This window comes from Capra hircus, chromosome 27, assembly GCF_001704415.2.
Source record: "Capra hircus breed San Clemente chromosome 27, ASM170441v1, whole genome shotgun sequence".
In the NCBI taxonomy this organism is placed as follows: Eukaryota; Metazoa; Chordata; class Mammalia; order Artiodactyla; family Bovidae; genus Capra; species Capra hircus.
Window position 1 is genome coordinate 15,553,339 of NC_030834.1, and position 72,089 is coordinate 15,625,427.

The following is a 72,089-nucleotide window of genomic DNA, read 5'->3' on the forward strand; positions in this document are numbered from 1 at the left end:
ACACCTCCTGCAGGGGAAGTGAGGATTCTTAACCACTGATCACCAGGGAAGTGGTTTTGAGTATGTCTATTCAGGAGATCAATGTTGAGTATGACTATTCAGATGCTTTTTACACATCTCAACAGAGATGTCAAGTAGATAGTTTGACATCAGAGTCCTCTTGTTTTACATTTTTATTCATCAATTCAGTTCAGTCGCTCAGTCATGTCCGACTCTCTGCAACCCCATGAACCGCACACATCAGGCCTCCCTGTCCATCACCAACTCCCGGAGTTCACCCAAACCCCTGTCCATTGAGTCAGTAATGCCATCCAAACATCCTCTGTCATCCCCTTCTCCTCCTGCCCTCAGTCTTTCCCAGCATCAGGGTCTTTTCAAATGAGTAAGCTCTTCACATCAGGTGGCCAAAGTTTCAGCTTCAACATCAGTCCTTCCAATGAATACCCAGGACTGATCTGCTTTAGGATGGACTGGTTGGATCTCCTTGCAGTCCAAGGGACTCTCAAGAGTCTTCTCCAACACCACAGTTCAAAAGCATCAATTCTTCAGTGCTCAGCTTTCATGGTCCTTTTCAAAAGGAAAGGAAAGCATGAGGTAGGATCAGGATTAGAAGACTAGGGTTCCTCCAAATGTTTGTGGTTCTGAATGGCTGTTGGATCATGAAAGGACAGCAGTGTTCTTGATAGAAGAGGTGAAAGTGAAAGTGACTCAGTCGGGTCTGACTCTTTGCAACCCCATGGACTGTATAGTCCATGGAATTCTCCAGGCAAGAATACTGGAGTGGGTAGCCTTTCCCTTCTCCAGGGGATCTTCCCAATCCAGGGATCGAACCCAGGTCTCCCGCATTGCAGGCAGATTCTTTACCAGGTGAGCCACCAGGGAAGAGGTGATGAAGTTCTTGAAGCACAGAAATGCCTCCATTTTCTTGAAATGACAGCTTTATTACAATGGATTTTTAAAGCTGTTATTACTCTGTGTTGTATTAGCATCTAAAATTTTAGTTTTATGTCGTAGTCCAAACATTAGTATAAAGATTTTATCTTTCAATCCTGATCATTAACAAACTTCATTTGTGAGAGTTAAAACTCACCAAGATTTATGCTGTGACTTGCTGAGTAGGAAACTCAAGCCAAGTGGATTTCAGCATTTATCTCCTCATCCAGTGTCTCCAAGTCAATGACAAGATGAAAGGAGGCCATGGGACATTCTGGTGAAATGCCATGAGTTCTTCTCCAAGAAGAATGGAGACAAACTTTGATCTCATGACTTAAAGTCACATGTCAGTCTCTTGTTCATGTCTGCCCCAGTCAACACTGACTATGATGTCTATGGTTCTGGTTTCTTCTCTTCCAATTCAGCCCTTATGAGTCAAATACCAGCTTATGTACCAACAACATTGTGCACCATGCCGTTGTACCATCAGTATTCTGGGGAAAATTTCCCGTAACCCTCTGCATGCTCCAATTTTGAAAGCATCCCATTTTTAACAATGTGCAGGCTTCCATGAATAGGCAGCTTTTCATCACTGTTAACAAATGGCAATTATTTCCCCTCCAGCACATAATTTTTTTTTCCCTTTTGTTGCCTGCCTAGGTGACCTTCAGACTGCATTCACCATTTATATTTTTATATTGCATTTTATTTAATTTTAAAACTTGAACAAGATGAATACTTTTTTTTTCCTGTTAAGCAGTGTTTCTCAACCTTTTACTTATTATTGGGGGAAAATAGAATCTTATAGACATTTCCTCCCTTATTATATCTCCCAACTATATCATTTTAATATACAGATGTACTGTAAATGTCTTTCTGTACTGTGGGTGTTTGGAGTAACATTTAACATCCTTTCTCTCATCTCAAAATGGTACAGATGGACTTGGCAAAGAAGAAATTTATTTGCAAAGAAGAAACATAGACTCAGACAGAAAGAATAAACTTACCAGTACCAAGGGGGAAGAGGGTGGGATGACCTGGGAGATTAGGATTGACATATAATGTACTACTATGTATAACATAGATAGCTAATGGGAACCTAGTGTATAGCACAAGGGACCTACTCAGTGCTCTGTGTTCACCTGAATGGAACAGAAATCCAAAAAAGAGGGGATATATGCATGTGTATAGCTGATTCACTTTGCTGTACCATAGAAATGAACACATTGTAAAACTATTATACTCCAATAAAAATTGAAAACAAGAATTAATTTTTGCTCCTTTGGGGGCAAGATTGTCTCTGTTGAAAATTCATGTTCTAGAGTATTTTAATGTCAGAACTGAGGACAAAGGAACAAGGACAAGGGAAAGGAAGGAAGCCTGTAGCTTCTGCTGTGGACATGATTACCACTTTCCCTTTCTTCAGAGTTGAATGAGACACTCTCTTAAAAGCTGACATTGATAAGATGCACACATTGTTTCTGCCAAGTGGTTCATTTACATCAGACAGTCTAAGGTCATCTGAGACAAGTATACCTGCTACTCTGAATTCATAGATAATTTTCTAGGTTTGCTAATAAAATTTCCTCATAGAATTAATTCTGCTTAAAGGATTAAAAACCAACTGGGAACTTTGCAAAAGTAGCAATACTTCAATCCATTCTTTGTAGTCTTTCCAGTAATGCATTATAATTTGGGTCAAGATAGGTGAAAGGTCAATAATCAGGGTGACAAGAAATGGGACTGGGGCTGAAGGGCTGATTTTGTTTTATCAACAAAATATGGCCTCAGTAAGGCCTTTCTACTTAAAAGTTGTGCAGGTGAACCTGAATTTGCAGCCTATACGGGTAGGTGCCATGCTTGGCTACATGCCAGTATATTGGCCTTTATAACATTGGTTATGCTTGCTTTCTTAAAATTATTTTATAGGCTCCATGTTGACTATTTGAATAACAATTTTTAGGCAGAAAGCTTATAATCATGACTATATTACAAAAACTGTTACATATCCAATGTGAATAATGTAGTTGAGGCGAATATATTATATGCTTGCTGTTTTATAGTTTTGAATAAAATTGGATACATATTGAAGTTAAAGGTTAAAATTGTATTTATTAGTAGCATTTTAGGTGATTTTAAATGTGGAAAACATATTCAAGATGTGAAATAGAAGCACCTGTGTACAATTTGTCCTTTCCCCACTAATCTTCAACTTTTGGCATTACTTATTACATTATTTATATGATAGAAGAAAATGATTTTTTTTTAATTTCCAAAAGATTCAGTTCTAGCTTTGATATTGAAGTTTCATGGCATCAAAAGCCCTTTCAATAGTTTTTAGTGACCCACAGATTTACAGCTCACAATAAAAAATTTTAAACGTCACAAAAAATATTTTCGGTTTTTCTAGTTGGCCTCCTTGATCATATTTTTTTTCTCCTTATCATATTAAGCTCTGATATTTTCCACTCGTAGTGTGCAAGGAAAGCACTTTATTAATTTTAATTTCTGTTTTATTTAATTTTTTAACTGAAATAAGGACATTTATTTCCTTTCCAACTGAATGTGGAGGCCTAATAGTTTTCAGTGTTGATGTTCCATAATTCGAAGAAACATTTAGATAGTGATCCTCTATTATTTAATTCATAAGTAACAGTCTTACTTGATATTTACTCTCATCTTTATTGGCTACTAATGAAAGTGAAGAGGAACTTAAAAAACCTCTTGATGAAAGTGAAAGAGGAGAGTGAAAAAGTTGGCTTAAAGCTCAGCATTCAGAAAATGAAGATCATGGCATCCGGTCCCATCACTTCATGGGAAATCGACGGGGAAACAGTGGAAACAGCATCAGACTTTATTTTTGGGGGCTCCAAAATCACTGCAGATGATGATTGCAGCCATGAAATTAAAAGATGCTTACTCCTTGGGAGGAAAGTTATGACCAACCTAGACAGCATATTCAAAAGCAGAGACATTACTTTGCCAACAAAGGTCCATCTAGTCAAGGCTATGGTTTTTCCAGTAGTCATGTAGGGATGTGAGAGTTGGACTGTGAAGAAAGCTGAGCGCCGAAGAATTGATGGTTTTGAACTGTGGTGTTGGAGAAGACTCTTGAGAATCCCTTGGACTGCAAGGAGATCCAACCAGTCCATCCTAAAGGAGATCAGTCTGGGTGTTCTTTGGAAAGAATGATGCTAAAGCTGAAACTCCAATACTTTGGCCACCTCACGTGAAGAGTTGACTCATTGGAAAAGACTCTGATGCTGGGAGGGACTGGGGGCAGGAGGAGGAGGGGACGACAGAGAATGAGATGGTTGGATGGCATCACCGACTTGATGGACATGAGTTTGGGTGAACTCTGGGAGTTGGCGATGGACAGGGAGGCTGGCGTGCTGCAATTCATGGGGTCGCAAAAAGTCGGACATGACTGAGCGACTGAACTGAATGAATATTTTTGGCTCTGAATGAAAAAAACTTCCATTGATTTTATGGTTTTGACTATTTGGGATCATACTTCAGACCAGACCACAGAAAGCATACAGGTTTGCATGTGTGTGTCTGTGTGTGTACCTTTCCACTTAAAAAAATAAAAATAATTGGAGGATAATTACTTTAAAATGTTGCATTGGTTTCTGGCGTACAACAACGCGATTCAGCCACAAGTATGCCCCTCCCTCTCGAGCCTGCCTCCCACTCCCACATCCCGCCCCTCTAGGCTGTCACAGAGCACTGAGCGGAGCTCCTTGTGTGAGATACAGCAACGTCCCACCAGCTATCTATTTCAATATGATAATGCGTATGTTTCAATGCTACTCTCTCAATTCCTCCCACCCTCTCCTTCCCCTGCTGTGTTCACAGATCTGTTCTCTATGTCTGTGCCTCTATTCCTGTCCTGCAAATAGGTTCATCAGTACCATTTTCCTAAATTTCACATATAGCATGCAATTTTAATACTTAAATGCAGATTTTCAAATAGGTGTCATTCCATCATCATTACCAAAGAAATTTTACATCCAAATTTCTCTTTCATATAGTTCTACAAAAGCAGAGAATATTCTTCCCATTTGACCGAAAAAAAAAAAGAGAGAGAGAGAGAGAGAGAGAGAGAAATCCTCAGATTTTTTTTCCCACTTGTATAAGGTCAACTGAGTTTGTGCAGAGATGAGAATAAAATCCTAACTCTTAGGCCCTTCCACAGGAATACATTTTCTTTGGGAAATAATCATAGGTACTTGAAAAGGACCTCTTTGAAAAAAAAAAAGTGAATTCCAAACCCCCTGATTCAGTTCAGTAAGCGTTTGCAGAGTGTTTTTTATTTCTCAAATACACAGTGAGGACACCAACTCTGTTTTTTCAGAGCCCGGTGTGTGAAGTGTTGCCCCTTAGACAACAGGAAATGGTCTTCTTTCCTCTGTTTCCAGATTGTAAAATAAATGCTGTTTATGTGCCTTTACCTGTCAATCCAATGCAGTTACCATGCACACACAGAAGAGCAGAGGAGCAGCAATTTGTAAGGTGGTATTTTACACTCGCCTCATTTGTTAGCCTAATGGGCCAGTAAGGAGCACTATTTCATGCTTGATTGACTTTCTCTTTTCAGGCTCTGCTTAGGAGATTAGGAACTTCCTAGGCTTTGAAGGAAGAAAGGATTTAAAGACAGGAGACCCCCTAAACCCCAGAAAGACTTGCATTTTCCTTTCTACTGGCAGAGTTCTACTTATGAAATGAATGTAATTTTGAAAGGTTGCTTGAAATGTTAAGTACGTTTTAAACAGCTGTTCTACCACCAGGCTAAAGGAAACACTATAATATAATGTAAATAGGACTCATAATTTTAAAAAAAACAACAACTCAGCTCTAGTTGTAACTTTTCTTCTTCTTGTTTTGAGATCTTTGGCACAATATTTGGAGAGACTCACTTTCCACTTGCATGTCATTACAAAAGTCCTGGGGGATATTGAAGAAAACAGAAAAGGTAGAAAATTTTGAGCTAATAAAGAGCCCACTCACCTTATCTTATGTTCAAGCTCCAACTGTTCTGTCAAAATACTCAGGAATTTAGATGAAAAGGAAATTGAACAGAATCATAAACTAACAATAGGAAGAATGCCCATAGTGAGGTCTAGAGAAAATTTCCAACAACTATGAAGATGTGCTCTTTTTTTATACTACAGTTGATCTAACTTCTGAACGAGGACAGTAGATTGTCATGAAAACAGGAGGGACAGGATTTTATTCTCCTTTCAATTCGTCCTGAAACCTTGAATATAGGTGCTACACCAATTAAACCAATGGGTAGTTAATCTCATGTGTCTGCATACTCAGTCACTTCAGTCATGCCCAGCTCTTTGCAGCTCCATTGACTCTAGCCCACAAAGCTCCTCTGTCCACGGGATTCTCCAGGCAAGAACACTGGAGTGGGGTGCCATTTCCTCCTCCAGGGGATCTTCCCGACCCAGGGATCAAGCGTGCATCTCTTATGTCTCCTGCATTGGCAGACAGGATCTTTATCACTTATGCCACCTGGGAAGCCCATTGATCTCACAAGTATCCAGAAATAATTTCTGATCAAATCAGAGCCATCACCTCTTTCCTTTAATTTTCCCCATTATCATGAACTGCTACTTATGCTGAGGTTTGACAGCCAATCTTGCTCCTTCCGAAGCCTCAGATGTAACATGTGATCTAGTCCCACAAGTATCCTCAGCTCTGAAAACAGAAGAAGATGAAATAGTTCATATAAGTTGGGTTGATGTTGGGATCTGCAGCCAACATTTTTGTCCTTTCCCTTCAGGCTGACACCAATTTTTGACAACTTGTGTTTTCCCCAAATTTGCCCATTTTATCTAAGTTGTTACGTTTGTTTGCATAAAGTTGTTCATTGTGGTCTCTTATTATTCTCTTAATATCTGTAAGATCTGTGGTGATAATTTCATTTTCACTCTTGTCCATAGTAATTTGCATTCTTTCTCTTTATTTTCAGAAAATCTAGCTAGATCAATCTTATTGACCTCATGAAAGAACTAGCTGTGGACATTGATAATTTTTTTTTTTTTTACTAATTTTGTTGTTAGCCTTTCTATTTTATTTAATTTTTCCTATTTTTACTATTTCTTTCATCCTTTTTGCCTTGTTCCCTTTTTGCTTCTTAAGTTGGAACCTCAGATGGTTGATTTTAGATTTATCTTCTTTTCTAATGTACATCCTGTAAGAGAAATAAATTTCTCTTAGTCTTGCTTTTGCTGCATCACATACATTTTTATGTTTTTCCCTTGTCATTTAACATAACATTGGAAGTCCTAACTACAACAACCAGACAAGAAAAGGAAAAGAAGGCATCCAAATTGGAAGGAAAGAGGTAAAACTCACTATTTGCAGATGACATAATCTTTAAGTGAAACAGATAATATTCACTAAAGTAATGTTAGTATTTCTTAGTAAAGTCCAGAATTTTATGTCCCACATCTCCTTAGCCCTGCTTCACTTGGAAAAAAAAAAAAGCTCCCTGAAGAATATTCAGACATTTATTAAATCTATAGTGCTTAAGGAAACCTCAAGTATCACTTTATGGCAACTTTTATCTTGATATGCCCAATCAAGAATACCTGATTTCACAAGGTTAACATTTTCAAAATAATCCTCAATACCATCTTCATAACAAGACCCTAATATTGTCTTCCAAAATCTATTTTTGAAGGAACAATTTCTGGGGAAACTTGGAGAAACAAAACTAAATATCTGACCACTAGGGTAGCATTTGAGGTCTGAAATCATTTCCTAGATAAAGTCTACTAACTGGGGGCAAAATTAGTGAGGAACTACACCTTCCAACTTATCACATGTCCAAGCAGTTAGGTACTTACACCAGCAAATCATCTTTGTGAGCAGGATTTGGCTCTAGAACAATCCAAATGTTCAAAAAGAAGATTCCCATGTTGATATTCTTTCTGGAAATCTCTATACCCCCAAAGTCATAGTGCCATTGACGCAGGGAATGATCCTCCACCTTGAAATCTTTGGCTCTGTACAAAGGACTGTGGCTGTCATTACATGAACCATTCATGTAACACTGCAAAGCTGACTTTGTTATCAATCCAGAGTCAGACTTGTATGAATCCACCTTCAAGATTACCTTCAAAATTAATATCCTTCCCAGTATACAATTTTAGGATCCCGGAGTGCATAGTTTCCAAAGATGTCATGAAACATTTGAAATGAAACAGCAATAAAGTGCATAAAACTTTTAATGAGGTCAACTGACATTTTTGGAATGACCACAAAGTAACACAATACATAGTTATCAATTTATAAACTAAATTGACTCCAAAGAACTAAAAAGTTCAAGCAAGTCAGCATCCTGAAAAATATTTCCATAGATTTGATTATAGCTGTTTTCCTACCTTAGAGACACTGTGCCATCCCAAACCTCATCAATTTTCTCATACTAAAGGAGTTATTTCATACTTTGTATGTATCAGAGCTGAGACAACCATCATCTTTCTGCAAGAAATATTCAGGTTTCACATGAAATGCGATTAGATTATTTTAGACTTTAATGTTCTCCTGTTTATTGTAGACACTTTCTGAAGCTCTCTCAAGCAGAAACCCAGAAGTATAAGAAGTGTCTGCTATAACAAGCAGATTTCATCACATGAAATGCCCAGCTTGCTCTGATTCACTCACAATTATGTCTGGAGAACGAGACCATTTCAGGCTCGTTAATCAGTATCCGTGGCTCTAAGAATTGAGATGCTCTGTGCCTGTATAACTCTCCCTGCAGTGAAGCTATGAGTCTGCTACCGCATGCTGGCATGCTCTCAGGGAGGGAGGGGAAAGGATACACAGGGAAGTGTATCATCAAAGGTCACAAGTATTTAAGGCCTTCCCAGGTGAGAGCCAAATGCAAGCTGTGGATCAAATAAAAATGCAACGACAATCACATCATAGTTACAAAGCAGAGTTAAGCTGGATTCAACCATGGCAAATTGTTTCCAATGCCTAGTTCCCCTCTTGATCTCAATCCTCGTCTCTCTCTTCAGCTTTGTGGTTATTCTCGCAAAGACTTTCCCTCCTGCTCATCTTACCAACACCATTACTAGTCTATTCTATCATTTTTTTAGAATGTCCTCATGTATTGAAAACATTCCCATGCTCACTTCTGCAATGTTTCTTCCTCGCTCTTCAACCCCAGTTTGCACTGTATTGTTATTCATTTTTGGCTTTTAATAAAACATTTTATTTTATATTGGAGTATAGCTGATTAACAGTATAGTGTAGTTTCCGGTGAAGAACAAAGGGACTCCACCATACATAAGTACATGTATCCATTCTCCCCCAGACTCCCTTCCATCCAGGCTGCGACGTAACTGCTATTATTGTTTAGTCACCAAGCTGTGTCTTGCTCTTTTGTGTGCCATGGAGTACAGCCCACCCACCAAGCCCCTCTGTCCATGGAATTTCCCAGGCAAGGACACGGGAGTGTGTCGCCATTTCCTTTTCCATGGATCTTCCTAACTCAGGGATTGAACGTGTGTCTCCTGTGTTGGCAGGCATATTATTTTAACACTAAGCCATCAGAGAAGCCCCACAAAACACTGAGCAGAGTGTTATTAATATCAACCAACTAAAGGTAGAGAGCAGAAAAGCATACTCGAAATGAACCAGCATATTATTTTCATGGCTAGATGTATTTTCTGTCTCATCTGCCACTATGAATGAAGATACACATGCTAGAGCAGCCATACGTGGCTGTTTGCCATCAAATGTGAGCAGTACAGCAGCTCGTGTGTGTACCATGGTGTCTGTCCATGATCTCCCTCTAAGGACTCTAAGATGTTTAGCATCATTTGTGCATGTTATTTGAAAGGAATGTTGACATAGTATGAATATGGTCATTCTTTTCCTCTGCTTAAAGTTGGCATAACAAATAAGACTCTCTAAATTTATATGCCCAATTGCTTTTAGGTTAACAGGCTCTGAAGAGCTGTGGAAATACTCCCCCAGAGTTTCATTGTGGGTTAATGGAGAATCATCCAGACTTTCTTCAGGACAATTAGAATAATAAACACCAGGCAGTTTAATCAATTAGACATTTCACCAGGACCATCATTCAAGTGGACAAGCAATTTGAACTATTCCCCAGGGAAATCTGGACTCAGTGATCTCTGCTCTTTGCCAAAACCCTGGTGAGAGACTAAAGAGTTATTCTTCCAGTGATACAAGGCAGGGCCAGTGGGAGAGGCTCCCACGGTGCGTATTTTGGGGAAGTTGTATAAGAAGGACCAGGAGCAGAGTCCGGTGCAGGTAGTGGGGACCCCCTATCCTTCATTCTCACAGACGAAGAAGTCATAATCAACATTGAGTTTTCTTCTCTGAATGGGAAGAAAATATGGTAAAATCTCACTATTATTATAGTAAAATCTCAGAGTATATGTGGCTAGATGTGTGTGGAGGGGGAAGATTTCAATTTGAATATGCAGAACATTTTTTAAAAGCTGCACTGTAGAATTCTGTCAAGGTAGCTTTGTAGCTTTCAAAGACGTACAGTAGCTGGCAATGGAGTGGCAAATTGCTTCCTACTAGAGGTCTTTCAGTTCAGTTCAGTTGCTCAGCCATGTCCAGCTCTTTGTGACCCCATGGACTGCAGCACGCCAGGCTACCCTGTCCTTCACCATTTCGTGGAGTTTGCTCAAGCATATGTCCATCGAGTCGGTGATGCCATCCAACCACCTCATCCTCTGTCGTCCCCTTCTCCTCCTGCCTTCAATCTTTCCCAGCATCAGGGTCTTTTCCAATGAGTTAGTTCTTTGCATCAAGTGGCCTAAGTATTGGAGTTTCAGCTTTAACATTGGTCCTTCCAATAAATATTCAGGACTGATTTTCTTTAGGATTGATAGATAGAGGTCTTTAGGCACCTTGTTTATTAACACTCACATAAGGATAATTTATAAGTAGTATGCTGATTAATTGTTTATAAATGATGCTTCTCAAGTGCTAGAGGGCTCTTGAAATCAATTGTTTCTTTTAAGTATTTTAAATATTGTTCCAGCACACTTACTTATACCATGAATTATTTAGGAAACTCTTCCTCTATTGCTAGAATAAAGATAAAATTTAGTCCAGTCCTAATCAAAATTATCACAAATTCTATTTGCTGCTGTCTGGTGGACTGTCTTGCTAGATAACCAGTGCTGTGCAAGCTTAGTTGCCATTATAAAGACAGAGCTCCTACCACAGCATTGAATTTTTATTTCTGAAAGATAGTAAGAAATGGGAAAACCATCCAAAACATGATGAAGTGGTTTGACATTTCCACCCTTAAAGCTTGTATTTTTTTCCTAATAGTTGTTATAAGGTCACGTTTTAAAATAAAGACCAGAACTGGTATATGTGTGTGTGTGGACAGGTCAACAGTTTTCCAGGTTCTTCTCATAAATACCAAGTGAACGTGTATGCTCAGTCATGTCCAATTCTTTGTGACCCCGTGGACTGTAGCCGACCAGATTCCTCTGCCCATGGAATTTCCCAGGCAAAAATACTGGAGTGGGTTGCTGTTTCCTTCTCCAGGGGATCTGCTGCGTCCAGGGATAGCATCCACATCTCCTGCACTGACAAGTGCTTTCTTTACCACTGAGCCACCTGGGAAGCCCCTAAATACCAAGGTCATTGTCAATTGTGCATTCTGATAGTGAGCTAAAATTCATGAACAAGGGTAGCGTTGGTGCAGCAGGTTCAAATTTTGACTTTTTACTAGCATTTCTATTGGCCTTGCTTGAGGTCTTCATGTGCGTATGAATACACACACACACGCACGCACGCACGCATGCACACACAGTTTTTGCAGCTTTCAACACAGAAAGAGATCAAATAAGATAATGTATTTTCTCCCCTTGGGATAGGAATAAGATAACATTCTCATTTTATTTAAAAAAAAAAAAAGAAAAGAAAGAACTTTACCAAGGTTGTCCACTGCTGGCAAAGGCAGTGTACTTTTAGACAAGACTTTCAAAAACAAATGGAGAATCTTTCCCCGTCCAGAGAGAAGTGAGACAATTATTTATCTTCTCACTCAACACTTATTATTAAGCACGTACCCTGTGCCTGACTGTTTTCTAGATATGAGAATGTGTCAAAGAACAAATGTCCTTGAAGTTATGAAGCTTACATTCATGCACCTGCTTATTTTTTCACAACCTTTTAACTTCCTAATTACCATGTGACACTTATATACTTCTTTATAGTTCGTAGTACAGTTTAACGTGCATTATCCCCTTTTGATCATCATAAGGAAGTTATAAATTAGACAATATCTCACTAGCTCCAGTGTAAAGGAAAGGAAACAGGCTCAGTGAGGCTAAATGATGAGTGCTGGATAAGAGGACTTTTAATGGCCATGCCATTTATGGGATCTTAGTTCCCCAGCCAGGGATCAAACCTGGGTCCCCTACAATGGAGGTACCAAGTTTGACCCACTGGACCACCAGGGAACTCTCAAGAACTTCTGAGAGTTCTCAAATCTCAATCTGATTTGAGATTTCCAAATAGATCAAATAAAATTGTTAATTCTTCTCAGGATCGAAGAGAGGCATACTTGGTGGTTATTTATCTTTTAATTTCACTTCTAGAGCCTGTAGAGGATTTTGCACTTGAGCATGACTATTTGGATTCTGTGTCCAACAATGTAACTGTCTCCTTCCAACACCAACCCTTGGCCTTTGGGCCCACAGTTGAAAAAGATGGGACAACTCTCCATGTCCCCTTTCTCTCTGGATCCAGTTTTTCCATGATAATTCACTCCTCTTGGAGTGAGTACTTGTCCATGTAGAAATACCTTTGGTTCCAAATAATTCAAGAGAAATCTCTCTAACACAAGGATGTGAGCCAGAATTCTTACTGTCTACACTCAAGGGCCCCTGATTGATGACACCATGTTTCCATGTTAAAAGGGGCTTAAAATAATGTCTGAAGAGATTCTTTTGAGAAGACAACCTTGGGTGCTTATATTTTAAAGTTATATTTCCACAACCACACTGACATTATGAATACAGGATGGAAGTTTCACTTTATTGCTGAAGGCTGTTATTTGAAGCTATTCCAGATTTAATGTATCTAGAATCCACTTCATCTCTCTGGCTTTATTATTTCCACACACTAAACCTTAGCATTTATTTAGGTGGCAGGTAACATTATTCTTGCTAAGAACTAGATACCGTTCTCAAGGTGGCACCCAAGACGGCTTAACTATTGCCTTTGGGGGCTTCTGACTTTCCCTGGTTGCTGATAACATGGACAAAAAACTAGGAATCTGATAGTAAATTATATGAAAAGCCATCAGGACAACTTTCTCAAAATGAGGACATGTTGACAAGTGGAAGCTGAAAAAAATAATATTTTTAGGAAAAAAGTGTTATAGAGGAAGCTTACCCTTTTCCATTTGGGAGCATTTTCTGTGTTTTCTTCTCCCTTTAAAAATCAATAGCAGGTCCCCTAGGCTCCCTGAAATGGGACCCAAGTGTGACACAGTTTAACACTCCTCACTTGATTACAGCATGTTCTTTTTATGTTAAATGGCTGACAATGCCACTAAGCATTGTGCCTTGTGTTATGAGCACAGCTGGATCTGAAGCTAAAACCCTGGGTCCCTGGGTAGCTGGGTAATTTCCTCCTAAACCCAGGCAGCTAAACAATAAGTAATAATGTGGCCGTGGTTTGATCTGCCTGGAATAAATGACTGGGGCTGTTTACTCTACAATGGAACACACAGCAAGACTCTTAACACTTTTTTCTTAACCAAATCCTCCCCTCCAGCTTACACAACTGAGAAAAAGTAAAGAAATTTAAAAAGGGCAAACACTTTTTTCCAGGACAGGAGTCTGGAAAGAATTTTGAAATATATTTTTAAATAAGGCATGATTAGGAAAGAGAGAAACTAGACAGCATATTAAAAAAGCAGAGACATTACTTTGCCAACAAAGGTCCATCTAGTCAAGGCTATGGTTTTTCCAGTAGTCATGTGTGGATGTGAGAGTTGGACTATAAAGAAAGCTGAGTGCAGAAGAATTGATGCTTTTGAACTGTGGTGTTGGAGAAGACTCTTGAGAGTCCCTTGGACTGCAAGGAGATCCAACCAGTCCATCCTAAAGGAGATTAGTCCTGGGTGTTCATTGAAGGGAGTGATGTTGAAGCTGAAACTCAGATACTTTGGCCACCTGATACGGAGAGCTGACTCACTGGAAAAGACCCTGATGCTGGGAAAGGTTGGGGGCAAGAGGAGAAGGGGACGACAGAGGATGAGATGGTTGGATGGCATCACCGACACAATGGACGTGGGTTTGGGTGGACTCCGGGAGTTGTTGATGGACAGGGAGGTCTGGCGTGCTGTAGTTCATAGTGTTGCAAAGAGTCGGACAAAATGGAGTGACTGAACTGTGGTGTATATACGTTTCTATAACCTTCTAACTTTTTTCTCTAAAAATAATAACCGGACAAGCTTACCTGTCAGTAACTGTCTTCCCAAAGGCTCACACGGCAGGAAACAAAAGTTGTAACTTAGAAAGCTTGATAGAAACACTTCACGATAGCAAATCATTTATTATCCAGCTCTAAGAATCAAATGAGAAAGTAGGATCTGGGAGAAGTTACCACCACCAACACTCATACAGCCGTTGCTTTCTACTAGTCTCCAATTAGAAAGGTCTTTTAATTATTATTTTCGTCATATCGTGTTGAGTCTCAACTTCTGGCAGGGACCTAAATTTGGATTTTGTCGCTGTCATCATGGGGATAGTTCTGGGCAAGTACATATGAGTGTGGAAGTCACAGAACTGGTAGCAGTGCAATAATATTTCTTTTATGTATAAAGCAGCTGTATTGTGTTTAGGGAAGTAGACTGGGGCTCAGAGTTCATACTCTGCCACTTGCATCTGCGTCACTCTGTTTAAGTTACATTGATGCCTCTGTTTTCCCATTAGCAAAATGAAGACAATAAGAGTAAGTTACAGTGTTAGTCACTTGAGATTTCCACTCAAGATAAACCCCATGGACTGGACTGTAGCCCACCAGGCTCCTCTGTCCACACAATTCTCCAGGTGAGAATCCTGCAGTGGGTTGCCATTCCCTTCTCCAGGGGAATCTTCTGGACCCAGGGATCGAACTCAGGTCTCCTGCATTTCAGACAGATTCTTTGCCATCAAAGCCACCAGGGCAACCCTAACCGATAAACTAAGTTGTAAGGCAGTTGTGAATAATACGTGTTAATCTGTATAAAGGACTCAGAGGAGTGTCTGGCACATAGCAAAACATAGTATCACCATATCAATGTTTGCTCTTGTGGTCCTGGCTGTGTTTGCAGTTATATTTATTATGATTATTTTATGATAAATTCTAGTTACACTTTCTTTTGAATTCAAGTCCTGTGATTTGTATTTTTTAAATAATCTTAACTTAGTGCCTCTCTTGTGATATATATATTTTTCTCTGTCTGCCTCTTCTTTGATGGTTTTAGGACTTGTAAGCAGACGGGGATGTGGGAAGGCTTAAAATACTAGAGCCATGTATTTCGGAAAGTAGCCAGTCATTACATTGAAAACAATTTTCTGCTGCTTATTTCCAAGATTTCTACTCAAGATAAATCTCACTGTATCTGATAGTTGGTCCAGTAGTGAATGGGTATCCTTGAGTGGTAACTGGACAGTTACCTGAGGCTAACAATCTTCCAAGATGGAGCCAGGGAGACAGGATGCTTATAATCCCCAGGGAGGAATGTGCATGTCACATGGTCCAGAACCATGTCCCTTTTTCCCTATAAGAAAACTCTAAACTGCTCTTTGCCCCCGCCACCACCTCTCTATCTCTGGCTCCATCTCTATCTCTTCTCTTCCCTTCCCGTCCCTCCAGCAGTCATCTGCACTCCCCTCTGAGTTTACAGAAAATTCTGAATGCTACCCTGGGCTACTTGGGTGCTGCAGATAACTCACAGTTCTGAGTGGGAGTCCTTTGTCTCTCATATCTCTTATGGCTATTTATTATATTTCTAGAACTAATCATTGTAGCTGAGTTTTTCTCTTTTCTCATTTGCCCCAACTTCAGAGGAAAGGTCAACAAATGCTTTTATCAACACTTCATCTTCACCTCCCTGCTTCCCCCTTGTTGGAGAAGCTTGGAGAACACAAAGACAGACCTTTTGGTAAGAGTTTCAAATCCCTCTGGTTTAGCTGTCTCTTTCTTTGCTGGAAGAATTCTTCTTCATGTCCAGGGGGCTGTTAGAAGGGACAGAGAAGGAAATGATTTGCTATAACATCTGAAGCTTTTCTTTCTCCTGCATGCCTTAATCTGTAGCTCTTAAATCTAGAAACTTTGAGTTTAGCATCTTTATTGTTCAGCATTGATCTGACAGTTTGTTTTCTCAGGTTGACATCAGCCCATGTTGTGCAGCCAGAATGTGGGCAGTTGAAGGGGGAAAATATAACATTCAGGGTAAGGAATCAAAGTTTATTCTGCCACAGAACAACTGATCCAACAAATGCAGTACTGTAGGGAAGGGGATTGCCACACTTTCTTAGCTGTTGCACAAGCATTTTAAACAAATGCCGTGAGTACCCAAAAGTATCTCCCTTAAACATAATTCAAAAATCTTTATAAGTTATGCCCAACCTTAAAATAGTAAAGATCATCAAGTAGACAGAATATGATTTTAAAATAATAATAATATCAATAAAAGGGATTCTTATGGCAAATGTTTGAGCATTCTTTCTACAGTCCTATCTGTGAGTATTAGTATTTCCATTTTATTTTATTTTGTCAAATTTTATTGAAATATAGTTGATTTACAATGTTGTGTTAGTTTCAGGTATACAGCAAAGCGATTCATTTATACATATATATTTTTTTTTTCGTTCTTTCCTCATATAGGATATCACAGAATATTAAGCAGAGTTTTGTGTGCTATACAGTAGATCCTTGTTGCCTATCTATCTTATGTATAGTAGTGTCTGTATGTTAATGCCAAGCTCCTGATTTATCCCTCCCCACCATCCTTTAGGTAACCATAAGTTTGTTTTTGATATCTATAAGTTTGTTTTTGTTTTGTAAATGAGTTCACGTGTGTCAGTTCTTAACATTAGATACCACATATGAGTGATATCACATGATATTTGTCTTTGTTGGATCTATTTCACTTAGTGTGATAATCTCTAGGTCCATCATATTTCCATTATATTGATGAAAGAGAAAGCTCAATGGTGTTGGATAATTTGCACATGCTTACAGGGACGGCGGAGCCTGGTGGGCTGCCGTCTATGGGGTCGCACAGAGTCGGACACAACTGAAGCGACTTAGCAGCAGCAGCAGGAGCACACAGCTCATAAGTAGAAGAGCCAGAATATGAACAAAATGTCTGCTTGTCTCCAAAGTGCTTTCCAATAGCACACAACCACCTCCCATTATTAAAACCAAACTCTTTAACCTTAGTCAACTGATGGAAAAAATTATTTACTCTGACTCTTCTCTGCCTAGGTTAAAACTGTTCCCTGTGGATAATTCCACATTAGGAATAAATAATAAATGTACTTGCTGCCCTCATTTAGAAATCCTGTTGATAAAATGTCAGAAAGGACAAGTTATTGGAAGTTATTGGAAAGGTAAAAACAAGAAAAATCTCTAGGGAGTCAACAATTATTTTGACTCTCTTTCTGCAAACCTTTCTCACCTTTTCAGCATCTTGAGCAGGTCTGCAAGAGAAGTAAGTTTTAAATTAATTTTCTCCTGGCAGGTTGTATGAGTGATAAATTGAAGAACCCCACAAAATCAGCCCCATAGCTAAGTGTTTAATAGCTCAGTCACTTCAACGCCCCATTGGGGTCACTTTCGTTTTTTTCCCCCTTCCCTTCCATCTGGAATAACGCAGAGTCTTAACAAGACTTGGAAGCAATTTTGATATCAAAAACTAAGAGATAGCTCTACTTTTAATAAGCTTTAATATCAAGGTATCAGCAGCACCCTTGGTGCTATGGCTGGAAATGATAGTTTTATTATCCTTTCCTTTGAAACTGATAAATTGGTTCAGGCTAAGGGCAGCTTTTTTAGCTGCCACCAAAAAAAGCAAGAAGAAAAGAAACTGACTATCACTGGAGTTATTTAAAGCTCTATAGAAAATTCTAATAGACAGGACATTTCATGTGGCTATTGTCATTGAGTGCTGAATCCTGAATGCTTGCCAATTGCAAAGGGAAGTGTGTGTGTGTGTGTGTTTGTGTGTGTATTTCACAGGAAGAGAGAGAGGTGGGGGGCACTAAGAAAGAATATTTGGGCTTGGTGTCACTTTCAACTTTGGGTTTGCATATTGCAGTCTATGAAGGGCACTTTAACAAGGTTACATTATTAACAATATAGATCCAAGTTCAGTACCATCTCTTCTAAGGGAATAGATTGACAGGCTATCATTCACATTTGCCCAAACTGGTCAGAACCTCTTAAGTACAGGCTTCAGAAACGTGTCTTCAATGTGCTTTGATGGTGGGTGGAAATATTCTAATTTCATAAGGAGAGCCTACCACGCCATGAATATTCAGCACAGGATCTCTGAAGATGCAGAAGAGTGACTATCACAGTTATAGACCCTGTGTTGTATTGTGTGATTTCAAAATTGGAGAATTACTTGAAAGGTCTCCTTCAGTTCCCTGGATAGGAAGCTGTGTCTTTCCAGAGGTTCAAATTCCAGGGCAGAGTCTGTTGGTCAGACCATACTCCCTAGTCAGAGGACTAGGGGAAGGGTGGGTTGGCTCTTTTCTTCTCTAAAATGATGCAGTAAGTTCGAGCTCATATCATCGTTACTAGATTGCAGATTTTTTTCCCAAGTATCATAATTTTATTTTTCAATTGAAGATTTTGGAACTGAAAAAACTTTAAAATGATCTGGCTTATTGAATTATGGATAGAGAGTTTAGCCCTAGAAGGATAAAATTGCAGAGATGAGAAGAAATTGGTTTACGATCCAGACTTTTGTTTTCCCCAACCACTTGATGCACTTCTCACTTCACCATAGTTCATGCCCAAGTCAGTTAGGGAGTTTTAGTTTTGAAAATAGAAGAGAACCGCTTCAATATGACAGAATGTCTTGTATGCTTGCAAGGGATCCTATGCATTCTCCCCAGTACTACCAGTCTCTCTTCAATAAATCAGCTGCCTACCTGTGGGATGATCAGGACTTAAGTTGACACTTTCAGTAGATCCCCAAATTTGAATTGCTTAGTACTCAGAGCACCAGGGTTAATGATCGACACTATCCCAAAACGTCATGGATTTGTGGCTCCGGAGCGCTTAGGTAATCCTAGCAATACCATAGTCTCTTCTCCCATCCCTGGAAGTCTTATTGTACCAGAGTGAAACATCACTCAAATTGTTAGAGCTCCCTCATAATATCATGAGAATCAGAGCTGGCAGGACTGTGGTCTTCAAAGATGAAATTCCATATCATGATGATAGCATCCTCTCCTCTAACCCTTACAGAGCAAAGATGGGGAAGGATGGACAGAGTAGTGGCTAAGAGTGTGCATGCAGGTTTGGGAGTAAGTTAGACACAACTTTAAGTCCAGCCTCCGCTGGTTTTTTTGTGTTGCAATAAAGCTTTATTTATGGATGCTGAAGTTGAATTTTGATATAATTTTCATGAGTCACAAAAGATGAGTTTTCTTTTGATTTTTCCAACTATTAAGAACTGTAAAAATCATTTTTGTCTCACAGGCAGAAGGTTGGGTTTGGCTTATGGGCCACAGTTTGCTGAACTCTGGGTTAGAGCATGTCAAAATCTGTATCTAATAGCAGCCTCCATTACTTTTAATGAAATTCTGAACTTATTTCTGTATCTGTACAACAACAAATGGCACTACTGCATATCAAAAGTAAGAGAGATGGTTTATTTAAACTCTTAACACAGAATCTAGCATACATAATGTGATTGAAAACGGCATTTGATATTGTCATCACATTATTCACTTTACACAGTTCTTAGATAAAATGTATTTATAAAGCACAATCCACATTAAACTGGGTGCATGAATTTTAGATACAGTAAATCAAGACAATTCTTTCTCTCCTCCAAGCTTTTAATGTATTCAGGTATTGGTCAGTTTCACAAAGCAGATGAAACTATACCAACAGAAAAAAAGTTCTTTATCAACTATATGATGGTGTTATTTTTTAGTAGATATTTTATATTAAAGTATAATTATTAGTTCTATGCAAGTGAAAGTTTTAACATGGAAGAATGGAAAAGTTATGAACTTTGAAGTCTGATGCAGCTGGATTTCACAAGTCTCAGTGGTTTGGGGAAAATTAATTCACTTACTTGAGCATATTTCTTCAACCAAAATGGGACTGCTGCAGTTTCAGTGCAAAATTGTGTTCTTCTACTCCACAAGTCCTGACAATTCACTATGAAAGTTGTATCAGCCATTTTCCTTCCAGCTCCTCAATCTCCATCACATCTTACCCTCTAGGGAAGGTCCACTTCATATTTGTGGCTCTGTGCTAACAATGTGGAGAGCAGGAGAAACAGGGAAAATATAGAACCCTAGGTAATATCTGTATGCCCTCCTGTCTGGCTGCATTCTGGGCTGTCTGCTAGCTCCCTTGTCTGACCACTGCTGCTGCTGCTAAGTCGCTTCAGTCGTGTCCGACTCTGTGTGACCCCATAGGTGGCAGCCCACCAGGCTCCCCCATCCCTGGGATTCTCCAGGCAAGAACACTAGGCTCATTTAATCAGGAGGCCCTCTGAAAGATCCCACCTGTCAAGATATTTATGCAAACACTAAGATGTTATTGTCCTTGTTCAAGTCAATGTGAAAATTGTTAAGCATGCAGACCCTTGTGATGTTCTCAGACAAAAGCTGCAAAATCAACAACATATCTACAGCAGTTTTCCATTTCATATTTTTGTTCAAATGGAGCAAAATGCAGATGAATATTTAGAAGTGCAACGAGGTACTAAGAAGAGATCATCAAATCCAGAGAACAAATATTTGTTTCTTCTAAACATCTTCCTTTCATTGAATCTTTTAATATGGAAACTAATTAATCAAAAACAATTACTTGGCAATGTAACTGAGTTGGAAACTCTAGTGCTTGTTTTCTTTGAAATCGGAATTGTCAGCAACGTTGATGGACTTGACACCGTCTATGGACATAACTCTCTTTAATTAAGTAAATTTGGGTTTCTGTTTGGCTGAATATAATATGTAAACAGCAGCATCTGCAGCAGCATTGAGGGGAGGACCAAGTGGTGCCAAACACTATGTGTTCCAGTCTGCAAATATTTGACACTTTGGTCGTGATGGTTGACATAGCATTGCAATCAATTAAACAAACAAGCTACAAGGGTACTATTGACTGGGAGCACAGTGCTTCAGCAAATCTGAGCACTGGAGTTCATGTGTAAAAAAATCCATCATGCTCTTTCTCAGCAATTTCTGTATTCGAAACAAGAGCTCAGTATTGTGCTTAATACACTAGAATGTTCTATAGGCCAAATTGCTAAAAAAGTGCTATAAAGCACTCCTTTTAACACTACATTGCAACACACAGTTAGCCTTAATTTATGCACTAGCTATTTTGTTTATTTTAATATTAGTCTATCACCTCTTGAAATGGGCAAGGCTATCTCATTCCTTCTTTTTTTCATATGTTTGTATTGTTTCTTCTCCAGCCAAAGGCATTGAATTCAACACTCCTTTTGATGGCTTTTGATAACTTCCTTGAACATGATTGTATTATCAATGATAGGTCAGGCTTGGGAATAGAACCCAAGTGTATAAATGGGAGAAGGTCCTTGATTTCCTGTATCTTACCCCTCCCACTCTGCAGAATATAATATTATTGTTGTTGTTCAATTGCTCTGTCATGCCCAACTCTTTGCGACTCCATAGACTGCAGCATGCCAGGCTTTCCCTTCCTTCCCTACCTCCTCAAGTTTGCTCAAGCTAATGTGCGTTGAGTCAGTGATGCCATCCTACCATCTAATACTTTGTTGCCCCCTTCTCCTCCTGCCCTCAGTCTTTCCCAGCATCAGGGTCTTTTCCAATGAGTCATCTCTTTGTATCTTGACTCTATGTGTTGTGCTGTGCTTAGTCACTCAATTTTGTGCGACTTTTTGAGACCCCCATGGACAGTAGCCATCAGGCTCCTCTGTCCACGGGGATTCTTCAGGCAAGAATACTGAAGTGGGTTGCCATGTCCTCCTCCAAGGGATTTTCCCAAACCAGGGGGTAGAACCCAGGTCTCCCGCATTGCAGGCAGATTCTTTCACTGTCTGAGTCACCAGGGAAGCCTAAGAATGCTGGAGTGGGTAGCCTATTGCTTCTCCAGAGGATCTTGACTGAATACAAAGGGAAAAAAAAAAAAGAATTCTTATTAAATCACACATAAAGATTATAACCTAAATGTTTTATGTCCTTCAAAACAGTATTATCTGAAAACCAACTTGGAAGCAGAGGGGGGTTGCTAATGATAGAGTTTAGATTCAGAGTTTATCCAGTGTTTTTCTGTCTGATCCTGGCCTCACTCTGATCGAGAACATGTGACAAAAGTGATATTGAATGTGTTTTGAGAACAGACCACAAAGAGGGTTGAAATTCCATCCAGATGTTTCGTTACACTCCCTCTTAGGAGGACCCTGTAGAGATCCCCATACTGTTAGCTATCAAGTGAAGTCCTGAATATGGGTCTGGTCCATGATGTCAGTCAAGTCTATGGCCAGAAGTCAACACCAATTGGCATTATTGGGAGTGATCCATCTCGGATGTCCAGCAAAGTTAGGTCTTCAAAGAAATGCAGCCTCATCTGATATCTGGCTGCAAGTTATGAGAGTTCTCTCTTTAAAAAAAAAATAATTTAATTAATTACTTTGTTTTTCTCCTTTGGCTGCACTAGATGTTCCTTGCTTGGTGGGGGCTTTCTCTAGTCTCCGCAAGTGGGGCGGCTTTTCATTGCAGTGCGTGGGCTTCTTATTGCTGTAGCCTCTTCTGCTTCAGAGCACAGGTTCTAGGTGCATGGGCTTTGGTAGTTTAGGGCACGGGCCTAGCCACCGTGCCTGGCATGTGGAATCCTCCCCGACCAGGAATCGAACCTGCACCCCCTGCATTGGCAGGCAGACTCCTATCCACTGCACCACCAGGGAAATCCTGTGAGGGCTCCAAACAGGGACTGCTGTGGATCCCAGTGGACTAACTCTGCTATAGGAGATAATAGTAACTTTTTAAAGCACTAAGTTGTATACAAGAATGGATAACTGAAATAGGTATTTTAATTGATAGGAGTTTGATCACACAAAAGTCTCTACAATGAAAGTTATATTTGATTTAAATCTTCCTAAAAATAAAGAGCAAATCTATTATTATTCTCTTTCCTTTTATTCAGTTCATTGCAATTAATCTTATGCTACATCCACTACTAATGCTCATCTTTTGAAGATCACTGGTGACCTCCTAATTGCCTGTCACATCTTTATAGTGAAATCCTATGATCCTATTCTCAACTTTTGACCTTCTCTATAGCGTTTACCATGCCTTCAGTCTTAAAAGTCTATTACTCTTTGATTTCACTGCATACAATTTTCTCATAATCCTCTTCCTCAAACTAGGAAAAATAAGAAAAATGACACCTTTTTCCAAGTGCAGAAATAACTGTGTGCCTGGATTACCAAGGCCGAGGGTAAAGAGAAGGGCAGGCAAAGAAATTCAGACTGGGAAGAAATCTCCAAAAGATAAGGGAAGGGCAAGCAGAGTTTTGGAGAAGGAAATGGCAACCCATTCCAGTATTCTTACCTGGAGAATTCCATGGACAGAGGAGCCTGCTGGGCTACAGTCCATGGGGTCACAAAGAATTGGACTGAACTGAAGTGACTGAGCATGCAAGGAGAGTTTTATCTTTTATTTCATCGATTCCCTATGCCTTTGGCCCAACTCTGTGCCCTTGACCATTATGCAGAGGTCAAGAGGAGAGAGTAGGAGGAAAGAACAAAAGCCTTGATATTTTTCTAGAGGTTAAGAACGTGAAGTGAATATTGTCTTAAGATACTGACTATTTTATCTCACACGTGTTTGACAGTTTTCACCTCCGTTATAGCTTGAGCTCCTATCATTTCTGTAATAAATGTTGGAATGGCAATTTTCAACAATGTAAAACACTTCTTAATTTGTGAATCAATATGACTAAAGGTCACAGTTATCACCTCTCTATTATAAAAAATATTGTGTCTTCATCCACTGTGGCAGGGGATGGAAAGAAGATAATGGACTTAACAGGAGGTTAAGTTTCCTCAGGTATGCATCCCAGTGTGATCACATTTATGAGGACCTTTTTTATTTTAAGATTGTTTTTCATGTGGGCCATTTTTAAAGTCTATATTGCATTTGTTACAATATTGCTTCTGTTTTATGTTTTGGTCTCTTTGGCCATGAGGCATGTGGCATCTTAGCTTCCTGACCAGGGATCGAACCCACAACCCCCGCAATGGAAGGCAAAATCTTAACCACTGGACTACCAGGGAAGTCCCAGTAGGTCTTTGTTTTTATTGCTCTTCTTTCTCTGTCTTTCTTTCTTTTTCTTTCTTCACTTCCTCTTTTGATTGCTTTATGTATTTTCTGTGTTCCTTAAATATGTGAAGTTGTTTTTTTTTAAAAAAAAAAAAAAAACAAGCAGACAGGCAATATTGTTTTGATGTTGAGATGTTTTCATAAGCAGAGCCTGTGGCCACACAAATCTGTGGATGAGCAGTGTGAAAACTGAGACATCAATTTGAGTCCACCTGTGTTATAATACAGAACTTGAGAAAGACGAACATCTCTTATGTTTGAAGACCTATCAGTTTCATGGTTCCTGAATCAGATGAACTTCCTAAGGAGATGTTTTGTTATTGCACAGCTACTGTCCCTGGGATCACTTTCAACCCTGAGCCACTTCAATTCCAGTTACAGTCATGATCGCTTCAGAGACCCCAGAGGCACAGCAATCTTCCCTGGATTCTTAAGGTCAGGAAAGATAATTTTTTGCAGAAAAAGGAGTGTGAACCCTCGAACTAGAAACCCGCAGTTCTGATTCTGACATTTACTAACTGTGGAATCATGATAAAATAAATTGTTCTCATTGAGTGTTGATCCATTTATTCATCAGATAGAGAAATTAGACAACATAAAAAATATGTGTTAAGTATTAACCAGGGCTTCCCAACCAACACAGACCACCTGACCTGCCTCTTGAGAAACCTATATGCAGGTCAGGAAGCAACAGTTAGAACTGGACATGGAACAACAGACTGGTTCCAAATAAGAAAAGGAGTACGTCAAGGCTGTATGTTGTCACCCTGCTTATTTAACTTATATGCAGAGTACATCATGAGAAACGCTGGGCTGGAAGAAGCACAAGCTGGAATCAAGATTGCCAGGAGAAATATCAAGAACCTCAGATATGCAGATGACACCACCCTTATGGCAGAAAGGGAAGAGGAACTAAAAAGCCTCTTGGTGAAAGTGAAAGAAGAGAGTGAAAAAGTTGGCTTAAGGCTCAACATTCAGAAAACTAAGATCATGGTATCTGGACCCATCACTTCATGGCAAATAGATGGGGAAACAGTGGAAACAGTGTCAGACTTTATTTTTTGGGGCTCCAAAATCACTCCAGATGGTGATTGCAGCCATGAAATTAAAAGACAGTTAACTCCTTGAAAGGAAAGTTATGACCAATCTAGAAAACATATTAAAAAGCAGAGACATTACTTTGCCAACAAAGGTCCATCTAGTCAAGGCTATGGTTTTTCCAGTGGTCACGTATGGATGTAAAAGTTGGACTATAAAGAAAGCTGAGCATAGAAGAATTGATGCTTTTGAACTGTGGTGTTGGAAAAGACTCTTGAGAGTCCCTTGGACTGCAAGGAGATCCAACCAGTCCATCCTAAAGGAGACCAGTCCTGGGTTTTCATTGGAAGGACTGATGTTGAAGCTGAGACTCCAATACTTTGGCCACCTGATGCAGAGAGCTGACTCATTTGCAAAGACCCTGATGCTGCGAAAGATTGGGGGCAGGAGGAGAAGGGGACGACAGAGGATGTGATGGTTGGATGCCATCACTGTCTCAATGGACATGAATTTGGGTGGACTCCGGGAGTTGGTGATGGACAGGGAGGCCGAGCATGCTACCGTTCGTGGGGTCACAGAGTCGGACACAACTGAGCGACTAAACTGAACTGAACTAAAGGAAAAAGTCAAGATGTTCAGTGGGTATATACTTTTCAATAAGTCTTATTATGTAAGGAGTAAAAAGCTTGATCTTCAAGTGATGTGGAAGAGATGATCCTGTGACCCTAATTTTTTTTTTGCACTGAGGTATATTCCTGGGGGAAGAAATTTCACCTTGGCCCTCCTCTTTCTTTAATTATCCAATTTCTATATTCACAAATCTCTTCCCCTGTTTTTACTTACATAAAAAAAGAAAAGACAGAAGTTTTCCAAAGAATTTTCAAAGTATTATATTATCAAGGGAGAATTTAAAAACCCTATGTATTTATTTCTGATACTGCTTTCAGTAAATCGTCCCCAGGGATGGAGGAACCTATTCTTAAAGTTAAAGGTGGAGAGGGGGTACACACTCACATAAACACACGTGTTTCAAGAAAAGATACAACACAAAAACTGTTTCTTAGATATCCTGACTCTTGTTTAACCACAAAAATAATTTCTTAGTCTTCTCCCTACCTAAGACGTTATTGGGCTCTGGGATCAGAACTGAGAGAAATACTGCTTCTTTAAACACACACACACACTCTGACCTCTTTATTTAAATATGGTCCTACAACCTGTATACAGACAGCAGTCTTTTCCCAGTATGGCTCCAATACATGAAAAGCATGAAAACCCAGAGTATTTCATTGCTGTTCCAATAAGGGACACATTCTACTTCATAGTTCAGAGGGGGCCTGTGAACATTGCATAAAACAACATATAGGAAGAAGCTTCATAAACTGCAGAGCAGCATAAGAAGTCAGTCTAAATTTGAAAGGAGACAGCTGTGTTTTATGGGGAAAATTTTCTTTCAGGAGCTGGATGGTCTCTGTTTCTCCTCAGGCACCTCTTAATATTCAGGAGCTGACTACTCACTTTGCTCTGATTTGTTTCTTTTTACATGACTATTTATATTCTTTACTAATATCTACCCCTGAGGGGTAGTCAAAATATTTAATAATATACAGGGCAAAAGCACTGATCAATGGCAATGGATGCTAGCTATAAACATCTCTTGTTACTGGCTCACATGGTTTGAACATCAGGCCGGCTCCATCATAGGGTGCAGGGTGGAAGTAAGGCAAGTGATTCTCTTTTAGTTCTGATTCATCCATTATCTGATTTAATATCTAATAAAGGAATACGTTTTGAATATTAGCTAACATGATATTTAGAAGTGATTATGTGCCGAGTTTTCTGTTTGCTGGGTTGGAGGAATGGAAAGAGCAAAACACAAGCAGTGCCTGAATAGGGGGAAGTTATGCTTCATCTCTCCTTTGGCAATTTATTGATACTCACCCATTACATCTCAGGCATGGCATCCACCATAGTCTGATTGACTTAGCACAGTGTCCTTACAAGTTACATAATTTCATTTTAATTTATACAAAAGGGATGCAGAACCTATAGAGATTAAGAGCTTTCCTATACATATCTGTGATCCTTGGGGCCGGGAAGAACTCTAAGTGTTCCTGGTGATGACGTCAGCTCTTTTCTTGAAGTGATGAATATGATGAATTAGGACATAACTTGTGTGTGTGTGTGTGTGTGTGTATATGTATGTGTGTGTGTGTGTCCTTTCCTTCACTTTAAGAGAGAGAAAGCAAAAAGCTTCATTTTTCAAGTTTCCCTAAAGTTGGTCTTCAAAATATGACTTATCTTTTGCCAGCTTGGAGGTTTTTATGACTTTTGGAGGATGGAAACAGAAGCTTCATTTTGACTGCTTCTGAGTTTCTGCCAGTAGGCTATATCAACAGACTATTAGGTTTACCAGTATCAGTGTTAGCAGAGATGGTGGTAATGGTGGTATCCTTTGAGTCACTAGCTTCATAGATGTCTAGAGGGAAGGTGAAGAGTAATTTCTGCAAATGTGACCCATAGAAAGTGCTAGAAAGTGCAGCATGCTTCATGAGTTTTTTCATAAGTTTGTGATTGTGGTTACTTCTTGATTAGAGCATTTTCTAGACCTTAATAGCTTTCTCAGAGTGGCAGTTATAGTGTGACTTGTTGGTCACATTCAGTTCTGAACATTCAGCTAGAATCTATTTCTTCAACCCTGCCAACAATTCTAGAAGCCACTTCCTAAAATGTAAGGAAACATTCATTGCTCAAACTAGTTATAGTTGATTCTGTTTTCTAAAAGTAAACCCTGATGGACAGTTAGATATCTTGACTCTTGTTCAACCACAACAATAAGTTTTTAATCTTCCCCCTACCTAGGATTTTATTGAGTCCTCGGATCACAACTGAGAGAAGTATTACTTCTTTACACACACATATTGTGTGTGTAGAACCAGTAGGGGTGGCAGGTAAGGTACTAAAGAGCATGGGAATTTGATTTTGGTCATCTAAACCCATTATGTATGAATCCAAAGATGATCTTGTTAGCATAGCAATCCCCGGGACCAATGCAGACATTGTGTTTAATTATACAGAGGGTGACTGAAGGCAAAAATTTGGTGAACAAGTAGATATATCTGCTCCTGAGATCCATTATTGCACAAAAAAAGAAAGAAAGAAAGAAATGTGAACATTATGGGGAGTTTAAACAAAGCAAGTGACAAGCTCATGGTTTTAAAGGTTCAACTGAAACCATGGACAGGATGTCATGGAAGCATCAGTGACTAACCCCGAGTAAATTCTCCCTTCTCACTTCAGGACAGACATACACTTGAATCCGAACCTGAGTCTGATTCTGAGTGCTGTTGAATGACAACAAATTTGAATTCATAGACTGACCAGTTAGACTTCTAGGCGAAAGTTGCAGAAATGTTTGAGAAAGAGATGGACCCCAATGATTTAACTAAGACTTTCAAACAGATTTGAATGGTTTGGAGTATTCCTGGTCCTGAAATCGTGCTGAGATGCCATTGCCAACAGGAACAACCTCTCTTCTGCTGAGACCAGGTTACGTTATTTAGGCTTGTACCCAGATGACTTCATCTGAAGATTTATTGTGTAAAGGGAAGCCATTTATCCTCACCTCTGTTGCCACCTCTCAACCCACAGCTCAGCACACCCCAGGGGAACAAGAATAAAGTTTGACCTTCAAGAACAGTTATACACCAAAAAATGGCAAGACTTTGAAAATTTATATCAGCAGATACCTGGGGAATATGTGTGGAAATTGATTTCTTATTGGCCTTATAGTAGGGTGGAAGGACCATAATTTTATATTGAACCAAGTTTAGGAAAACTTTATCAGAGATCCTGTATTCAAAGGATTAATTTATGTACCTGCTCAGCTGGTGAACTGAAATCTACACTCAGAGGCAGACTGTGTAGTGAAGTCATCAGAAATTTCTGGGTACAAAGAAAAACAAATTCTGGGTACAAATCTTATCACATGCAACCTCCACATTAAGTACACACACCTTCACTAAGGTTTAAGAATTAGAAGAGCAAAGAGAAAATTAGCATTCCTTAAATAAACAAACCAGCAAACAAATATATAAATAAAGAAAACTATAGTGACTGTCATCAAGAAAAAGATGCTCCACTCAATGGTATTTCCTCATTATGGTGGAGAGAATCAGATTCCAACGTGCCAGGCTATCTGGCAGCATTTCTTAAACACCAGAGTTCAAGTGAACATAGGCTTAACTTGAGCTACACAGGCCCCAGATTTGACTTATTTCACAGACTAAGAGCCTTTTGTACAAAGAAGAGCCTGCGAAACTTTTAACAACTATCCTTTGATGGTACAGAAAATATGAGTCTAAATTGTCCTCATAGCCATCTCCAAAGAAACACCTGTAAATATTTACCAGGGGATCTGTGTATAGATTGAAAGTAAATCCTCAACCTTCTGCAGCTCTAAGCAAGTGCTAATCTCTGTGGATCAAGAACATCACTTTGGTGCGTGGCTGAGTCCCTTTGCTATCCACCTGAAACTACTTCAACATTGTTGATTTGTTGTTTAGTTGCTAAGTCGCACCCGACTCTTTTGCAAGCCCTTGGACTGTAGCCAGGCCTGTTCACAGGATTTCCCAGGTGTGGAGGGAATGGCAACCCAATGGAGTGGGTTACCATTTCTTCCTCCAAGGGATCTTCCCAACCCAGGCATCCAATCTATGTCTCCTACATTGGTAGGCCAATTCTTTACCACTCCAATACAAAATAGAATGTTAAATGTGGAAAATAAATAAATTTAAAAATTAATAAATAAATGAATTTATACCAACAAAAAGAAAAGCATCACTTTGGTCCACTTATCAGAGTCAAGGTTGTGAGGTTCAGGTAACAAGTAACTTATTGTCGCAAGTCAAATGAACTGTATGTAGATCTAAGGAGTTCACAAAACCAGACTCTTGTTATTTCTTGGATTGTTGAATGCATAGTTGAAATAAGTTACTGGCAGACTTCCTACACTGGCTCCTAAACTGTGGCCTGAGAGATAATGTGGTACCAGGGAGCAAGCAGAAGCACCTAGAAGTCACAGTATCCACCAAAATAGCACACAAAAATCAATACCACATTCTAGTGAAATAAAAATTAAGGCCATCATTCAATAATCGGAAGATTCGGGTTAGTGATTTTTGTCACAGTTCTATTTAATTCTCCCTTTTGGATTACGTGTACGATATGTAGGTAAAATGAAAAATGACAGTGGATTTCACAAGTATTGTCAGGTGGTGAACAAATTGCCATCATCGTCCCAAGCAATCATCATCCCATTTGGTGTCTCTTTGTTGGAGTTCACAACACACTCCCTACTTCTGGAATGCAGACATCAATCTGACTGCATCTGGGCAATTATCAGAGAAGAGCAGGAGAAGTTTCCATTCCCCAGACAGAGAGAGGGCATTATCACTGTCTTATCCCAAGATATGCCAACTTCCTTTCTTTCTTTCATGATTTAATGGCAAAGAATCCAGATGATCTCATCATATCACAGGACATCTGTCTGGTGTACTATATTGATGACATCATGCCAATGTGGAAGGAAGAAGCAGTTACCTCTAAGCTTGACAGAAGGTGGGAGAATAAGTCTCAAAGTTCTCAGGGTTCTGCCCTATCTGTCGTATTCTCAGATGGAGCAAACTAGAGCTTTGCAACGTTTCAGCATCTCATCACTCCTGCTATTGCTTATTAGACTTACCACGATGAAAGAAGACAGAAACTTCTATGGGGGTCTCTGGACCTTGAAGGCAAACATATCACATTGACCCATTTACCAAAAAAATTTAAGGCACCAGCTTCAGGTAGCGTCCCTTCTCCACCTCTGAGTGGGGCTCTTGATTGAGTTGCAGAGCAAGCAATCAGTACCTCAAATAGTGCTTCAATTCTCTGGAGCATATCAGATGGGGCACTGGATGAAGATCATGAAGCCTGTAGCGATCGCTCAGGGGAGAATCACAGCCCAAGGTGCTCAGATTTTAGAGCAATGTAATCCTTGGCAGGTGATTCTTCACTTCTGCTGGTTCCTGCATGGACAAGACAAAACCAGTGAAGGGGAGCATTTCATGTAGCAGGAATAACCTGAGCTAAGAACAAACAAAGTATGTACTGAGTGCTCTGAAACCCATAAACCTTGTTTGGCTAGAGCACAGTTTCTGCATGAAAGTAGATGTATTAACTGGGGGAAAAGTTCTTCATGCTATATTACAGAAAATGCATCCAGATGGATTTGAACCAGTCTGATTTGCACGTGGATCTAAAGTCCTATTGGCAAGAATGGCTGGTGGAAGATATTTTTCACTTTGGTCAAGAACAAATGTTCTACTGTGAGTGGTGCTTGGATACTAGGAGATTCAGTGCACAGCTTGACGCAGCTGGAAATGACTCTGATGAAACTAACTCAGTGTCCTGCAGTGGCTGAGAAAACAGTATATTGCGCAGAGCATTTAGGTTCATCATAAGCTGACAGTTCTCCTAAAACAGGCTTTGTATAAAGAAGCCGCCTTAGAATTTGGAATATATACGTATTTCCATTATATATACATATATGTATAGAATGATTTGAACTCCAGCAATCGAACATTTTTAATAATGCTGTATTGCTACAGACCAAAAACGCTGTATGGCCATAATAACTGTATTTAAGTATGCTATGTCATTTGGGATTTGAGTTCTTGGCAGGTGAAATATAAAATATTCATTTCCTTATTCACTGTTTTTCTGGTTCCAGAACTAAAACTTTCAATAATAGGTTTGTTTTTTTTTTTTCACCAACCTAAGTACTCAGTAGGAGAAGGAAAAGTCACTTTCTCTAGTTTCTCTTTCTTTTTTATTATTTTGGGCAAAATGTTGTAGTGGATGAGAGGAATATAAAATCAGTCCAGGTTGGTGAATGATGGATGAATAAGCTACAGATGAATGACTTGATAGGTACTTTTTCATACTAAGTACCCTCCCAAATATTAACATAATACAAAATACAATACCATTCATACACACACACAATCTTGATCAGCGTCACAATACTCTCAATGAATCCTCTAAACTGATTGTTTTGTTCCCTTTTTTTTTTTCACCATGTTTTCTCTACTACATGTCTGGGAGATTAAAAATAACCACATGAACCAGTGGGACACATGAAATAAAAATTACCCTGAGTATGTGTGTGTGCCCAATCATGTCCAACTCTTTGCAACCCTATGGACTGTAGCCCATCAGACTCCTCTTTCCATGGGATTCTCCAGGCAAGAATACTGGAGTGGATTGCCATTTCCTCCTCCAAGGGATCTCCTTGACCCAGAGTGAATTAGAGTCTCTTACGTCTCCACTAGCACCACCTGGGAAACCATATTCAGCATAGGGATTCCCAGGCAGCTCAGTGCTAAAGAATCTGCTTGCCAATGAAGGAGACTCAGGAGATGCGGGTTCAATCCCTGGGTTAGAAAGAGCCCATGGAGGAGGAAATGGCAACTCACTCAGTATTCCTGCCTGAAAAATCCCATGGAAAGAGGAGCCTGGTGGGCTACAGTCCAGAGGGTTGCAAAGTTGGACATGACTGAGCATGCACGCACATACTCAGAGTAATTTTTATTTCATGTATCCCAATGGTTCATGTGGTTGTTTTTTGTCTCCCAGAAGAGTAGTAGAGAAAGCATGGTTAGAAAACAATAGAACAAAATAATTAGTTTAAGGGATACATTGAGACTATTGTGACACTGATAAAGATTGCGTGTGCGTATGAATTGTATTATATTCTGTATTATGTTAATATTTGGGGGGGTACTTAATATGAAAAAGTACCTATCAAGTCATTCATCTGCAGCTTATTCTTCCACCACTCACCAGCCTGGGCTGATTTTATATTCCTCTCATCCACTACAACATTTTGCCCCAAAAAATAAGAAAGAAAGAGAAACTGACTTTTCCTTCTCCTACTGAGATCTTAAGTTGGTTAATAAAAAAAAAAAAAGTATATTATTGAAAGCCTTATTTCTGGACAGAGGAGCCCGGCAGGCTACAATCCCTGGGGTGGCAAAGAGTCGGATGCACTCATGCTCACACTGAGTATGGCACTCCCAAAATAAAAAGAAGGTGCAACTTCATACCATCAAACTAATGGTCTGGTATGAATCCTTGAGATGATCATCTCAGCTGTCAGACAACACTAGGTGCTTTCTCCATCCACTCCAAACTGAGCTTGCTTTCCAGAATATAGAATTTCTTTTGAGTGGACTTAAACATGCTTTTTAAATTTCTTAGTAGCCTATTTTTTTACAGGAGTATTAGTTTCAAGCTGTAGATGCGCCCTTTAAAATCTTTTGGATCTTCCACATCATCCAGCCGCTACATGTTACCCATAAAGATATTCAGATTAACATTTTTATTATTTTAATTTTGGGTTCAGTTTCCTTTTTCGCACATGAAAGAATCAAAATGCCCAAGGTTTTCTTTTTCTGGATTGGTTTGAAAGATTACGGAAGTAAAGCGCAATTGACAAAATGTATTTTTCTTCTTCTGATGTTAATTCTTCTTCAGAGATATATGGTGGGGAGAAACGTTGTTTTGAAGAAATTGATAGCCTGTATCAGCATAGTAATTGACACAACGTTGGCATTTTAAAAGACTTCTCAGTGCTTCAACTCACATTCCCAGCCTCACCACCAGAAGTGTGCTGATTCTGCAGGACATTTATGTTTGAACAATAATGATGCTGATTCAGACCCTCTTTTGAAAAATACCACTTTTATCGTGTAATTAATCACACACAACATTTACAAAGTCAAAATGCAGATAATAATAAAACTCAGAATAGAATTCTGAGGATGCCAGATAAAGACAAACTAAATATTTAATGGAAAAGAGGGTGTTTACATAACAATGTTGGTAAAATTCCTTGAGCCTCAGTGTTTTAAAAGAAAATACGCAACTGCACAAAGCAGCCATGGGAGAGATTGACCCTGGACACCCACTCCCTGACCTGAGAAGAATTTCCAGAGAAGATCTTGTTTGGAATATATACTTAAATTTCTTGTCAGTGCTACCGGAAGTCCCCAAAGAGATCAACATCACAACTTTCTGATTTTAAATTCAATTTTAAGTTTTCTCTCGGCTCTTGAGCATGAGCTCAATAGTCGTGGCTCACGGGCTCAGTTGCTGCACGGCGTGTGAGATCTTCCCAGATCAGAGATGGAACCCATGTCTCCTGCATTGGCAGGCAGATTCTTTCTCACTGAGCCACCAGGGATTCCTTGTAATTCATAATTTGAATTTGTTTGATTATTGTGTGTTTTTAAAACATGATACGCTCAGAGTTTTAAAAATAGTAGAGTGATCTCATGTACCCCAGTGGTAATATTTTACATACAACTTTACAGTACAATACTGAAGCCAGGAAATGGACATGGGTACAATCGACAGACCTCATTCAGATTTCACATGTTCTCATTTGTATCCGTGGTGGGTCATTTGTGTGTGCGTCTTTCTGCAAGTACTCATTTGAGTGTTTGGGCCTAAGTCTGTCATTCCATGCAATTTTACCACAACTATGGATTCGTGAACCTACCACCTCAATCAAGATACAGAACTCTTCCATCATCACAAAGGAACTCTCTCTAGCTGCTACCTCTTCATAGTTGCATTTCACCCTGCCCCACCCCAGCCATGCTGAACTTCTGACGACTATTGATCTGACCTTCATCTTTGTTATTATTTGCTTGAGGATGTTAGAGAAATAGAATCATAAAGTATGTAACCTTTTGAGACTGACTTTTTTTTTTTACTGTATCATTGCATGGAGAATGTATGATTAGCCTTAAAATAAACATCCACATTCTTCCAGAGTGGCTATAACCTTTATACATTCCTACCAACAACATAAGAAAAATCATTTTTTTCTGCATCCTTGGCAGCATTTGGTGTTGCTAGTCTTACATTAGCTATTCTGATAAATATGTAGTGACAACACATGGTGGTTTTAATTTTTGTTTTTCCTAATGACTAATAATGTTGAATATATTTTCATGTGCTTATTTGCTTTTTATATTTTCTCTTTGGTGAAATGTCTTTTGTTGTTGTTGCTTTTTTTCCCCCTAATTTCCTAATTAGATGGCTCTGTTTGTTTCTGTGTTTGTTTTATTTTGAGATTTCTTAATATACTATAGATACCAGTTCCCTGTTAGATATATTTGCAAATATATTTATCCAGTTCATAACTTGACTGTGTTTCTGTTTGTTCTGGAAATATTCATCAAGCCGCTATAAAACTCTTAATTTAATTTTTGCAATGTTAGTACTGTGCTTTACTAATTTTAATGCAGATTTTAATTATGATATTGCTTTAAATTTCTTTCCTTTTGCAACGAGTACTTTTCAATATGTAGTCTGTCACTTCAATTTATTATTTTAAATCCAAGTTTTCTTTGATTTTACTGAGGATCATTTCAGTTCAGTTCAGTCGCTCAGTCATGTATGACTCTTTGCAACTCTATGAATCACAGCATGCCAGGCCTCCCTGTCGATCACCAACTCCCGGAGTTTACCCAAACTCATGTCCATCAAGTTGGTGATGCCATCCAACCATCTCATCCTCTGTTGTCCCTTCTCCTCTTGCCTCTAATCCCTCCCAGCTTCAGGGTCTTTTCCAATGAGTCAACTCTTCACATGAGGTGGCCGAAGTATTGGAGTTTGAGCTTCAACATCAGTCCTTCCAATGAACACTCAGGACTAATCTCCTTTAGGATGGACTGGTTGGATCTCCTTGTAGTCCAAGGGACTCTTAAGAGTCTTCTCCAACACCACAGTTCAAAAGCATCAATTCTTCAGTGCTCAGCTTTCTTCATAGCGCAACTCTCACATCCATCCATGACCACTGGAAAAACCATAGTCTTGACTAGACAGACCTTTGTTGGCAAAGTAATGTCTCTGCTTTTGAATATGCTATCTAGGTTGGTCATAACTTTCCTTCCAAGAAGTAAGCATCTTTTAATTTCATGGCTGCAATCACCTTGATGTACTCCTTTTCCTACTTGGAACCAGTCTGTTGTTCCATGTCCAGTTCTAACTGTTGCTTCCTGACCTGCATACAGGTTTCTCAAGAGGCAGGTCAGGTGGTCTGGTACTCCCATCTCTTTCAGAATTTTCCACAGTTTATTGTGATCCACACAGTCAAACGCTTTGGCATAGTCAATAAAGCAGAAATAGATGTTTTTCTGGAACTCTCTTGCTTATTCGACTATCCAGTGAATGTTGGCAATTTGATCTCTGGTTCCTCTGCCTTTTCTAAAACCAGCTTGAACATCTCGAAGTTCGCAGTTCACATATTGCTGAAGCCTGGCTTGGAGAATTTTGAGCATTACTTTACTAGCGTGTGTGATGAGTGCAATTGTGCGGTAGTTTGAGCATTCTTTGGCATTGCCTTTCTTTGGGATTGAAATGAAAACTGACCTTTTCCAGTCCTGTGGCCATTGCTGAGTTTTCCAAATTTGCTGAGGATAAGGAACAATAAATTACAGCTTTTTATAAAGATATTATTTTTATGGTATCTACTAAAACAAATATACTAACTTAGGTATCCAAATAAAATAAAATTTAAAAATACTCTAGAATAAAATAACAAATTATAATACACAAGATAAATATAAAAAGGGAAATGTAATAAAGCTAAGATCAAACACCTGAGTTTCATCAATACAAAGAGGTTTTAATAACCTGTTAACAGAAAGACGTATAAGATATTTTCACAGAGCGAAAGCCAATGTAAAACACATGTAAAACAAAGTGATTCGAAAGGCTAAAATTTTTTTAAAATGTGCAAAGTAGATCAGGTAGGTGCAAACTTTAAAAGCAGCTATGGAAATCTAGATAATCAGCAAAATTATTTTGAATATAGATCCCCGTTGAATACAATCCTAAAAGCATTCAACAAAAGCAAGAAGGACACTTTATGATACAAAAGAACATCATTTACAATAACAATATAACAGTTTTGAATATATATGCATCAGATATGAAATCAACCAGCTCATAGGCTTAAAATACAGAACATACAGGAGAAACTGATAGAATCACACTAATTGTAGTTTATATAAATCTTAATTCAAGAAGGTTTGTGTGGACAAAACAAATAAAAGTATAGAAGGCTTATAAACATAATATAAAAGACCACAAGAATGTATAGCAATGCCTTCCTCCTAACAATGCAATTATTTTTTCAAGAACTTGGAACACTGTCCCAAACTTTCCATAAATTAGGTCACAGAGAGGACTTCAGTATGTCCCATAAAGTGGAAATAAAACAAACCATTTTTTTAAGTAAACAAATTATGAACATAGCTTAGAAAACCATTTCACCTTGACATTTTAATTCTCTTTGATATAACTCTTGGGTCTCAGGAGATTACATACAAAATGTCAGAATTTCTTTCAGAAGTGATAGTAATAAGAAGCACTACATACCAAAATTTGTGAGGTCAATTAGAGCAATGGCAACAAAAAGTTCAAAATCATAAATATGTGTATTAATAAAATAAATAATAGAAATAAATGACTATAATAATGGTCTCAACTGCAAGAAAAAAGCTATGTTTGAAAAAGCAGAAGAAATTATAAGAGTAAGAGAAGAGATGTTAGAAATAGAAGAAGAAAATGATGACAAATAATTCTAAAACAGCAGTTAGCTTAATTTACTAGATGGGAAAAAAAGTGTAAAAATTATGCAAAATAGAAATGGATGAGAAGATATAAAATATTCATAAGAGACTAGTTGCATCAGTTCAGATCAGTTGCTCAGTCATGTTCAACTCTTTGCAACCCCAGGGATTTTAGCACACCAGGCCTCCCTGTCCATCACCAACTCCAGGAACCGACTCAAACTCATGTCCATCGCATCGGGGAAGCCATCCAACCATCTCATCCTCTGTCATCCCCTTCGCCTCCCTCCTTCAATCTTCCCAGCATCAAGGTCTTTTCCAGTGAGTCAGTTCTTTGCATCAGGTGCCCGAAGTATTGGAGTTTCAGCTTCAGCAGGTTAGGTGGTCTGGTATTCTCAGCTCTTTAAGAGGTTTCCAGAGTTTGTTGTGATCCACACAGTCAAAGGTTTTGGTTGCATACCTCTATGCAAATAAATTTAAAATACATAAATAAAATAGTTACATAAAATAATTAATTTTTCTAAGGAAATATAATTTACCAAAAACATCCCCAGTAGACAGAGAATGTTTAAGACAACCAACTATCAGAGGAAAAAACATGAAAATAATTGTCAAAGAACTAGTCACAACAATCACCAGGTCTTTATTCTTTTACTAGACAATTCTGTTAGACCTTCAGAAACCATATACATCCAATACTGTTATTCCAGAAAATAGGAACAAAATTTTTAAAAAATACATAATAAAAATTATACTCAAAATCTTCTTACTTATCACACTATGAATATGGATAGAAAGATCCTAAATAAAATATTATTGAATAGAGTTCAACAACATATTAAAAAAATATATATCATACCAAAAGGCACTTATTTCACAAATATAAAGATGGTTCAATATTAGGAAATCCATTCATGTAATTATCTATAATAATAAGCTTAAAGAGAACAAAGAAAACATTTGGTTATTGCATATTATGCTGAAGAATATATTATGCTGCAGCATAACATATTATGTTGTGGTAAGAGTCAATAGTTATTTCTAACTCAAAGGAAATGATTTAATAAATAATTAATTGATATTTCCTTAAAATAATACATATACCTCATTCCAAATGCCAATGTCCTACTTAATGGAGAAATACTAAAAATCCTCTTGCTAAAGTCAGGAATAAGATGAGAACTCCTATCTCTATTTCTTTTTAATGCTGAATTAAAGATACTAGGCTTTGCAGTCAGAAATAAGAAAACAATTCTAGGCATTTAAATTGAAAATGAAAAGCTCTTAAAATAGCTCATTGAAATTGATATAATTTTGTGTCTGTAAAACCCAAGAGGTTTAATGCTGAAGTAATAAGAAAATTTACTCAGATAGAAGGATATAAAATTAACATACAAAAATCAATAATATTTATCTACACAAACACTAGCAGTTAAGAAATATAATGAAAGAGATGACATGTTCATTTACAATAACAAGAAAAGATGAAGTACTTAGAAAATGACCACATGAGCAGTCCATAAAACTTACATGTGAAGGACTTTAAAAAAAGAAAGAAAGAAAGAAAAACCTCCTGAAAGCCACACAAGTAGTTTTGAGCAAATAGAAAGATCTCTTTATTTTGGATAAGAAAACTCAGCCTCATAAAAATGACACTTCTTCCAAAGTTAATATATAAATTTGTGACAATAGCAATAAACTTCTCCACAAGAACTTTTTATTCTGCAGCTAGCAATCTGATTCTAAGATTCATATGGAAAAATAAATAAGCTCTAACGGTTAGATAAGGCTTGCAGAAGAAAAAGTATCACAGAAGATGTGACTGCACCAAATATGAGTGAACTGTACTGTGTCACACTTCTCTTTACTATAATTAAAACAAGTGATATTAGTGTATGAAGAAACAGACAAATGCACATAGAAAATCCAGAGTAGATTGAAATACAAAGAGGATTTAGTGCACTATGAAAGTGATGTTTCAAATCACTGAGGAAATATGTGATGTTTACCCATTGACAACGGGATAGTCATTTGGAAAAAGATCAATTGCAAACATACCTTGAACTCTTTCTTCTTTTGGGCTACATAGGTTTCTCCACCTTCCAAGGAAGTGGGGGAGCAGGGGTGCAAAACCAAATACACTGAAGTATTTGCACTGAAACGGAAATGCTAGTTTTGGTACATTTTCTGGACTCACTGATGCTCTCGTTGACTTAATTTCCACAATGCAGGAAACTGAGAGGACAGAAAATAAGTTAAACTGCTTTTTGAGAAAACAGACTGATCCAGGATGTGGAGTATTTATAAGACAGTTGGTACACACTGCTATATTTAAAATGGATAATCAACAAGGACCTACTTACTGCTTAATGTTATGTAGCAGTCTGGATGGGAGGGGAGTTTGGGGACGAATGGATACATGCATGTGTATGGCTGAGTTCCTTTGCTATTCACCTGAAAATATTGCAGCATTGTTAATCAGCTATGCCACAATACAAAATAAAAAGTTTAATAGAGAAAAAAAGACAGTTGTCCTAGACTCTGCCAAATGTCAATGTCAAGGAACAAACAAGGAGAGGATATTCTTCTAGATTAAAGACAAAAGAAGACCTAATGTAATATGTTGGCTATGATTAGATCTTTGCATAAAGACAAAAGCTCTATACAAAATATTCTTGGGATCACTTCAAATTTCTTAGGTGAAATCAGGATGCTTTGGTTACCTGTGTAATGTCTTCTTAGGAGATGATGATTATATACATGAGGTCCGTGTATATAATTTTTCTTTTATATATGGGTCATTGATATTCCTATTGGCTTCATCCCAGGTATGTGACTGTTTTTGTAAAGGCCAGGCAACTGACCATGGACCTTAAGTTATCTGCCTACAGACTTTTCCCTCTTTAGATGAAGTAAGTGCCTCAAGAAAGGTAAAATCGGTCAGCTTCAGGAAAAGTGAGATCAAGAGTTTCAGAGATGTTGGCTGAGGTCCTCACCAAAAATGGCTTTCTAGTAATAGCACAGACTCTGGATCTTGCACACGTGCGTCCTTAGTCATGTCTGACCCTTTGCAACCCTATGGACTATAGCCCGCCAGGTTCCTCTCTCCATGGAATTCTCCAGGCAAGAATATTGGAGAGGGTTGCCATTTCCTCTTCCAGGGGATCTTCCCAACCCAGGGATTGAACTCACGTCTCTTGTGTGTCTCCTGCATTGACAGGTGGATTCTTTACCACTGAGCCACTTGGGAAGCCCCCCCGAGGATCTTGATCACAGGCTTATTTGCATCTGACTTTTCCAGATGCCAATAGTGTGGACTAGAGCTGAGTTTGGCCATGTTGCTTCAACAAAGGTGAGGGTGTCAACACAGGAGTAGACACTGGGTGTTTTGAGGTGTACTTTGCTGAAGCTTGATTTTGAATTCAAAAGTATTGGCCTTAGAATATGTTCATGAGTCTTCCAAAAACCTCCGAGGATGCTGGCAGGCTACAGATGCATAAAAGTGTTAACAAGCAAAAAAGACAGAAGCAAATATTCATTATAGGCTAAGACTCTCTTTCCATAATCAGGCCTTTCAGGTATCAATAAGCACAATGATATTTGCTACTCTTCAATATTCAGTTCCTGACTACTGGACATGACTGAGGTTCTAGTTTTAAATTGTTGATGCCCAGAGGAGTCTACCGCAGGGGTCAGCTGTTCCAAATTTTATTCCTTATTTAGGCTGAAGATAGAAATTGTAGAGATGTTACTTTCGTCTGAGAGACCACAGCGATGGAATTTTTGCACTTCTGACTCTAGCAAAAAAAAAAAAGAGCACAGATAAGGAATATTAAACATAGAATGAGAAGGATGAGGATGATAGTAGATACCATTAAATCTTGTTTAAACGTTGGAAAATGTGAAGTGATTCACTGGATAGGAATCCAATTCTAGAAGGAAAAAAAACTTTTTTGAATGGTGTCTGTTTTGGTAGACCCGGAAGTCATTGATTTGGAATATTCATACCTATTTCAGAGCTCTCTGCAGGCAAAATCTCAAATTTCCCTCAGTGGTTCCCTTATAGACAGTGATTGGTCTCCTCATGAAATTGGTAACGGATTTTCCTGATGCATTGCTGATCTCCTCCCCACATCCCTGGTGGACCATAGGGTTAGCCCAGTTTAAGAGAACAGAAAAGTTGGAGAAGGTAGTAGAGAGGTAGGTGAGCATGGGACACGTCTTCATTATGAATGTTTTCTTCCATATGGAGGTAATACCAGTAAAGCAATACACGTTCTATTCTGCATCTTTTTCCTCTCTCCTCCAAGGAAGAAGAGGCAGTTCATTGGGTTGGAAATTTTGGAGAAATAAAAAGGACATCTGTGGTGCCCCTTCCTCTTCCTTTCTCTTGAGAGCAGGCTGTCCACAGACATCACGCATTTGACCCTTTCGCCTCCTGAGCTTTGGCCAGGGTCTGCCTCTCCCTGGGTGTAAGTTCTGATCCAGCCCAGAGCTGTGGGTGATGGATGGATGACTGTCCATAAGATTCAGTATTAGAACTTGCCTACAGATGAAGGCATAACTCCAGTATCAATCAGAAAAGGAGCAATATTTAATAGTAAAGAGCACCCTGGCACCATGACTTAGATCTGAGCCCTGCAATTTACTAGTCATGTGACCTTGGTCCAATTATTTAATACATCCTTGCTTTAGTCTTATTTGTATGTAAAATGGGATAATAATATTACCTTTCATAGGCCTTTTATGAAGATGAAATGAGTTAATATATGTAAATCACTTAGAAAGCACTACTTAAACCATGAAAAATGCGATGTTTTAGGAGTTATCATGAGCTTTATCAACTGTAAGTAATATTTCAATTTTTGTAGGATTTTTCTTTTCTCATTTCTCAGTTGGTTCTCAGATCAGCTGGGAAAGAAGGGTACTGTTTTGCTATGTCCTTAACACTCATATACTGTGTATAAACTATAAATATGCCCAACTTTCTCCTGTAAAAAGACCCGGGAGTCTTCCATGCCCTCCTCGGTATCTATTACATAGAAACTGTGTAAAAATTTGGAGAACCATTAATGTCATGCTTTTCAGATACTGCTGGTGAAATGACATCTAATAATGCCAATGAATTTGACATTAGACTCAGTCAATCCCTTTCTAATTAGATCATGCTTACAATTATAGAAGAGTCGTGTCTACTTAACTTTTTACCAATTAAGTGAACTAATTTTAATAACATTCAACTGAATGTAATTTTGCCTGGTGAATGTGAGTCTACACAGTGTCAATGCTTTCTTAATATGCTTCCTGAATATGCTGCTATTTCGCAAGAGGGAACATGTACAATGACCTATGTTACCATGCTTCTATCTGTCACCATCACGGCTATTTTTAGCAAAACTACAAAGTTTTGTCAAATGGATTTCATCACTGATTAGTTTTCAGCTCTTCTAGAATCTTCCACTTTTATATACAGGTCATTCTAGTGAGAATTTGAGGCTCATGATTTTATCCAAAAATCTTTTAGATCTGTAATAACTGATCAATTACCAAATACTTATTGTGAACGTAATTTACTAGATTTTATGTGTTCTGTACAAAAACATAGAGATGCTTACGGCCCTCAAGTAGAACATGCTATAGTCAGAGAAACACAACATGGAGATGTTTTAGAAGATAATGAGAATCAAAAGAGAGTACATGTGTCACTGTGTCACTGAAAACAGACAAATCTTGTAAACACAAAACAAAACATGAAAGTACTTTCAGCACAAAAACAAAATTCTTCCCCTCCCCAAAGCAGCTGGCTGGGACAAAAACTCCTGTCCATAATTATACAAGTTTTCTCAAACCTTCCTTGGGAAATACATTAAAATGGCAATAAATAAATGGAATCTAAGTATTTTAATATCCCCCAAAGTTTATTGAATCCCCTTCCCTTTTGTTGCATTAATTCTGTATGTAACATTCTGCTAGAAAAAACATTCAATCTTATTTGAATGAGATTCAGTGATCTCAGGCTTTTCTACAATCTTCTGGTGCTGAAGCTACTATTGACTGACCATGATTTAAGCCAAAATCTGATTCCCTCTACTTTCTGATTATTGTCGTCAGTTTTTGCTCTTGCAGTCACAAGGATTACATTTAATACATCTCTCATATGACAACTTCTTGAATACTTGAAATCACCTATAATTAAGTCTTCTGCATTCCAGGCAAAATTTTTTAATTTCTAATTATTCTATATATTATGTATATAATTACACCATCTTATTTTTGTCATCCTTCAGGAATATGTTCTGATCCTCTGATATACCTTTTAAAATATGTGCCCAAGTAATAAACAAGTGACAAACAAGTAATAAATGAAATATTCTTTCTTATTTAGGACACCCTATGTGAATTGATTCATCATAACTTTCATTTAGCTATGTGGAAACAATGTCACAACCTGACTTAAAATTACTTTAATGTCAACTTAAATTCGAAGACCCATATCATCCCTTTACTGTAATTTTGCAATAGATTTGTGGGTGCCCAAATGTGCAAAAACAGGTAAAGATAAACAGGTAATTTTCAGGACATCTGGCACAATTTCCTCAATTTAAAAATGAAAAGGTTCAAGGTAAGAGGTTACATGACTTGTCAAGATTTTATAACCAGTATAATGAAGTTCAATTTCCCTTCTTGGGTTATTTATTTTCTGTGAAATCCTCTACTTGGTTTTATTTTGAAAGATCATCATTTAGTTACTTGGGTATTGATAGTCTTCCCAGATGTTTTGGCCTAAAATTTCTTCCTTGTAGGCTTCACGTTTTAATGTTGGAGTCAAGATGAGAAGCTTCTGAATGGGAATAAGAAAAAATGCCTACATCTTTAAAATTCTATCTGACTAGAATCCTATAGCAACTAAACCCTCCGGATATTTAATATCATGTTACAATGTTATTATTGTTCAAACTTTCTTTAGTCATACTGGATAATTTAAGAGTATCTCTTAAAAATCATTAAAGCAGCATCCCTTAAGTTATAACACACAAATAGGCTTCTGCCTGGAACAAAAATACGCCAAATTGCTTCCACAGTAAATAAAATTTTCTTGCTAGTAAACTGACCCCACACAGCCTGTATTAGTTCTGGAAATGCTTTGTATGGTAATGACAGGCAGCCTGCTATGCTGTCTACAGCTAATAAGAAAAGAACAACACCAGATTTTGACAGATGACTGTCAAAACCTACATGCTCATGGAGAAGAACTGGAGGGAGAGAAACCAGTTGGTTACTTAAGGCAGTTTTGTACGATGCCAAGCATATCACAGACACAAGACATACGCAGTGAGAGGTTCACAGCTCTTCTGTTCTAGCCAAGTAGGTGGTATCAGTATCTGTCAGCTGAGTGAATGGTTCAGTCATGGCAGCAGGCTGTAGTGAATTATATAATCTCAGCTGAACTCACAAGCACTACTTTAGGAATCCATGAAAGGTCTTCCTCAGTCTAAAACCAGTGCTTACATTGAGAAGGAAAACTGGAGAAGCAGAGGAAGCAAATCGCTGGGCCTTCCCAACCTTTCTTTTGTTGTTGTTACTTTTTAACTTTTTATTTTACATTGAAGTATAGGACTTTCCTGGTGGCTCAGATGGTAAAGCGTCTATCTAAAATGTGGGAGACCCGGGTTCAATCCCTGGGTTGGGAAGATCCCCTGGGGAAGGAAATGGCAACCCACTCCAGTACTCTTGCCAGGAAAATCCCATGGATGGAGGAGCCTGGTAGGCTACAGTCCATGGGGTTGCAAAGAGTCGGACATGACTGAGCGACTTCACTTCACTTAATAGCCGATTCACAATGCTGTGATTGTTTTAAGTGCACAGCAGAGGGGCTCAGCCATATGCATACATGCGTCCATTCTCCCCCAAACTCCCCTCCCATCCAGGCTGCCACATACATTGAGCAGAGTTTACTGTGCTACATAGTCGGTCCTTGTTAGTTAACCATTTTAAATATAGCAGTGTATACATGTCAATTCCAAACTCCCTAACTGCCTTTCCCTGCCTTCTTTGCCCCTGGCAACCATGATACTGACTGCTCCCAAGTCAGTGAGACAAATGTAAGGACTACATCACTCCAGTAAGTTTGCGTTTTTATGGGACACATACCCGTGCCTCTCTTCCTTTCTTGGTTTCTTCTTGTAACTTTTCCTTGGTTTTCTACCTCACATTGGGTCTTGTTTAACAATCTTTGGGTAATCCTATATTGCTTCCCTTCAGTTCAGTTCAGTTCAGTCCCTCAGTAGTGTGTGATTCTTTGTGACCCAGTAGACTGCAGCACGCTAGGCTTCCCTGTCCATCACCAACTCCTGGAGTTTACTCAAACTCATGTCCATTGAGTCAGTGATGCCATCCAACCATCTCATCCTCTGGCGTCCCCTTCTCCTCCTGCCTTCAATCTTTCCCAGCATCAGAATCTTTTTAAATGAGTCAGCTCTTCCTTCACATCAGGTGGCCAAAGTATTGGCGTCTCAGCTTCAACAGTAGTCCTTCCAATGAACACTCAGGACTTCCCCCCAATTTATCTCTAATTCTCTCAAAGGTAAGCCTGAGAAATCAATGCTCCACTTAGCATCATGTTAAGTATGGCACAGGAGAAGGACCAGAAATGACTTATTCCAATTTTCTACCACACAGGAAGCACATCACCACTTCTTGATATCTGGTTTCCCAGTTCTATTAGATTTGCTTGCCATAGCAAGCAGTAAGTTCTACAGCATTGACAGTGATATTAATTATAAGAAAATTCTTTCTTTTCTTGAACCTAGAACTTTATTACTGTAATTTATATTGACTGGGCTTTTTTTTTTTTTCTTCTGGAATACAACATTCTTTTCCAAAGAATGGAATCTAAAAGAGTATGCCCAGTGAATTCTCTGAAATTCACTGCCTAGCGTGTATATATAATACCCGGTATAGGAAAATAATCTGCCCTGTCTAACACTGCATGAAGATAACAGTGATGTGGATCATAGTTTTCTAAACCTAATTTGTGAAAAGAGGTATGAATTGTCTGTTTCAATTTTTTTTTCCTTAAGAAAAAGCAAATTCCCGCATTGAAAATATGTACATTTATCTGTCCTCATCATGCTTTAAAGTTCTTTCAGTGCTCTCTGCATTTTGTGATTTGAACAAACAGCTCTGCTTATATTTGTATTTACATGAATCTTATTATAGGAATAACTTTTAGTTTGAAATTGCGTTTGCCATTCCAGAGCTTTTAGATTTTCTTATTCCAATTTTCTCTCTCTTTCTCTTTTATTTTCATTTTCTTTTCATCTTAACCCAGAAAGTGGAGTGGCCTACTTTCTTGCCCAATAGATAAGAATTTACATACTGCATGTATAATAGGAAAGTTTTTCAGCCATTTTATTATGATTATCATGTTTTGGTTGGTTGACATAGGCTTTGAGTAAAATATATTCACCATTAGCTTCGTGGCCTTAGGGAGCTATACTTAAATAATTTGATTTGAGGATAAGATTAAAAGATGATACAGTTTATGGATAAAATGACCGTTTACTGAATATGGCATTTTTTACCTGCTGTATGGAATTTCCTAGCATATTTATCAGCAATGTGAGAGTATCAGAAGGTGTGCAAATATGTGGGCTTATACAGCACTGGGAGAGTTCAGTCAAAAAATAGACTAAGGAAAATAAACACTTGGAATGAGCACAGAGATGTTCATTATAAGCCAATTTATCTGGTCCAAGAAGAGGGTGTGTCCTGAAGACATGAATACTTAATACCTCCTAGATTTCGGGAAATTTGGGTCGTGCAATTATGATCTCAAAGTTCTTCCCCCAGTTGTAGCCTCTGTCATTCATGGTTTTCTAAGCTGACAAAATAAAGTATTTTGGTTTTCCTAAGCCTTTAAAGAAAAAGCAAGTGTCTTATTCTTTACATTTAATATGTACTCTTTCCACCTAATGTTTCAAGTAAGGAGGAAATCTGGCAGTTAAATCAACAGCTAATGTTGACACAAAAGAAGAAGCAAGACACACATAAATCCTCCCTGTAATTCACTATGGACAAGACGGTTCATGTAGGTAAATACTATGAGTGAGCAATGATTAAATTTGAAGATTGGTGAAATCTTCACAATGCTTGCAGAGAGCAAAGAAACACATAGATTATGAGCATCTACACTACACTTTCCTAGATATGTGTTAAGCAGTTTATATGGATAAATCTATCTTATGCTCCCCAAATATCATGAAAGTGCTTTCAATCTTGTGTTTGTGAATGTGTGTGCTAAGTTGTTTCACTTCAGTCTGACTCTTTGTGACCCCATGGACTGTAGCCCGCCAGTCTTCTCCGTTCATGGGATTTTCCAGGCAAGAATATTGGAGTGGGTTGCCATGCCCTTTTCCAGGCAATTCTTCCCCCAAATTCTATCTAACATCCCATTGCTAACCTCAAAGACTATTCTCTTTTGAAGGGACATTTTGAAAACCCAACTGATGAGCAGAAAGACAGCAAAAAGTTTTAACTTCATGGCTGTTGAATTGAAAATTAAACATAATACTAAAATGCAATTAATTATCCTTTTTAAATGAAATTTGAAAGAGTGAAGTAAAACATATACAGAAGCATCAGGCAATAGCTCTGTTTCTAGAAGCAGTAAGAATTGACTTTAGTTGTCAAACCAGTTAAGAAGTAGCAAGCAGAGCTGTCCCTGTCTAATTCCACTATAATATAAATGGTAAGACCAAACCAAAGCAACCCCCCTCACCCAAACTCAATAATCAAAATGACAAAAACAAAAATTACCTAGTACTGAATTAAGAACTAATTGAAAAAAATTGAGATCTGATGCTTTTGAACTGTGGTATTGGAGAAGACTTTGAGAGTCCCTTGGACTCCAAGGAGGTCCAACCAGTCCATCCTAAAGGAGATCAGTCCTGGGTGTTCATTGGAAGGACTGATGCCAAAGCTGAAACTCCAGGACTCTGGCCACCTCATGCGAAGAGTTGACTCATTGGAAAAGACCCTGATGCTGGGAGGGATTGGGGGCAGGAGGAGAAGGGGACGACCGAGGATGAGATGGCTGAATGGCATCACCGACTCGATGGACATGAGTTTGGGTGAACTCCGGGAGTTGGTGATGGACAGGGAGGCCTAGAGTGCTGTGATTCATGGGGTCGCAAAGAGTCGGACACAACTGACTGAATGAACTGAAGGTAAACTCCAGAAAAAAATAAAAATACAAGAAGAGCAAGACCTGTTGGAATCCTGGCAGTAGAGGTTAATGGATTTTGGAAAAATCACCTTGATTTGAGAAGGTTCAAAGATAAGGAAAATAACATCCATACAGCTCAGGCTAGCAATTCAAGTGCACATAAAGTTTTTGTTTTAAATTTGGACACAAAAACAATGACAGCAAGCCTACAGGAATTCATTTCATGCTTAATTAGGCAATTCTTGGTACCTTTATCAGAAGGCAATGATCACTCAGAGAATGTGTGCTAAATCGCTTCAGTCATGTCCAATTCTTTGTGACCCCATGGACTGTAACCTGTCAGGCTCCTCTGTCCATGGGAGTCTCCAGGCAAGAATACTGGAGTGGGTTGCCATTCCCTTCTCCAGGGGATCTTCCTGACACAGAGATAGAACCTGAGTCTCTTATGCCTCCTGCATTGTCAGGTGGATTCTTTACTACTAATGCCACTTGGAAAAGGTCAGTTTTCATTCCAATCCCAAAGAAAGGCAATGCCAAAGAATGCTCAAACTACCACACAATTGCACTCATCTCACACGCTAGTAAAATAATGCTCAAAATTCTCCAAGCCAGGCTTCAGCAATACGTGAAACATGAACTTCCAGATGTTCAAGCTGGTTTTAGAAAAGGCAAAGGAACCAGAGATCAAATTGCCAACATTCACTGGATCATCGAAAAAGCAAGAGAGTTCCAGGAAAACATCTATTTCTACTTTATTGACTATGCCAAAGCATTTGACTGTGTGGATCACAATAAACTGTGGAAAATTCTGAAAGAGATGGGAGTACCAGACAACCTAACCTGCCTCTTGAGAAACCTGTACACAGGTCAGGAAGCAACAGTTAGAACTGAACATGGAACAACAGACTGGTTCCAAAGAGGAAAAGGAGTACGTCAAGGCTGTATATTGTCACCCTGCTTATTTAACTTCTATGCAGAGTACATCATGAGAAACACTGGGCTGGAAGAAGCACAAACTGGAATCAAGATTGCCGGGAGAAATATTAATCACCTCAGATATGCAGACGACACCACCCTTATGGCAGAAAGTGAAGAGGAACTGAAAAGCTTCTTGATGAAAGTGAAAGAGGAGAGTGAAAAAGTTGGCTTGAAGCTCAACATTCAGAAAATGAAGATCATGGCATCTGGTCCCATCACTTCATGGCAAATAGATGGGGAAACAGTGGAAACAGTGTCATACTTTATTTGAGGAGGCTCTAAAATCACTGCAGATGGTGACTGCAGCCATGAAATTAAAAGATGCTTACTCCTTGGAAGAAAAGTTATGACCAACATAGTTAGCATATTCAAAAGCAGAGACATTACTTTGCCAACAAAGGTCCATCTAGTCAAGGCTATGGTTTTTCCTGTGGTCATATATGGATGTGAGAGGTGGACTGTGAAGAAAGCTGAGCACTGAAGAATTGATGGTTTTGAACTGTGGTGTTGGAGAAGACTCTTGAGAGTCCCTTGGACTGCAAGGAGATCCAACCAGTCCATTCTGAAGGAGATCAGCCCTGGGATTTCTTTGGATGGAATGATTCTGAAGCTGCAACTCCAGTACTTTGGCCACCTCATGAGGAGAGTTGACACATTGGAAAAGACTCTGATGCTGGGAGGGATTGGGGGCAGGAGGAGAGGGGGACGACAGAGGATGAGATGGCTGGATGGCATCCCTGACTCGATGGACGTGAGTCTGAGTGAACTCCAGGAGCTGGTGATGGACAGGGAGGCCTGGCATGCTGCGATTCATGGGGTCGCAAAGAGTCGTACACGACTGAGCGACTGAACTGAACTGAACTGAACTGAATGCCACTTGGGAAGCCCTCACTCAGGGAATATTCTAGACAGAAAAAATCCTATCACACATGGACCATGGGAAGGTAAGAGACGGGATCTTTCTCTGATAACAAGTTGACACCGAGAGAAAGGGACCAAGTTTCTAGGCCGGTCACTGATTGGTCACAAGGGGCAAGGAAGAAGTACGGTCTCCATGGCCTTTCAGGCTGTTTGCCTGTCACCTTCAATGTATGAAAAGCAGCAAAGAAAGGAGTGCAAGAATTTGACGTTTGTTACAAGTCAGCTTAACTTCAGGACTAGGTTAATTGCTTCATTCCAAGTTATCCCACAACTCAGTTGTAGGGACAGCGATTGTAATAAAGGGTGACAAGGTAGTTGATTGAAAAGGAAGAACAGAAAATCTTACAGGTGTAGAATATCAGTGGATCCATCTGGAGACAAAAGAGCTGAAAAAATTAGAAAAAAGATATGGGCAGATATTTTATTACTTTGTTGGTAAAAATAAAGAATGAGATTTAGTGCTAATAGAAAGTCTTACTTGAATGTATCTGTTGCAGCGGAAAAGGCATCATTGACGACGAGATACAAATTATCCAAACCTGGTGTACTCAGTGTATAGAGTGTATGCTAAAATGTGTCATGATCTACCTGGCAACACTTACAAAAGTTGAGTCACATTTATTTCCTCCTTCAAGATACACTTACTGAAACTCATTATGTACTTCCAAATGCAGAGTTCCAAAGAATAGCAAGGAGAGATAAGAAAGCCTTCCTCAGTGATCAATGCAAAGAAATAGAGGGAAACAATAGAATGGGAAAGACTAGAGATCTCTTCAAGAAAATTAGAGATACCAAGGGAACATTTCATGCAAAGATGGGCTCAGTAAAGGACAGAAATGGTATGGACCTAACAGAAGCAAAAGATATTAAGAAGAGGTGGCAAGAATACACAGAACTGCACAAAAAGATCTTCATGACCCAGATAATCATGGTGGTGTGATCACTTACCTAGAGCCAGACATCCTGGAATACAAAGTCAAGTGGGCCTTAGAAAGCATAACTACGAACAAAGCTAGTGGAGGTGATGGAATTCCAGTTGAGCTATTTCAAATCCTAAAAAATGATACTGTGAAGGTGCTGCACTCAATATGCCAGCAAATTTGAAAAACTCAGCAGTGCCACAGGACTGGAAAAGGTCAGTTTTCATTCCAATTCCAACAAAAGGCAATGCCAAAGAATGCTCAGACTACCACACAATTTCACTGATCTCACACTCTACCAAAGTAATGCTCAAAATTCTCCAAGCCAGGCTTCAACAGTACGTGAACCATGACCTTCCAGATGTTCAAGTTGAATTTAGAAAAGGCAGAGGAACCAGAGATCAAATTGCCAACATCCATTAGATCATCAAAAGGGCAAGAGAGTTTCAAGAAACATCTACTTCTGCTTTATTGACTATGCCAAAGCCTTTGACTGTGTGGATCACAACAAACTGGAAATTTCTGAGAGAGATGGGAATACCAGACCACCTGACCTGCCTCCTGAGAAATCTGTCTGCAGGTCAGGAAGCAACAGTTAGAACTGGACATGGAACAACAGACTGGTTCCAATTCGAGAAAGGAGTATGTCAAGGCTGTATATCGGCACCCTGCTGATTTAACTTATATGCAGAGTACATCAGGTGAAATGCCAGGCTGGATGAAGCACAAGCTGGAATCAAGATTACCAGGAGAAATATCAATAACCTCAGATATGCAGATGATACCACATTCATAGCAGAAAGTGAAGAAAAACTAATGAGCCTCTTGATGAAAGTGAAAGAGGAGAGCGAAAAAGTTGGCTTAAAGCTCAATATTCAGAAAATGAAGATCATGGCATCTGGTCTCATCACTTCATGGCAAATAGATGGGGAACAGTGGAAACAGTGGCTGACTTTAGTATCTTTGGTTCCAAAATCACTGCAGATGGTGACTGCAGCCATGAAATTAAAAGACACTTGCTCCTTGGAAGAAAAGTTATGACCAACCTAGATAGCATATTCAAAAGCAGAGACATTACTTTGCCAACAACTGTGCATCTAGTCAAAGCTATGGTTTTTCCAGTGGTCATGTATGGATGTGAGAGCTGAACTATAAAGAAAGCTGACTGCTGAAGAATTGATGCTTTTGAACTGTGATGTTGGATAAGACTCTTGAGAGTCCCTTGGACTACAAGAAGATCTAACCAGTCCATCCTAAAGGAGATCAGTCCTGAGTATTCTTTGGAAGGACTGATGCTGAAGCTGAAACTCCAATACTTTGGCCACCTGATGAGAAAAACTGACTCATTGGAAAAGATCTGATGCTGGGAAAGATTGAAGGCAGGAGAAGGGGAGGACAGAGGATTAGATGGCTGGATGGCATCACCAGCATGATGGACATGAGTTTGAGTAAACTCCAGCAGTTGGTGATGAACAGGGAAGCCTGGCATGCTGCAGTCCATGGGGTCATAAAGAGTCAGACATGACTGAGCGACTGAACTGAATTGAATAGGATTATAACTGTTTAAAGCAACACATAGAAAAATTTCTGCCCTCTTGAAAGTTCCATTCTCGTAAGGGACAAAAGCAAATTAGCAAATAGATAATATAATATCTAACAGTCGGACACGACTGAGCAACTTTACTTTCACTTTTCACTTTCATGCATTGGAGCAGGAAATGGCAACCCACTCCTGTGTTCTTGCCTGGAGAATCCCAGGGATGAGGGAGCCTGGTGGGCTTCCATTTATGGGGTCGCACAGAGTCGGACACGACTGAAGCAACTTAGCAATATAATATCAGGTAGTAAAACAGAAGTCATCATATAAAATATGAAAAATGAAGAATAAGTAGATGGAGAGTGTCAGAAGCTCCTATGTCAGTCTCTGCTCCTGAAATTTCAGTTAACAATATTACTCTTTATATTGAAATCCAAAAGGTGTAAAACAACAATACGATTTTGAAAAGAAGAACATAGAGAAGTTACATTTCTTGATTTAAAGAATACAAGTTATTTATGTATATAATACAATAGAATATTGCTCTTCAATTAAAAAGAATGAAATAATCCCACTTGTGGCAACATGGATGAACCTGGAAATTATCAGACTAAGTAAAGTAAGTTAGACAGAGAAAGACAAACATGATATTGCTTACATGTGGAATCTAAACAAATGATATAAATGAACTTATTTCCAAAACAGACTCACAGACTTAGAGAACAAATTTATGGTTCCTAGGTGGTAGAGTGGGTGGGATGGATAGATTGGGAGTTTGGGATTGACATGTACATACTGTTTTGTTTCAAATATATAGTCAACCAGGATTTATTCTCGGGAACTCTGTTCAAGATTATGTAACAGCCTAAGTGAGAAAACAGTTTCAGATAGAATAGATACATGTATATGTACAACTGAATCACTTTGCTCAACACCTGGACCTAAGATTACATTATTAATCAACTATACGCTAATAAAAAATTTAAAAAAATAAGAATTTCCATAAGGCTACAGTACTAAGATATTGTCATGTTAGGCTGAAAAATAGGAATATAGATGCAGAGAACAAAATAGAGACTAAAAACAGATGTAAACAGCTCACATATAAGCAGCCAGTTGATTTTTGACAAAAGTGCAAAGAAAATTCAATGGGGTGAAAATAGTCTTTATAAACACATTTTGCTAGATAGAGCAAAAGAATGAAGGGATTGTCGAAACACTGAACAGGTAGGGGTAGAAACTTTAGATTTAAAACAGGTCATTGTAAAAGGAGAGAAAGTTGAGTTTAAGGAGCAAAATATGAAGGCAGGTAGAATGTTGATGCGGTGAGTGGAGAAGGCATATAATAAATAATCTCTGAGAGTAGATATAAAGTAGGCGTGCTGGGCAGCATTAAAAATAATTTATATTTATAGGTCAAAAAATTCATTGTACACATATCTCAAGCATTGAATCCATTCTATAAATTGCTGGTGATGATTTAGGATTCAGTGGTATACAGAACAGAGATACATGTATTTTCGTTCTTATGGAATTTGTATCATAGAGGGCAGGATAGAGATCCATCAATCATCAACAAACAAATAAATACTATCTTATAAAAACTGATAAACACTATGAAGAAAATGACCCAGGGAAACAGGAGAGAGTCCTTGGGAGATTTGAGTGAGAATGACTTTAGATAAGGTGTTTAGAGAAAAAGTTCTCAAACATGCTTTCCTTTGAGGAGAGACATAAACAAGCAGAAGCCTAGGGTAAGTTGACTGGCTACAGAGGAATAAAAATTGTGAATTCAAGGGAAATAATAAAGCAAATGATAAGAATACTTATAAAGCCTTGCAAGTTACACCTCATCCTTGACTCTGTACAACGTTCTCCTCAACCTGATTTCCGGATTTGCAATGTTTAGACCGGGTCCAACGCTACTTTTCTGAATGAGCCCCCACCTAGTGGGCAATGTACAATTTTAAATCCAGAAAAGAAAAGCACAGTGGTAAGGAAAACATAACAAGACACAGAGACTGTGTTAATTTTCCACCTTCCCCTAGGGCCCTGCGCCTCATTCTGTTCTATTTCCTAACAGCTGGCAGGCTTTTGTTCTTTTCCTCTATAACTGTTTCTCCAGCAGGTACAGCTCCATTTGGCATCCAGGGCATATGATTGTTATAAGCAGTGTCCCCATGACATTTCATTAAGCTGGTCTTTCTACACTTAACCATCAGACTACTGGAGCCTTGTTAGAAGCACTTAATTGCATCCTATTTTTGAGGCTGTAGCTGTATATCAAGATTCTACTCTCTTGTTAATTTCTTTTTAGTTTCTCCCAAGGTCTTCTTGCTGATTAGAATTTTTTTTTTTTTTAAGCAAAGACTTTATCCTTTTACCTTCCCTTCTTTATCTTTGTCTCCCTCCCTGCTTCTCTCTAACTTCAGACAAAGCTGCTGGCTGTAATAGGTGTTGCCTTTTTTACAGATGTGATTTGTGTTTGCCTGGGTGTCAAGAATCTCTGAGTCCTCATGGGAGTATTGAGGTTGGGAAACTGAACTGATGACCACTGCACAACTTTCTAAAGGCATGGATCTCTGTTTCTTTCACTGATTGAATAAACTTTTTAAATATAACAACAAAAAAGTGACTCTCTTTTTAAAATGAGCTGCTTCTATGTTTAATTGATCCTCTTGGAATTCCATGTGCATTTTAAAAAAAAAAGCAAAACAAGCAAGTCAGATAATCTGAGTATTTTAGGGTAAAGAAGATGAACTGGCTATCAATGTATCTCTTGACAACGTCTACCGCTGCTTCTAATGGCTGCTTCTTTTTGAGGCTTTACCATGTGCCAGACACTCTTTTTAGCATTTTACATGCATTATCTCATTTAATCCTCGCCACAGTCTCACTTCTTATGAGAGGTATTATGGTGATTCTCCCTTTACAGATTAAAGCATAGAAATATTATGTACCTTGCCCAAGGTGCTCAGCGATTAAACAGTGGAAATGGATTTAAATCCATGTATTCTGAGCCAAGACCCCAGGGCCTTCAAGCTGCACATTTTCAAGTAAGAGGGCCATCTTTTTCACAGGATGGGTTTTTGTTTTTGTTTTAACCTGAAGCAGGTGTATATTTCTCTTCTCTTTTGTAAGACATTTCCTTGTCATGTATTTCTTCACCTTGACTCCGAGTAGTCCAAGCAGGACTAGAAACTTCTAGATTGAATTAGACATAATTTTCAAAGCTTCTCCCTGCCATCTTCCCTATTTCTGTGTTCTTTTTTTTTTTTTTTTCCCTGGGTCATCACAACTTCCTAAACCGTTCTCCCTACTTTCAGCAAGTAGCCCTCATTATCTTTGGCCACCTGCCAATGAATATTACGACATGCAGTTCTGATGATGGTCATCCTGCTTCTACCCCATCATTGATGGCCCATTGCTAAACGATAGAATTCATATTACTTAGCATGGATTTTGGTCAGCTCTACCCTTCAAACCACAATTCCCTTTCCACGACTCCTACTCCTTTTTACAACTCCTACTGCTTTTTACATCATATCCTGTGCTTAGTCACACTGATCTATTCATTTCTCTCCAAAACCACCATCTCATTGGTCAGGCTGTTTCTGTTCTATTTCTGGGATGAAACTTTTTTCTACCTGGAAAAACCATGTGTGTCCTTTGACACCTAGCTCATGAGTCATGTCTGCTGATACGAATTTTGTAAACTTCTCCCTGCTTTCAGGAAGAGCTAACAGAGATGGTCCTTCCTTCCTGTCTGTCCATAACCCTTGGAGTTGATCGTTGGTGTAGCAGTTGCCGTCTTCTTACCACGCTCACATTTTTTACCTCTCACAACAGACTGTGAGTTTCTTAAAGGCAGGAATTGTGTCTTACACTCACAGTAGGTGCTCATAAATTTCTGTCACATGAGTGATGCTTGAATAAACATTATACATTGCTGTATCACCAACTGGGTAGAGTGATCCAGCTGGCAGAACGTGCACAAAACACAATGGCTGCAATTACTGTGATTCTGGTTTCATTAAATTGGGTTTATGCCTTTCTTAAAAAAAAAAAAAACCCTCTAGCATAAATCTGAGAGTGATTACTAATGCCTCTTTTCTTGGAATAAGGAAAATCACACATAATAAATTATGGTGGAGTTCTTTGAGGAAAAAAGGACAGATGCCTTGAAACAGAGGTACAGTGTCAGTTGGAAAACCTTCTGTACGAAGCGCTGATAGTGCTTCCTGCTCACTTTCTTGCATCATCTTTGCTCCCCTTACAGCCCAGAGATTTTCTTGCCCTACTCTGACTCCTAAATGAGCCAGTTTATTTGTCTCTCATTGCCTCTTTTCCCCACTCCCCTCCTCCGACCCACTGCTATTTCAGCCTTGGCCCCGTCTCTCACTCTTTCCCTCTGCTGCAATTAAATAACTTCCTGAGGTTTTTTATTAGGTTATTCTTCCAGAAGGTAGACTAGTGCCTAGGGGTATTAAAGAATAAAAACACTAAAAAGGACAGCCTAGACATTTTCTGTTGAAAGCAGTCACCATGTGCACACACAGAGAGCAGCAGGAGGGAGGGAGAGGGAGGAAATTTAAGGATTAGGAAGCTTGCATATTGCATTTAACTGCTCTTTCCACCTGTATAAACACAAGACATCAAGCAGCTTTAAAGAGAGTTGTTGTCCATCTCCGCATATTAAGAACTGTATCCGAGAGCTTCAGATGGAGCATTAGGACTGCAGAGTAGGAGCTGGGTGGGCAATGGGTCATCATGACTCCCTAGACACAGAATCTTTAGATGCCTCTGTGGGACAGTGATACTCCTTTACAAAATCTCTGATTAAAATAGCCACTACCTGGAAGCCACAGGTGAGGAAGTGGGGAGATCTTCATTTCTATAGGGGAGATCTTCTATTTCAAAAAATTAGAAATAATTAAAATGTGTTTTCTTTGCCTTCCCATCACCTTTTTTCTGTCTCTCCTTCTGTACCTGAATGTCTTATCTTTCCTCCCTCATCCTAAGAATATTCTAGATTAGAATATTGATGGTGTCTCTGGTTTCTTGAAACCCCAACCCTGATTTAGCAAATCATACTCTGAAAACCAGATCTTAGATTGTAAAATTACTCAGTCTCTCTGTATTTATTCCACTATTTCCTTATTCTAACTCATATTATTTATTGGTTTAGGATAATTTTATTTTTTAATTAACACACAAAATTAGGAGAACTGAATGCTGACTCAACGCTTACATTCTTCCGTGATCATTTCAATTTTTATCCAGGTTATATTACTGAATGCAAATATATGTCCAGAAGATATAGAAGAGTTTCCTGGTGCCTTATCAAATGACTTCTGTGAGCTATGACTTTTCAGACACTCTGTCCCTTACCCTCTTCATTCTCTTAGTACAGTGGTAACAATAAGGAGAAGCTGCTAAAAATCTATCTGTTGAGTTCATGGAGGGCAACTGTCAACGAAGACACAATTGGGGATATGCTAAGAGGGGGAATATACATTATATTTTGACTTTAGTTATGGAAACATAATGATTGCTTTTGATATCTTACATCAAAACCCGAGGAGTATGGGAAACTGACATGTACTGAGCTTACATTAGCTATGAGGCCAAGTGTTAAGTGTCTTGGTGTTGAATATTTTAGATCATGTTGTTTCCTTTATTACTCATAATAGCATTGCACAGCGGGTGATCTTAGCCTCATTTTCAGAGAAGATAAATCATCCATGATGTATGCTGGTGAGTGGTGGCATTTGAACACGATCCAAGGCTCTCTAACCCCAAGTCCACACTCTTTCTATCACATGATTTTTGCTGTTCAGTTCAGTTCAGTCGCTCAGTCATGTCCGACTCTTTGTGACCCCATGAATTGCAGCACGCCAGGCCTCCCTGTCCATCACCAACTCCCAGAGTTCACTCAAACTCATGTCCATCGAGTCGGTGATGCCATCCAGCCATCTCATCCTCTGTCGTCCCCTTCTCCTCCTGCCCCCAATCCTTCCCAGCATCAGAGTCTTTTCCAATGAGTCAGCTCTTCGCATGAGGTGGCCAAAGTATTGGAGTTTCAGCTTTAGCATCATTCCTTCCAAAGAACACCCAGGGCTGATCTCCTTTAGAATGGACTGGTTAGATCTCCTTGCAGTGGCTGAGGCCAAATGAGATATTTGCCAACAAAGGCTGTGTTTTCTTCTAGAAGCTGCAAAACTCAGCTGACCTTCAGTTTGCTTTTGGGGGTGGGCAAGATGGGACACTCAGCTATTTCAGGAGGTAGAACCAACTCAGGAAACGAAGTAGCAGGAAGTGGGAGAGAGAAAAAGTCCATCCTTGCAGTGAGCCTGGAAGAAACAATTTGTTCTGCAACCTCTTTCCACAGGAGCCCAGAGAGATCTGGTGCTGAAGCTGCACCCTTTAAGAGAGAGGCTAAGGAAAGGGCCAGAACAGAGCAGAGAAAGCTCCCTACAGCCTGCTTTGCAGCCTTTTCAGTTTGGAGTGTAGCAAGCCCTGAGCTATAGTGCTCTGAACGCTGTAGAGTGCAATTCCATGTGGCTTTATGTTTACCTTGGGCATCTTTTGATCCTTATACAATTTTAATTAATCCATTATGAACTATAGCGAGAGAAATGCCAAGTAGCTGAATTCCCACTCTTCGTTCCTGGCCATGGCTGTTGGCTATTAAATAGTCTGTCTTCCAATTATGGTGGGACCCTCATCTGGCCTAATATTATGCCTTCTTCAATTAAGAGCAGGACAGCGGCATACACTCCTTTAACAGCACAGCTGTTTGCCTGGACTAGACCCAATGTTGTGTGTGCTGAAGAGTTTGGGGGAATCTTAAATCCCTAAGTTATAGCTTTGATCCCAACTGCAGTTCTCAAACCTTCGTACTCTCCACTTATAGTCCGAACAGTGTGGGATGTTGACTTGGGTGTGGGGTGACTTCCTTTCAATCGATGCAGACATCTCACCTGTAAAATAGTCTCTCGGGGATGCCCTCTGGAGCTCTTTGGGAAACCAGCAGCTGGATTCATGGAGAAGCCTGTTTATATGCCACAGAGACTGCTCTAAAACATTTTTCCACAGACTTTGAGTGCATCCTGAGACTGGTTGTGGGGCATGGCACTCCCCCTTCCCCTCTTGCCTTGTGAATCAGAATCTCTGCACTTTGCTTTAATCTTTTTTAAAAAAATTATTTTATTTATTTACTTACTTATTTTTGGCTGTGCTGGGTCTTCACTGTAGTGAGGGCTGTTCTCCAGTTGCAGTGGATTTCTGCCTGCTGCGGTTTCTCTGACTGTGGAGCGTGAGTCCTAGGGTACTGCACTTCAGTAGTGGGAGTGCACAGGCTTAGCCGTTCTGGGGCAAGTGAGATCTTCCCAGATCAGGGATCAAACCCGTGTCTCCTGCCCTGGCAGGTGGATTCTTTACCACTGAGCCAACAGGGAAACCCCTGCTTTAATCTTGATTTAGATGTCTTAAGCCTTTGGTTGGATTTTTTTTTTCTTTGTGCTATATAATTTTATTTTATTTTTACTATTTTATTTTCAATTTTTGTTGAAGTATAGTTGATTTACAATGTTGTGTAAATCTGCTGTACAGCAAAGAGAATCAGTTATACATACACCTATGTTTAATATTTTTGAGATTCTTTTCCCATATAGGTTACTACAGAGTACTGAGTAGAGTTCTCTGTGCTATACAGCAGATCCTTATTATCCTTTTATCTATAGCAGTGTTTATGTGTCATTATTTTATTTTCTTAAAATTCTTATTTTATTCTGGAGTCTAATTGACTAACAATGTTATGTTAGTTGCAGGTGTATAGTAAAGTGACTCAGTTACACACATCCATGTATGTACTCTTTTTCAACTCTTTTCCCATTTAGATTATTAGAGAATATTGAGCAGAGTTCCCTGTGCTATACAGTAGGTCCTTATTGCTTATCTATTTCAAATATAGCAGTGTGTACATGCTAATCCCAAATTCTCAGTCTATTCCCCCCCTCAACCTTCAGCCCTGGTCACCGTAAATTCAGTTTCTAAGTCTGTAAGTCGGTTTCTGTTTTGCAAATAAGTTCATTTGTATCCTTTATTTAATTTTTTTAGATTCCACATGTATGTGATATCATATGATATTTGCCTTTGTCTGACTTACTTCACTCAGTATGATAAATCTCCAGGTCCATCCATGTTGCTGCAAATGATAGATGCTTTACATTTTATTTTAATTAGACTTACTCTAAGGAAAAGACCATGATACTGAGAAATATTGAAGGGAGAAGGAGAAGAGGAAGGAGAGGATGCGATGGTTAGATAGCATCATCAGCTCAATGGACATGAATTTGAGCAAACTCCTGGAGGCAGTGAAGGACCAGCAAGCCTGGTGTGTTTCAGTCCCTGGGGTCGCAAAGAGTCGGACATGACTTAGTGACTGGGCAACAACAACAGCTCTAAGAAAATACATTCAAGGGCAAGACTGCAAACAAGAGATGTGCTGAATCATCAGGATGTGTAAATGACCACTGGTTTGCTGATGCTATGCCTATGAAATGAGGAAGTTCTACTAGCTGATAATCGGTAGTATTGTACCAACCACAAATATCACCAGGATGTGAAGAAAGAAGTTGAAGAAATCTGCTGCAAAGCCTAAGACAGAGCTAATGCTGATTGAAATCAGTGCCTCCCAGATCTTCTCATGACTTCAATTAAAGTTATTCAGGATTTAAGTTGAATTCCATGTGACAAATTCAAATTCAACCTGAATGTCCCCTTGGATTTCAGTGTCCTCCCCAATCTCTCTTGATAACATCCATATCAAGCCAATGAGAATCACTGGCCTGCTTAATTTCCTTGTTTGTTGAAAAAGTAAGAAAAGCTCAGGACCCTGCTTAGATGAGAGATTCAAAGACAGAAAGATAAAAAAGGGTTTATATGTCCAATTGAGCTAAAGAATGGGATGGAGCCTGGGGCATCTAAGGGGAAGAAGGTCATTCTTTCACAGGAGCATAAGAACAGACATTTAGAAATTAGATGTTCGCTCTGCGATTTAGATGGGACCACTTGGACCACATTTATCTCCAGTAAAAACTCTTCCTTGGGAAAAAAAGAAAATCCTAATTTAAATTCTTCTAGCTAGTTAAGGGAGGACAGTAGTTTCTCTTAAAACTGCAGAGTTTCCATTGCCTTTGACTCAAAGCAATCCTCATGCAAAAGGAGTATATTTGGAGGATGGCTTCCCTGGTGCCTAAGCTGGTAAAGAACCTGCCTGCAATGCAGGAGACCAGAGTTAGATTCCTGGGCTGGGAAGATCCCCTGGAGAAGGAAATGCAGCCCACTCCAGTTTTCTTGCCTGGAGAATTCTATGGACAGAGGCTCCTGGAGGGCTACAGTCCATGGGGTCGCAAAGAATTGGACATGACTGAGTGACTAACACTTTCATTTTCTTTCTTTTCTGAACCCCTAAAATGGCAGGATGAAGTTTAGAAGGGAATGAAAAGTGGTGAGATCACTGAGGAACCTCTGGTCTGCTTCAGTGTAGTAGCCATGCGGACGCAGAAGAGAAGATGAATGCAAAACCAGAAATAGCGTTAGCAAGACTCAGAAACAGGGTAGATGTGAGAATCACGGGAGCTGCAGCAATTCAGGAGGCTTCTCAGTTTGTGGCATGAAACTTAGACTACCGTGTGTAAAGTGGATAGCCAACAGGAATTTGCTGTATGGCTCGGGGGACTGGAAAAAGGGGTTCTGTGTCAGTCTGGAGGAGTGGGAGGGAATTTCAAGAGGGAGGGGATATGTGTATACCTATGGCTGATTCGTGTTGAGGTTTGACAGAGGACTGCAGGATTCTGTGGAGCAATTGTCCTTCAATAGAAATAAATAAAGTTTGTATCACAACTGTTTTCAGTTTGAAAAGATGGGAAATCTCAAAGAAAAAATTGCTCTAATATTATGGAGCTGAGGCATAGGAGTAAGAAGATTTCAGTAAGGAGGGCAGGGTTATAGTACATAACACTAGCTTTGCACAAAATCTACATTTGCAACAGTCTTGAAGGAAAGCATGATAGGAAATGGCAGTGTTACAGAGAAGTGAAAAGGGATGAAGGTTGAAATATTCTCATGATATTTGATATTGGTTAATTTTGCTAAAACATGTGAATAGAAGATTCATTGCGTTTGTATGAGAGGAGAATGTGAGATGAGGAAGAGTGACAAGGGAGAAAGTGACAACATGGAAAAACGACCAGTTATGAGCATCTAATTCTACCGACTCTGGAGCAAAGATTTCCATAAATAGGTGTCTAGGCAAAAGATCTGCTTTCCTGAGAGAAAAAGTAGAGAGATATTAGCAATGAAAATCAGACACCTTAGGATGTCAAATAGGATGATGGCTTAAATATGGAAAATGGTCCACTTAAAATTCTCCCTTTCATCACTAATTTATTGACCTTAATATACTGTGTACTTCAAGAGCCTATTAATTTTTGTAAAGATATGAATAGCTGGCTGAGTGGGTTGCCATTTCAACTGAGCATATAAATAAGGAGATATTGGACAAAATTAAAGAATCAGGGCTTCCTTCTCAAAGTCAATATCTGAGATAGATCTACCCATCTATCCAATCACTGCTGCTGCTAAGTCGCTTCAGTTGTGTCCAACTCTGTGCGACCCCATAGACAGCAGCCCACCAGCCTCCCCCATCCCTGGGATTCTCCAGGCAAGAACACTGGAGTGGGTTGCCATTTCCTTCTCCAATGCATGAGAGTGAAAAGTGAAAGGGAAGTCGCTCAGTCATGTCCGACCCTCAGCGACCCCAGGGACTGCAGCCTTCCAGGCTCCTCTGTCCATGGGATTTTCCAGGCAAGAGTACTGGAGTGGGGTGCCATTGCCTTCTCCGATCCAATCACTAGTGGAACCAAATATAATTAGAGCTTTAAAAAAAGTCTCCAATATCATTAATAAATACTGTACAAGATTATTGCATGTGATAGGAAAAATATTATGATATATTTTAATAGGAAAAAGAAGCTAAAACAAAATTACATCAACAAAACATTGTGAATAGTTTGGTCTATTTTATGTCATATTCACACATACATGTCTCACAGTTATTTCTAGATAGCGAGGAATTTTATGTTCATTCTGAGTGTCTTAATTTCTATATTACTGAATACATATCGTCATCATAAAAAGTTATTTAAAAATTATATATATATATGTATGTACGTATGCACATACACACAAACATAATTGAGACCTAGAGTGATAATAAATATTTTGTAAATATCTTTTAATCCTTTTAATACACATATATACCTTCTAGGTAATTCTTCTTTAGGGATGGAATCTTTTTCAAAATCTCTTCTCCATCAATAAATATGGTTGTCTATGAAAGGGAATATCATAAGTGTTCCAAGGTAGTGTGTGTGTGTGTGTGTGTGTGTGTGTGTGTGTGTGTGTAATGGAAGATGTTGTTGTTTAGTCGCTAAGTCATGTCCAACTCTTTTGTGACCTCATGGACTGTACCCTGCCAGGCTCCTCTGTCCATGGGATTTCCCAGGCAAAAATACTGGAATGGGTTGCCATTTCCTCCTCTAAGGGATCTTTCTGACCCCAGGATCAAACCCATGTCTCCTGTGTTTCCTGCATTGGCAGATAGATTCTTTACCACTGAGCCACTAGGGAAGCCTATAAGGAAGGATAGGATTTATCAATAAGAGATTGATCAATGATCAATGCATGGGGAAAAAAAGAGTCATTATTAACTCCCCAAATTCTATTAAATATGATTCATGTGGTTGAACTATTTCTAGAATGTTCGCTCCCAGCACCTCTCTGGGACGCTATGCCAGAGCAAGGAAACAAAAGGGAAAAAGCAGACAGCCCTAAAATCAGCTCCCTTCCAAGAACCAAAGACACGGGGGGATCATTTGACAAGGATCATTTTAAAGAGACTCCATGTGCTTCAGCTTTGCCTGCTGTGCATGGAATAAAGTGGTGGCTGGTACTTTGAAATCCATCCTAGCACCTTGTGTTGGCAGCCCCTTGCCAAGTAAATTCAAGAGATAGCAGCTGTCTTGGAGCAACAGTGTGGCTGCTACCTCTTTGGACCAAAAAGCAAGAAGAGGAACCCATCAGAATTCAGTTTCAGTGAACAGAAGGATCTGAAGTGGGGGAGGGCTGTCCAAGAGTCAGAAAACATTTGCCAACCGAGAAATTGGATTATTACTCTTAGAGCTTCTTTTCTAGCCCATGAAAATCTTCGGGGGTTGCCTCCTTGGGATCTGCAAATTGCCAAACAAAATTTGAATTAGGCACAGAGTGAGGGAAAACTCAGATGCTTTATTTTGCTTCTGGGCAAACATATGCCTATTTAAAACTTAGTTTCTTCTGTGACTGTGTTTTAAAGGATGTTGTGAATTCAATTGCTTTTCAAAAGGGAATGAATTCCGGGTCTTCCACGGCACTAGAATTTGGCCACATTTTGGACAAGAAGAGGATTGCCTTTGCAGACAAACAGCCCTTCTGTGTGAAGGTCATTAGGATAAACAGTATAATATACAGCACTTTTCTCTCAGAGTAATGAAACAATCAGTTTTGTGTGCGTATTGCAAATTTATACTCAGGCTACCTGAGTAATAGCTCCATCATCTCAACTCCGGTCCCACAGGGGAACCATGTCCCCTCACCCAGAACAATTCCCAACCCCAGGGTGAATTTTGAGAACGAGTTTGCTATTCAGTGAATTACTTCCCTTTTCTTTAGTGCTTGGGGTTAGCTCTAGAAAGTTCATAAATTTTACCTGTGCTGATGGGCTACTTAATTCTCCAGCCACTGTGTGAAGAGTTAAAGATTTATGGGAAACGAACTCAACCAGATGCTTTTCTACAGACTGGTCAGGGGCTTCAGTTAAATCGTTAAAGATTTAGAAAGTTGAGGGGATACCTCATCATTCTGTCTTCCAAAAGAAATCCTTAAGAAAATAGTCATTGCTTCTTGGGATTCCAATTTGTTTTAGTAGTTTATGGGTTGCATATCAATCTGGGGAGGATTTGGGTTCTGGAGTTGGATATGCAATCTGCAGAGCTTCCTCGGTGGTGGTTTAATCACTGAGTCGTGTTTGACTCTTGAAACTCCATAGACTAGAGCCCACCAGGCTCCTCTGTCCATGGGATTTCCCAGGCAAGAATACTGGAATGGGTTGTCATTTCCTTCTTCAAGGGATCTTCCTGACCCAGGGATCAAACCTGTGTCTTCTGTGGTGCAAGTGGATTCTTTACTGACTGAAGCACCAGGAAAGCCCCCATAGAGCTTCCTTAGCCCTGATAAATTAAGGAAAGAGAGAGAGAAGGGGAGGGAAAGAAAGGGAGCAGAGGAGGAAGGAAGGAAAGAAAGAAAGAAAAAAGGAAGGAAGGGAGGGAGGGAGGAAAGAGTGAAGGAAGGAAGGGGGAAACTACCAGCCTACAGCCTTGAGAAGATTCCAGCTACATAGCCAGAACTTTGATTTCATCCTTCTTCCAGACTAAATGCAAATGGTACACAAGTTGAACCCTCCAGTCTTTGCATAAACACATAGGAAGATAAATATAGGAAAGACTTTGACCCCAGGGTCCTCTCTGGGCACAGACTCTACAACGCGAAAGGGCTCAACAGCTCCCAAACCTCCGGCTTGCGAAGAAGATGGCCCCTGCTGCCTTGTAACAGAAACCTAGCAACTCCTTGTCAGGTTGGCAGGATGGCTGTAGCTTTTGCAGCAGCTTGCTCTCCGAGTTTCTGTGAGAACAGCAGAGAGCTCGGTGCAAAACAGAAACTGCTATGTTTGATTAATGCATAAGATAACGGCACCATGGTTCTGCCCAAGCCTCATTTCAAGACTTAGCATTGTACTTCTGCAGGGAGCAAATATTCAGTACAGCTGTCCTCTTTGTAACTTGTCATACAAAAGAATCAGCAGATTCCATGACTGTCAGGAAGGCTGTAAGCTGAGATAATTGCTCTCCCTCGCACCTGCTTCAGCCCCTGCCCTCACTGTGCAGCAGGAAGGTCTAAATATTGTGATTTACTCGCGTGGCAGTCTTTTCAAAATGATTCCCTTTTATACTCACCTGAAGGCGCTAACATTTCAGCGGCGGCTAAGGAATGATGTAAGCATCCAAGGATGAGACTCTTGCGCCACTGAAGTCCCGTAATCAACAGTGACTACCCAACGCTATGGAAGGTCCCTTGTGGAGCTGTGGAGTTTAATACTCTGACCTGGAGATGAGCATTTTCATTCCTCCATGTTTTCATGAATGAAAGAGAAGGGTTAGGCGGTGCCGAGGTGCACGGAGTCAGAGGGAAGATGGCGGCACCTCTTACTATTCCTGTAAGAAGTCTGGAGGAGAAACGGAATGGGTCCAAGTGACTCCTTCAGTCTCCACATAATGTGTAAGGACAAAATAAAGCACATGCAAGTTGGGTTTAGCTAGTTTTGGGGATTTCAGAGTGAGTAAAAGACGAAGGGATAATATATTCTATGTAACTAAATGTGTATTAGAGTTTCCCTGGTGGCTCAGACAGTAAAGAATTCCACCTGCAATGCGGGAGTCCTGGGTTTGATCCCTGGGTTGAGCAGATCCCCTGGAGAAGGAAATGGCAACCCCCTCCAGTATTCTGGCCTGGAAAATCCCTATGGACAGGGGAGCCTCGTGGGCTACAGTCCATGGAGTTGCAAACAGTCAGACATGACTGAAGCAGTTTAGCATGGACAGATCTCAAGTTTATATCACAAAAGAGATCCCTATTCCATTTACTTTGTTAAACAATCATTTTCTCATGTTGTAAGTTGATCTGTATTCAATGTGAATGTTGTGTAAAGCACAATAACAAAAGTCGTATTAACCCACTATTCCACCATTCAACACTGATGATTATTACTGCATTCTTTTGTCTAAGTCAGAATTTCCAAAACTGAGTCATATGAATCTAGTACCTATGGAATATAAGTAAGCATTATGAGTTATTAAACGCTAGGGAGGAAAATTAAGTGGATAAATAAGTTTAGAAAATGGCCACCTGATGTGAAGAACTGACTCATTGGAAAAGACCCTGATGCTGGGGAAGATTGAAGGTGGGAGGAGAAGGGGATGACAGAGGATGAGATGGTTGGATGGCATCACTGACTTGATGGACATGAGTTTGAATAGGCTCTGGGAGTTGGTGATGGACAGAGAAGCCTGGTGTGCTGCAGTCCATGGGGTTGCAAAGAGTCGGACATGACTGAGTGACTGAACTGAACTGAAGTTAAAAAAATAAACTGATCATTAATGCCTTTTATAATTTTCCAGAGGTAAGTCAAATAGACTTGGGTTAATATCTACATATTCTTTTATCAAACCTGTTTGATCATATACATCTGACTGGACTAGAGTTCTGCAGAGAAGAACTGATGTGTGGAATGAGGGTAATGAATAGAAAAGATGATACTATGGTTCTCTGTTGGTGCATAAATGTTTGTGTCTATGTCCACATGCTAAAGCTGAAACTCCAGTACTTTGACCACCTCATGCGAAGAGTTGACTCATTGGAAAAGACTCTGATGCTGGGAGGGATTGGGGGCAGGAGGAGAAGGGGAAGACCAAGCATGAGATGGCTGGATGGCATCACTGACTCAATGAACACGAGTCTGAGTGAACTCCGGGAGTTGGTGATGGACAGGGAGGCCTGGCGTGCTGCGATTCATGGGGTCGCAAAGAGTCAGACATGACTGAGCGACTGAACTGAACTGACCTGAACTGAATGTCCACATATGAGTGTTGTGTTCTTTTAACTCGCCAATCCATGAGAGAAGAAATTATTCCATACATAAGTGGATCTTCTTCAAATACAAAGTGATTTTGTTTCATAAAAAAGACAAAATTTTATTACATAAATGTATTTGTATATTGACTTAATTTAATTTTTTATACCTTTTTCTGTGTCCCCAAGAAGAGAGTAAAGCAAGTTGATGTCTCAAGAGAGTTGTGTTAGGATTCCACCAGTTTCAGTTCCAAATAAAATCTGAGAACTCCTAGCTATAGGCAATGATTTGATTCTGTAGGTATAGTATATACTATAAAAATCAAAGCCCAAAACTTTAGCAAAATTAGGAAAAATCACAGTGCTAAGCAAGGAGAATATGAAGTAAGATTTTTTCTTTAGTCAAACAAATTCTTATCCATATTTTATTTTATATATAGATTCTCAATTTAAAAATCAGCCTGTTTAATATGTATTAAAGGATATATATATGTATATATATTACAGAAAGATCATCACATAATTTCATAGCAATTGCAAAAATCCTGAAAGCAGGAAAAAGGGAGGGAGGGACAGGAAAGGAAAAAGTACAAGAAAAACATACTACAGTTGGTGAAACAGAAAACATAAGTGAATTTTTTTAAGCTTTTAAACAATGGTTTTATTTCTTTATAATGGTACAATCATTAAATATTTTATCATAATTTCCTCTCAAACAGTATAGGAAATGGAAAAAAATAAAAAATATACAACTTAAGTATTATTAATGTAACTGAGGGAACAAACAGGCTTCCTGAAAACAATACATCTTTAGCTTCTGTCAGATACTCATTGAACTTAGAGAGACCCCTGTGTTTATAATTGTGAAAGAAAAGAAGAAAACTGAAGAATATGTTCAAAAGTCGGAAAATATATTATCAAGTGTTTTCTTAAGGGCAACGTTTTATAACATCATTCCAACTCATTTTTTGATGAAGTATAAATTGGCCAACTTCTAGTGAAGATTGCAAGCTAAATAGCCCTTGACATGCTCCCCAAGATTCCTGTAGCTTCAGATTCTAAATCAGCCTGAACAGGGTGTTCTGGAAACAAGCCTGGTCCTGCTGATGTTTTTCTTGCGTCTGGTTTTAGCCCCTTGTCTGGAGCAAGAACAAACAAACAAACCACTTAATCTCCATCCCCTGAGTATCATCATTTGGCTTTCTGTAGAATGGAGCAAACGCGTTGCCAACGCCATCCTTCTTTCCACTGTTCCTTAACTGCAGATGCTTCGCTCCCACTATGCGGAGCTCCCTTATGGCTTCAAACCAGTCTGTCATCAAGTACCAATCAAAGCACTACAGCAAATTGGTAGGAACACCTGTTGGAGGGGGTCTATTTTGATTGTAGAAATATCTTACAGAAGGAAGGAACCGCCTAGCATATTATGATGTCAGGAGCAAGAGGATCATTCCTTCCATCCCCAGATGGATCCCTTGAAGGTTTGCTGTATATCCAAATTATATTGTGGAAAATGAACTCCTTCAGTCTGATTTTTCAACCTCTGGTGCAATGTGATTACCTTAAAGGCTAGTGTAGTTAAAAGTACACACCGCATAGGGAATGGGGAACATGTGTTCCCTCCCTGGGGAACAGGGACCAGTATACTGGTCGGACCAGTATAACTATAGACTCTTAAACGCACCACTTTTTCTTACTCAATCTTAACACTTTATTAGATATGAAATATAAGAATTAGATGTCCTGGTTTCAAACCTTGACATTCCAAGCAGATGTTATACCTCCAACTATTATCAGTCACTTATGATTTGTTGTGTGGATGAGTTTCAGGTTTATTGTTGGGAAAAGATTGTCAAGGCAGGAAGAATTAGGAATTTGTATGTTTTGTATGAAGACAGGTGACTAAGGTTTAAGTGGGGCAACTGAGGTAAAACTAAGGCAAATCTTCCAATAGAATTTTGTTTGCAGTGATGATACATCCTATAGAAAAAAATATCTGTAAGTTTCTAAGATCTGCTATGGACTTCCATGGAAGTTCAGTGGTAAAGAATCTGCTGGTCGATGCAGGTTCTATCCCAGGGTCAGGAAGATCCCCTGGAGAAGGGAATGGCAACCCACTCCAGATTCCTTGTCTGGAGACTCCCATGGACAGAGGAGCCTGGTGGGCTACAGTCCATGGGGTCGCAAAGAATCAGACATGACTTAGTGACTAGAACAACAACAATGGCAAAATAAACTGGGCAACACAGCACATTACCACCATATCAGAAAGCTCTAATGCATAGCATTTTTGCTAAACCAAACTTTTCTATTTCTCTCAATTGTTTCTTATTTCACACACTGATTTAACATCACACTACATTATCATATTGTTTTAATAGCTTTGGTAAAATATTATACTGGCAATTGAACATTATATTCTCCAAATAAAATCTGATCATCTCAGGATATAGGGGAATAACAACCCCTTAA